Raw genomic sequence first — 72,089 nt, 5'->3', positions numbered from 1 at the left:
TGATTGAGTCAAACCACTAACTGCCTTGTTGCTGAAACGTGGGAAGTGGTCTTCCCCTTGTTCCTCAAGTCAAGGGACGTGAAGAACAAAGCACTGGCAGTTGGCAGTTGAGGCTTTGAAGGGAACTAACCCTAGGGATAAACCTATAAAAGGGCAAGTATGTTTTCTGGAAAATTACACAAACATTCTAAGAGTTCTTGCTTTCCTAAAAACGTATTGCCAAAGATTTTCTAAAAACAGTTTGTGTCCTAGTTATTTCAAAGTTCCTAAGTGCCCTATATCCACTCAAAAGCATCATTAATATCTAGAGTTACCCAAACACGAATTGTATTTGGTATTAGTAAGGATAGAGTTATCTTGTTGAGACTTAGAGTTTAAGTCTGAGAGAGAGAAGTGAAAGAGCTGTAATCAGAGTAGATTACTGTGAGGAACACAAGTTTGAGAGGAACTTGTGTTGGAGAGATTATTGTAATCCAGGCATTACTATAATAAAAGAATTCTCTTCTTGATTAGTGTCAAGAAGTTTTCACAATTGTTGTTATTGTCTTCTCTATTCTCAGTTCCTTGATTGTTTCTTAAGTTCCGCAAGAAACTTTATCAAAGTTCTAATTACAATTCACCCCCCCCCCTCTTGTGCGTGTTCCTACTGGAATATCAGTTGGTATCAGAGCCAGTACTCACTAAAACACAGGAAACCCTGTTTGAGTCAAGTTCCTGAAAGTATGAACTCACAAGAGAAACTGGAAGAAGGTTACTCGACACAAAGGCCACCTATGTTCGTGTGAGAAACTGGAAGAAGGTTACTCGACATAACCAATGAATTAGTTTCTCTTGGTAGAATCATTCCCACAGATGAACAGGTAAGAAAAATACTAAGAAGCATGCCACAAGATGATCGTTGGAGAACAAAGGTCACTGCACTGTTTGAGACCAAGGACTTCACCAAGTTCAACATTGAACAACTTGCTGGTTCCTTGATGACACACGAATTGCATCTTGGAGCTGCTGTTCCTGAGAGCTCAAGAAGTCGAGGACTTGCTCTAAAGGCTGAGGAACTCGATGAATCTGAACCAGATGAAGAAGAGGCTGCCATGCTGGTCAGAAGAATGAGAAAGCTCTATAGGAACTTCAAACCAGGAAACCAGAAAGGAAGGAACTTTGCCAAGAAAATCACTAGTTCCAAAACTGAGCAAGGTTGCTTCAAATGTGGAGAAACTGATCATCAAATTCGTGAATGCCCTCTGTGGGAGAACGACAAGACCAGAGGAAAAGGGAAGGAACAGGTCAAAGATCGCTTTAACAAGTCTACCTTCAACAGACCAAACTTCAAGAAGGCCATGATAGCTGCATGGGGCGAAGCAACAGACTCAGAAGACGATGAGGAACAACCAAATGAAGAAACTGCAAATCTCTGCCTTATGGCTAGAACAGAAGGAACTGATCAAGTTCCATCAGAAGAAGTAAGTTCCGCCACTCTTCAGTGTCTCTCAAAGTCAAAACTAATTGAACTGTTGCTAGAAACTCTAGATGATTACAAAAAGCTAAGTATATTAAAAGCACAAAGTGATAGAGCCTTGGAACTCAGTAAAGACCACATAAATTATCTGAACAATATTCGATCTGATGTCCAAGGCAGGTTCTTTGAATTACTAGATAGAAATACCTCTATTAATGAGTCATTCGAAAAAATTAGAAATGAAAACATCCTTCTACAAGTTCAACTCAGTCAATATAAGATGTTTAATCTAAGTTTAGATCCTACAAAATCCTTGGAGATCAACATGGGAGTTTTTAACATCGACTTAGAAAATTTAAACAAAGATCTGATCACCACAAAGGAACAAAAAGAGAAACTGGAAAGGGAACTATCCATGGCCAGGGCACAGAGACAACCACCTAAAGTTCCTCCCAAATGGATTGAGAATGCTCAATCTAAGAGAACAGAAGGATTGGGCTTTAACCATAAAACTAGTCATAAGAAAAAGTATGTGGATCTTCCTAGTGTAAAAGTCTGTTTCTCATGTGGAAGTGGAAGTCATATAAGTACTGAGTGTTCCAACATGAAGGAACAGGATCAAAGAAACATAAATTATGTAAAGCAAAAATGGGTCAAGAAGTCTGAAGTTATAGTTGAAAAGGAACTCGAGGAAACCCGAGTTCCTGTAACTAACCTTTGATCTCTTTACAGATTCTAGTGAAGGGGAACAGCTCGTGGTATCTCGACAGCGGGTGTTCCAAACACATGACAGGAGACAAATCTAAATTCCTCTCACTAGAAGCCTACAATGGAGGAACTGTGACCTTTGGAGACAACATGAAAGGAGAAATTGTTGGAATTGGAAAAGTTGGAAGGTCAAGTTCCTACGCCATTGAAAATGTATTTTTAGTCGAGGGTTTGATGCACAGTCTACTAAGCATCTCTCAATTCTGTGACAAAGGAAACTCTGTAAGTTTTACTTCTGAAAACTGTCAAATCATAAACAATAACACTGGGAAGGTTATTTTGGAAGGAACTCGTAAAGGGAACACATATTCTGTGGATCTCAATACAGTTCCCAGGAACAATCTAACCTGCCTCAGTGCCCTTGAAGAAAATTCCCTACTATGGCACAGGAGGTTTGGACATGCTAGTTTCTCTCTGCTTGACAAACTAAGATCAAAGGAACTGGTTCGAGGACTCCCCTCAATCAAGTTCCTAACTGATAAAGTGTGTGATGCATGTGCAAAAGGCAAGCATGTCCGAAGTTCCTTTAAATCTAAGAAATTGGTAAGCACCACAAAACCATTGGAACTCATTCATATGGACTTATGTGGACCAATGAGAATTCAAAGCAGAAGTGGGAAAAAATATGTATTAGTTATTGTTGATGATTACTCTCGCTTTACTTGGGTCATATTTCTAACAAGCAAGGATGAAACGTTTGATGAGTTTGTTACATTTTCAAAGAAAATCCAGAAAACCACAGGTCACCAACTGATCCATATAAGATCAGATCATGGAACAGAATTTGAAAATTACAAATTCGATGAATACTGCAAGGAACAAGGTATGGACCACAATTTCTCAGCTCCCAGAACTCCACAACAAAATGGAGTTGTTGAGAGGAAAAATAGAACCTTAGAGGACATGGCAAGAACCATGCTAATAGCCAGTTCCCTGCCTAGGAACTTCTGGGCTGAAGCAGTCAATACTGCTTGTCACATTATAAATAGAGTTATGATTCGAGCAATCCTAAACAAAACCCCCTATGAGCTACTAAAAGGTATAAAACCCAACATCTCTTACTTTAGAGCCTTTGGCAGCAAATGTTTTGTCCACAACAATGGAAAAAGGAACTTGGGGAAGTTTGATGAAAGAAGCGATGAGGCAGTGTTCCTAGGATATGCCTTAAATAGCAAGGCTTATAGAGTTTATAACAAAAGATCTATGTGTGTTGAGGAAAGTGTACATATAATATTTGATGAATCTAACAAAACTGACATAGTACAGGAACAAGAATTTTTCGAGATTGGTTTATCTCGTGCTGCAGAAAATGATGAGGAATTCCAACCAAGCAAACACACAGCCAGAGGAACTGCTCAACAAAATCAAGAAGTTCCCGTACTAGAGGAACAAGCAGAAAACCAAGAAGATCCAGAAACAACACCAGAGGAACCCCACAATGACCAACAGGGAACTCAGGTCATAGAAGGAACTGACGAAAATGCCACAACACCAGTAGCTCAATTTCAACCTAAACCTTGGAAGCATCAAAAGTCCCACCCAATGGAACTCATTGTGAGTGACATCAGAAAAGGAACTCAGACAAGGTCACAACTAAGGAACTTTTGCGCATTCCACGCGTTCCTCTCCATATTTGAGCCAAGAAATCACTCTGAGGCTCTGGAAGACGCTGACTGGATCATTGCCATGCAAGAAGAATTAAATGAATTCAAAAGAAACAAGGTATGGCACTTGGAACCCAAACCAAAGCACCAGAAGGTGATAGGGCTGAAATGGGTGTTCCGGAACAAGAAAGATGAACATGCAACAATCATAAGGAACAAAGCAAGGTTAGTGGTCAAAGGTTATAACCAACAGGAAGGTATTGACTTTGAAGAAACGTTTGCACCTGTTGCTAGATTAGAAGCCATTAGAATCTTAATTGCTTTTGCTGCTTTCATGGGTTTTAAACTTTATCAAATGGATGTTAAATGTGCTTTCTTAAACGGTTTCTTAGAGGAAGATGTTTATGTGGAACAGCCCCCTGGATTTGAAAATCCCGAATTTCCAAATCATATTTACAAATTAGATAAGGCTCTCTATGGACTAAAACAAGCCCCTAGATCTTGGTACGAGAGATTATCAAAGTTCCTCCTTCAAAATGATTTTAAAAGAGGTAGAATAGACAAAACCTTATTCTTAAAATCTAGAGGAACTGACTTGTTAGTAGTTCAAATTTATGTTGATGATATATTATTTGGAGCAACTAATGAAAATTTGTGCAAGGATTTTGCAAGCTTGATGAGCAGTGAATTTGAAATGAGTATGATGGGGGAACTCAATTTCTTCCTTGGTTTACAAATCAAGCAAACCGAGGAGGGAATCATGATACACCAACAAAAGTATGTGAAGGAACTCCTAAAGAAATATGAGCTAGAATCAGCCAAAGTAAATCACACTCCCATGGGAACTGCTACCAGATTAGACACTGATCCAAATGGGAAAAGTGTGAATCAAACGAAATACAGAGGTATGATTGGATCACTATTATATTTAACGGCCAGTAGACCTGACATTTCTTTTAGTGTAGGACTATGTGCAAGATTTCAATCGAATCCAAAGGAGTCCCATCTAACTGCGGTGAAAAGAATACTAAGATATCTCAAAGGAACTGATGACCTATGCCTATACTATCCAAGAAGTGGATCTTTCGAGCTAAGAGGATATGCGGATGCTGATTATGCAGGTGACTTAGTGAATAGAAAAAGCACATCAGGTATGGTACAGTTCCTAGGTCCATGCATGGTTTCTTGGGGTTCCAAGAAACAGAACACTGTTGCTCTATCCACAGCTGAAGCTGAGTATGTAGCTGCTGCAGCTTGTTGCTCACAAATTCTATGGATAAAACAACAGCTAAGAGATTTTGGTATTATCTATGATTGTGTTCCTATCTATTGTGATAACACTAGTGCTATTTGTATTTCAAAAGATCCAGTTCATCATTCCCGAGTCAAACACATCCACATTAGACACCATTTCCTTAAAGATAATGTTGAGAAAGGTTTGATCAAATTAGATTTTTGCCAAACTGATCACCAAATTGCTGATATTTTAACTAAGCCTTTGAACAGAGAGAAACATGAGAAAATGAGAATGGAACTCGGAATGATCAAGCTAAGGTAATTGCCAAATTGAAATTCCTCTAAGGCAAAAGCAAAAATCATGGTACATATAGACTATTACAAACACAAAATCTTGTGTGCAAACATAGTTGAAGCTTACCATCGTGGCAAATTCACTCACACTCCAAATGAGCAAGGTAAGCAGTTCCTTTCAAACTAGTTAAGTCAGAGATACGAAATCAAGCAAGTCAAAGTCAAACACAATTTTCTTTACATTTTCCTTTTATTTTTATCTATTTATTTTTTAAAATTCAAAACCGAATACCCATATTCAAAGAATGTTTGGAACGGTTCCATTGGCAATAAATAGGAGAAACTCTTCCCTTTCCACATTCAATCCATGCAACCCCCTTTCTCTCTCTCCCACACGCCTTCTCCACTGACATCACCTCTCCTTTCACCTATAAAAACCTCCACCATGGTTCTCACAAGCAACAACGCTGATCTCACATCCCTCAAACGAAAGAGAAACCCTTCATCTCCAGTTCCCATGGATACCTCACCCATTCAATCGCCAATTCCTCTTCGATCCCACAATCCAATGCTCGCAATCACTCAGGGGGAACAAACCGACACTGACATCGAAATGAAATCCCCAATCTCAAACCCTAGATCCTCCACAAGAAAATCCAAAAAACGACGAGTGGAAGCTTCTGGTGAAAACATCGAGGAAACAGAGGAGAATGCACAAACTCAGGGGGAAGCAAAAGGGTCCAAGAAACTCACTGCAAAGGAAAACAACCTGGTCGAGGGGTTCGCAACCAACTCAACATGGTGTGAAGCCACGAAATTTAAAGAGTTGATGGAAATCCTTGAACAACAAAAATGGGTAAGTCTGTTGAGTACCTATGCCAAATCCCCCTTAATTCCTGAAGCTATGAAAGAATTCTGCAAGAACTTTGCATGTGTTGATAATGTATGTTCAAGTAAAGTGAATGGAACTCGCATCGAATTTGATGCCTCTTATCTGGAACAGCTGTTTGGTACACCCAATAGGGGTTTTGATATGTGGCTCAAAGGTCAAATCACAGTGACCATAGATAATGTAGATGAGAAAGATATAGTTGGTTCCATTGGAGGAGATTCTAAAGTATCCACCTCCACCTCACACAACTGCTTTTCACCTCTTCAAAAATTACTGTTTAATATTGTGTGGAGAGGTGTAGTTCCTCGAACTCAGAAAAGGAACATAGCAAGTCTGTTTGATGCATGTCTCATGTATTGTCTTGAAAGGAAAATTCCCATAAACTTTCCTGCAATCATGATCAAACACTTATCCACCTGTATCCCCAAATTCAAAATTCCATACTCCTCCCTTCTTACAGAAATCTTCAAAAGCTTCTCAGTTGACCTTAGCCCATACTTTGTGATTCCCTTAAAATCCACCCAAATCCTTCAACTTGAAATGCTCCATCTATTAAATCTTAAAGTGGTTCAGGGTAAAGTCATTAGGGCTGGAAAGGAAGAGAAACAAGATGAGGAAGATCAGGAAGGAACTGTAGTTAAAGAAGAAGTGGAGGAGGAGGAGGAACTCGAACAAATAGAGGTCCCTTTATCTCGAGGGAACAGGAAGAGTGTAGGAAAAAGAAAGAGCTTGAGGGTGGCAATGAAGGAGAACAAGAAAAGAGGGCCTGTCTTCATGGAAATAAATGAGGAAGGGGATGTCAAGGAGATGCCCATAGAGGAGGATGCTGTTCCACTGAATCAAGAGGAACTGCCTGAAACTGTTGGGCCAAGAAAAAGGACACCCAGATCCTCCAAAAAGTCCAAAGCTCGTCGTGTTCCATCTGAGCAGGAACATGTTCAAGATCATGGGGTGCCTGGAACACAAAGGATGATCAGATATTGGAGCTGAAGGCAACAGTTGCTCGTCTGGTGGAACTACAGGAGGGAACAGATCACAGAATCAGCTCAATGCAGGCCCACATAGGTGCATTGGTTACAAGTGTCAAGACTCTCCAAAACAATCTTCACCACTACTCAGAACAAGCCAATACAACTCGTGCCACAATCCTCACCAAGATCAACAATCTGGAATCTTTTGAGGAGACTGTGATAGAAGAAACTGCTGGTTCTGGTTCCCCATCCCAAGCCTAAATCACCCTATCCCATGTTTCTTTTATCTTTTGCCATGGAACAATCTTTTTAATTTGCTTTTGGTCTGTATAATTTTCAAACTTGGGTATTTGTTCCATCTTATTTTGACTTGCTTGGTTACACATATCTGTGCTTTCTAGTTTTGATCATTACTGCTTGCTTTCAATTTATTGTATGAGTTGGCTTAATACTTTGAGGCTAGCTTAACTTGCCAAACGTTGATCGTGGGGCACTGTGTTTGGAATGGCTATATTTCGTGCTATGCTTTTTGTTGATGTCAACAGGGGGAAGTCAAGGGTGCAAACTTCCAAGGCACACTCAATCCCAGTTCCTGCATCAATCTCTCTGAATCTCTCTGTAAGTTTATTTTTCTTTCTTTCTTTCTTCTCTTTAATCTTTCTTTTTTGTTTTTCAATTTTTATGTTCTGTTTCACAATAGTCTTCTTTAATCTTTCTTTTTGTTTTTCAATTTTTATGTTCTGTTTCACAATAGTCTGTATAAGTTCCTGTTTGTACTTACTCTCTTTGTAAAAAGTTTGCAAGTGTTGTCATCACCAAAAAGGGGGAATATTGTTGTTCCTAAGTTTTGGTTGATGACACACACATATTGCAAACTTCCTGATTATGGTTGCTAAATGACTTTAGACAGGTAAATGCCCAAGTTTCTATTAGGATAGGAACTTGAATCAGATGGTGAAGTTCCTGATGTACACTTGGAACAGTCACTGGAGTTCCAGAGCTGGAAGTTGTATCTATTCCAGTTTGAGGTCACAAGAGGAGCAACACAGTTACATATCAAGAGTTCCGAATACTCACAAGAACTATTACAGACTCATGGCCACGAGTTCCTTTGAGAGACACAGAGGAACTCATCACTGTTCCTGAGCTGGAACGTCTGAAGCTTCTGAGTTGCAAGTTCCAGACAAAAGGAAGACATAAAAGTCTAGGTAGTCTACTGTACTTAGAATTTTATGTAAATATTAATTTTGCAAAAGATATATAGGGTACTCAAGGAACTTGTGATTTAATTAGGTCATTTATTTTACTGGAAGAAATTTTTATGAAAACATGTAATTAAATAAAAATAAGTTTTTATTATAAAATAGATTTACGTTTTATGTTATTTTATCAAAACTTATTTTCCTAAAAATTTGCCACAGTTTTTGTAAACAAATAAAATCTGTTGAAGAAAATCTTTTAGGGTTTGATTGAGTCAAACCACTAACTGCCTTGTTGCTGAAACGTGGGAAGTGGTCTTCCCCTTGTTCCTCAAGTCAAGGGACGTGAAGAACAAAGCACTGGCAGTTGGCAGTTGAGGCTTTGAAGGGAACTAACCCTAGGGATAAACCTATAAAAGGGCAAGTATGTTTTCTGGAAAATTACACAAACATTCTAAGAGTTCTTGCTTTCCTAAAAACGTATTGCCAAAGATTTTCTAAAAACAGTTTGTGTCCTAGTTATTTCAAAGTTCCTAAGTGCCCTATATCCACTCAAAAGCATCATTAATATCTAGAGTTACCCAAACACGAATTGTATTTGGTATTAGTAAGGATAGAGTTATCTTGTTGAGACTTAGAGTTTAAGTCTGAGAGAGAGAAGTGAAAGAGCTGTAATCAGAGTAGATTACTGTGAGGAACACAAGTTTGAGAGGAACTTGTGTTGGAGAGATTATTGTAATCGAGGCATTACTATAATAAAAGAATTCTCTTCTTGATTAGTGTCAAGAAGTTTTCACAATTGTTGTTATTGTCTTCTCTATTCTCAGTTCCTTGATTGTTTCTTAAGTTCCGCAAGAAACTTTATCAAAGTTCTAATTACAATTCACCCCCCCCCTCTTGTGCGTGTTCCTACTGGAATATCAAGTTAAATGAAATGAAGTTAAGTTACACTCTCTAACTGAGTCTTGGCTTCTACTAAACCAACATCAAGTATTTCTCAAGTGGATATGAAATCAAAAAACCTAAACGATACAGATTCAAGTATTCAACATATCATGCTTGCAACTTTGAATACAATGTTCTTCACTATTAGGTGAATAACCTTAAATTATTAACAGATTTATAAACTTTAACAACAATCAAATTTATAAACTTTATAAAACAGAAATTGAAGCACAAAATTGAAAAATATGCTAAGAAGCTATCTGTGCAAAGGAACAAAATAGCAGTAAAAACAAACGATCGATGAAACCTAAAAACCGCAATAATCGATAAAAACCTATATCAAAACACACAAAAACAAAACCGAAACAACACAAACAAAGAAAAACACAATCTCAACATAATTCGAAGAATAATTCAAGTAGAACAACTAAAATAAAAGAACCTAATTATCAAAAATACGAAAAACAAAGAGAATAGGAAGAAAACTAACATGGATGAATAGTCGAGGTAAATGTAGCCAAATCGCGAAGAAATTGCAGACGAAATCGCGAATAAATTGCAGAAGAAATTGCGGTTGAAATGCCTAAGAATAATCGCATAAGAGAGAGAGAAGAGAGAAAAGAGAGAAGCAGGGAAAACAGTTAGAAGAGAGAGAAAGAAGTGCAGAAACCCCCAATTCGAAAGAAAAAAAAATTAAAGGACTCACACGTGCCAATTATGCGGGTGGCCTAATATGGGCTTGGTGTACAATAATTTATTGTACACCCATTGTAAACAAGATTTTGTGAAGTTAATTATGGTGGTTAAAAAAAGGTTAAGTTCTTAAGTTAAAAATGTAATAGTCTCTCCGTATTTAATTAAATAACTAGTGGTTTGGCCGGGCGATGCCCCGAGTTACTACTTTGAACACATACATTGTCGTGTGCATTATGAAAAAGTTGGTGTATATTATATACTTGGATGTTCCAACTTATATGTGTTTATGTGCAATAAATATCATATCTAATAGGTAGCTAAGATGGTGAGATATCAACTTTGTGTGTGTGAAAGGTCCCAAGTTCGAATCTTACTGGAACAAATTTTTGGTGTATGTTATACATTGTACATATTCTTTTCTAAGGAGATGATGTGGCATGTTCTAACGATAAGAGAGTCCTACGTAACACGTATACATTATTAGAGACGCATTTTAATATTAGTATAGATACACTTTTTATAATCGGTCGTATTTAATTAAAGGATACACTTTCCTTTTTTTGTTGTGTATCGTTAATCGACGTCCGCGCACGCTAAAATCACCCTCGTTTTTAAAGTGAAAGTACATTTTTGCCCTTCTAAACATCAACCCCACCTCCCATCCTTTTCCTCCCTCCCTCGTCTCCCACAGACTTTCCGACAACCACCATCGCCTTCTTCTTCCCTTCACCTTCCTCCCATCACCGGAAAATTTCCTTGAGAGAAATCAAGAGGATTGTCCTTAGGTTCGAAGAGAACAATAGATTTGTCCTCATTGTCTGAATTTCAGGTATAGACTTCAACTCCTCAATCACCAAAAACTTCAATTAGAGATGGTGCTTTGCGGCATTGATGACTCGCACATCGCCTGATAATCCACTTCCTCTTCAATTATCGGTGGCAACTCATCGCCCTAATCAATCCCACACTGGCACACTCCAACATCATAAACTAAAAGCAAGAAATTAACCGTTTGTTCGAGTAAAGTAAATGATAGTATCCTAAAATAAACGATCCAACTAACCACAATCACCATCAAACCTTAACTTCATTTTTTATTTGTCTTATTTACCTCAATTGAATAATAACCTACTTAAAATGTTCATCACTACTAGTTGCATCACCATTTGAATCTTGCTCCGAGCCGCCAATGGCGGGCGGCAACCTCTTTTTAAAAAAAATTAGTCAATGATTAGCAATATCCTCACAAGGGCATCTCCGCTTGTAATTAGTCAATTTGTTTTTGAGGCTGAAAGTCCGCTAGCAAGAGTAATATTTTGACGTAATTGTAGTAAGATTCTCACGTAATTATAGCCTTAACTCATATAATTATGGCTACGATTGCTCATGTAATAACTTGTATATAAGTCAATTATTCTAATGAAATAATCAAGGGATGTTTATTACTATAATCGTAATATCTTTTTCGTTCTTAATACTTTATTAATTGTGTGATTAAGGTTGATGACCCGAAACATGACAAATTGCAATATATTGGTTGTTTTTGTTGTTACTGTAATAGTTTCTTTTTGCTTTTACTAGATTATGTATTTTTGTGGTTGGTGGTGGGTGGTCGGAGCTTGGTCGAAAATACAGAGGTGGAAAGGTGAAGCTTGGGAAAGGTGAAGATGGAGGGGATCTGATTTTCTTTTAAAGGGCAATAACGTCTTTTCACCATAGACAAGTGGGCGTTTTTGGCGAATGCGGACGTCGATTAAAAATCCACTTTTTTTTTTTGCTATCATGGTTCTCACTTCCAATTATAATAATATTTATCTCCTTCTTGTGGTACTTACACTTACTTACATCATATTTTTACTACTCCCACCATCCCATATTAGTTGTTACACTTTTCTTTTTCGGCCGTCCCAGATTAGTTGTTACACTTCTAAATTAGGAATGACCCCACAATTATTACATTGTCTCTCTCTTCCCACTAATTTTTTTTTTGTCCCCATACCCTCTCTCATTCAATTAAAAAAAATACCCCACTAACTTTATCACAACTACTTTTTCAACAAATTAACAATTGATAACCAAACAACCACTTATTACCTAAAACTTTGTGCAAAGGTAAGTGTAACAATTAATCTGGGACGGAGGGAGTACAATAAATAAGTCACTCACTCTCCCACTTTCATCATATTTTAATAAATTCAACTCACTATCCTAAAAGTATATGTCGGTCAAAATATATCCTTTAATTAAATACTGAGGGAGTAATAACATTTTATTTTTGCAAAAGTACAAATCTAATTAATTATTTGTATTCTTACTCCTCCAATTTCCCCCTCTTGAACATACATCATTGGAAACTATCAACACCACATTAATTTATATTTCCTTTATCAATTAATGGAGTTTTTCCCAAGGTTGTCAGGAACGGGATCCTACCTTGGATCGATGAAAGGGGTAGGATCGGATCGGTAGATTCGTATCATGATCGCAAGATCCTACTAAATAGTAAAAATAATGTTTATATTATTAAAATGTAATGTAAAATTATGTGTACAAGTAAGCCTAATACTTAAAGATCATTTTTTACTCACATCAGATCAAATACTTGTGTAGATTCAAGTGCAATTAATAAGAAGTGCGCAAGGTTGTTGAAATTAAGATTTTAGTTATGATCTACTTCAAATCTTAATTGATAAAATTTTATGAATTTCTTTACTTTTTAGTAAAAATTATACTATTTTTTTTATAACTAATTTATTGATATAAAAGTATGATATTTTTAATGATATGTGATTATGAACAATTTAGTAATAAAAATAATGTTTTGTTATCTTGAAATATTATATGTTGGATGGGATCGTTGGATGGGATCGTTGGATCAGGTCGTAGAATCGTAGGATTGTATTAAGATCCTACCAAATAATTTTTTTTATCGAGGTAGGATCAAAAGATCCTACACACATTAAGATCCTACCTAAGATCCAGAAAAGTGACGTGTTTTTGGATCGTAGGGTCGTAGGATCGTAAGATCCAAATCTGGAGTTTAACAACCATGGTTCTTCCATTAGTGATAATTCGATCATAAAATGTTAAGTAATACACATAATTTAACATAGAAACCAAAAAAAACCAAAGTGTTCCCGTGAATGTTTTAACATTGACCTGTAAATGGGTTGTGTAAGGGCGGGTCGGACCTAAACTTAAATGAAATAGGTTGGTTCGGGTCATAAACAAGTCATATTCACTCAGGTCAAGTCATTGCTCATTTAGCATAACCCAACCCGGTCCGACCCATTTTTTAAAAAAAAGAAAATGAGTATATGAGTCACAACCTAAAAATACTTCGTACTATGTATCAATCTATCATACTTCCCATTACATGTCACCCCTTTAAAAAACATCCTCATTCGAAACAATGGTAGAACGTCATTTTACTTTCAATCTATTTAGAAATCATGCAAAAAGTTTTCTCCCCTTATGTGATTAACGTAAAACCATTGCAAAGTAAACATAAAAATAAAAAAAATAAAAAAAAAACAAATTCAAACAAGCATAACAAATCAAAATCAACAAAAAACAATAATAACAACATTAATATCAAATCGCAAAATTGACCAATTTCAATCATTAATCTCACAAAAAATCATAAAATAAAAAAATACCCATTAACTCAAATCTAAAGACGGACAAAATAAACCAACAAAACCACATTCAGAGCGTTTTGACTGAAGCGTCATTAGAAGATGATGATCCTAGCTTGTGGGCATATAAAGCACCAGATATTCGTAAGCCTAAGTGTTGCTACTAGAACTCTTGACAGGAAAACCACATTCAGAACATCCATATCTGACTCCAAACGACGTAGTACACTAGGTAAGATCTGCAAGAGATGTTGCAGATGGTGGTAGTGACGAGAATAGGCTTGTGATGCTTCTTGAGGTAGCCATAACATGTAGTGTCGCATCCCCGGAGTAGAGGCATACATGTGGAAAGTTTTGAAAATGTTGTAGGAAATCAAGGAGGTCGCACCGATGGAAGAAGATAATGAACCACACTCTGGTGAAGGTATGAAATCACGTCAATAAAAAAAAAACACAGAAAACAAAATGTAGCACATGCATAAACTCCAGAGCAGACAAGCTTGAGGTGAAATGCAGACTCTCAATCAATGGCCTAACATATACTGAAACAGCCTATGTAGGATTAAACCTACATCATGTGCAAAAGCACATAACTCCACCAATTGAGGTAACATGCTTTATTATTTGAAACTCATTTTCACAGCATATTTTACACCTAAATCCCCAATTCTCAAAACCATGTCCCCTTTTTTTATGAAGTGATCATTTTTTATGCATAGCAACCTTAAACAAAATAAACACCAGTTTCTGATATAGTAACCATTTTTTGAATCATTGTAGCCTTATTCTACCTAAAGTAATAACTCAAGTTATGCATTGATAATGAGGAAACATGATCCTGTTACAAGTAGCTTATAACAACACTTCCACACACAGACACACAACAATTGCACAAGCCCAACTACACTCCAAAGATAGCAGATGCGCATATACTTACTCTACTAGACCATTAATGATGGAATAGTAACCTGTATTATTACAACAATTACAATTTCCTCAATTCTACACATGAAGACTTAAAAATGGTAGCATAGTGACCTTTAAATTGTGAATGTTGATTACTAGCATCTTATCAAACAATACACCGCAAAAATCAGCACAAAATGCATAAAAACCCTAATTTTGAAAATTAGTAAAATCAAACCCTAATTCGTGGCCACAAAACATCAAATTGTGAAGGCTGACGACGACTAGCTCTTATTAGGGCTACAAATCGAAAAAATCAGCACAAAATGCTTTGAAACCCTAATTTTTAAATTAGTAAAATCAAACCCTAATTCGTGGCCACAAAAATTCAAATCAAGCACAAACTTTTAAAAAAAACCTTTAGCATAATCAACAAAAACATCAATGCGCGAAAATATAAACGCAAAAATACATGAAACAACACAAAACATGTGCGTAACTTGAGGTAAAATTAGTGAACTGAAGTTAAATGAATTACGAAAAAAATTGAAGAAGAAAAACAAACCTGATTGTTCGTTGTTAGTAGGTGAATTGCGAAGGCCTCTTCGACCTCCAACCGAAGTAACTCCCTTAGTTTTTTGCGGCATTGCTAGTGGAGGAGAGAGAAATTGAACATTGAAATATAGGAGAGAAATTGACGAAGCTCGAGAGAGAGATGTATGTGGATGAGGAGAGAGAAGAAGAAGAAGACGGAGAGAATGAGGAGAGAGAAAGTACTAGTGAATGAGGGGCTAAATTTCATTTGGGCTTCTTTTCCTCATTTTTATTCATACGTGTGAATAGAAAGGGTAAGGGAAAACCTTCCTCTTTTGGGCTTGGTCCAAAATAATTATCGGTGGACCAGGTTCATTTAAGAAAAAGTCCATTCATTGTGCCAAGTGGTTATTTTAATCAATTAAATTCATTAGAATATTTAATTTCTCATACTTTCCCATTAGAAGATTAATCTTATCACACTTTCCCAATGCCAGATTTTGGATAAAAGTGAAAACATTATAAATAAACGTAATTTGCATGGTTTAAATAAATAAAAAAAGAATCTCAATCCACATTAATTAATCAGGAATTAACAGCTCGAGGTTTTAAGTTTGGGAGGGAAATGTTTAGCAAAGCAGGAACTGCTTCAGATAATCAGCAGTCCTTTTTATTCAAATGAAAACTGCCTTCTCACATAAAATCAAACTACAAACCACTTAGTTTCAGGGGAACCATTAAGATGTCATGGGTTTACTTTCTAACTTTTAGGAAAGGAAGAGCTTTGCATTTCAACAACCTTCTTCCATGACTCCCTGCTTGAAATCTCCTCCCACCATCTACCAACATTATCTCTCGACGTGAACAGCTCACCAACATCAGTACCATTCACCAAATACTGTGCGTTAGGCAAGTGAGAGAGATCAGCTAAGGTAAAATCATCCCCAGCCAAGTAACGGCTCTCCCCTAGTCTTCTGTCATAGACATCAAGCACTTTTGCTAGCTTTTCTTTGCTCTGTTTGATCAGCCCTTCGTCTTGTTTGATGTTCATGCGAGGAGCAAAAGCTTACTGAAATACCAGGCTTCCTAATGGAGGATTGAAGCTTTGGCTCTCTGCCTCTATCCACTGTTCTATTGATGCTTTCTCCAGTGGATTTATCCCATATAGTTTTATGTTTCCTTGGCTTGCATATTTCTCTGATATGTAACGGCATATTGCTCTTGACTCTGCAAGGAGTTGCATACATACAAGTCTAAGACATTGACATTTCAAGGAAGATGCAAGGTGAAGAAAAATGAGATAGAAGAGACTAGTAAAGGTATCAAAAAAATCCACAGGACCAGACTTTAAGACATTGAGAATGTTTTTATGATTGCCTAATGCTTATAATGCTCCAGTCAAAAGAGATGAGAGTATGACAGAATTTATAATTTGAGTACAGAAAGTGCAAAGTTCTCAAATATTGGAATTTGGAAGGGGTGGTTGTTGTGCACACACAAAACTTCAGATAGCAGAAACTTATCAAGGTTATGTGTTCTTACTAAATACTCCGATTGCGCTTGTCATCTGTCATGCCAACCAGCCAGACATTGTAACTTGAAAACAAAGAAAAAAAAGACTAAATGGACTGATTGAATGCTCATTAGTAGGAGCCATTCTTGAAAGAAAGCAATCAGATGATTCAATTATCAGAAACTGATGCAAAAGATGAACTAAAACATTTAAGTAGCAAGCTGCAGGTACCGTGAGTGTTGAGAAACCATTTACTCTGACATGCATGATGAAACAATCATGGAGAAAAAAGAGTGATCATTACAGAGATCTATACAAAACTCCTGAAAAGCGAGTATCCATCTCAAAGCAAATCACGTATTTTAAGTGCACACAAGAAACTCAAATGACTAAACTACAAGACAATGCTGTGTTTTTTGGACAATTTTGGCATTTGATAGGATACAAGAGATTTCTTTATATTATGTGAAATGGATAGCTGGAACTCCCAAGAACAACAAATCAAAAACTTTATCAGTTTTGACAGGAAAACATCAATCATTTCTTAATAACCTGAAACAACTACAAGACAATTAACAGCATTGATTCAGTAAGCCATTGTAACAACATCTAAGAGGTAAACTAACACATTTCCAAAGTGAAAAACACACACATTATAGTCAGGACATTTGTTGAAAGAATGAAGAAAGTATTGACGCGTCTGTTACATGTAGACACTTGTAACTAAGCAAAGCTGCAACATGTAATAGTTGATTAAGAAGCCTAACAAAATGACATATATACTTCTGTGATAACTGATAAGCGCCCTTCTATAAGCAATGTCAAAAGTCCAATAAGGATATCAAGTTATAATATACTTATGTAGTAAATAGTTATGAAATACAGTCATCTAATTAGTAATATTAAAAACAGGTTTACTGGTATTGTGATTGCCAGCCATAAACTACAAGTTATCAAATTTTTGAAGTTACTAGCATGCTTCTGATATTAGTTAACAACAATGCAGCAAGCATATGCAAGCCTAATACAAGTTTTTGGACTAATGACAGTATGAATACCTCCATCTTGTTTCCGGATACTGTTGGTGATCATGATCAGCCTACACAGCCAACAACCACACCAGTGCAAGTGCAGCATAACAAGGCAGGTCTAGCATACACATGAATGCAGCTCTTGTAACTGATTCTGTTACTTGTCAGCTAGTTTGTCTGTTTGTGACAACTAGGATATTTATGATTGGCTAGTTGTTTTATTTCCTGTAATATGATTGGTTGGTACAGCTGTGTACTAGCTTACTATATATATTAGGAGTAAGCCTCAATCAATGATTATCACAGAATATTTCCTAAAAGCTGTAATAAGAAAACTTCTCTTTAATACAAGCTTCTGTGCAGCTCCGTTTATGGCTGCTTAAGTTTACTTCCCTTCTTCTTAGCTTCTGCATTTATTGAAGATTTCAACATGGTATCAGAGCAGTAAACACAGATCCTGAATCAGTAGTTCTTTCTAAACACAGTGATACAATTCAATCAGAATTCTAAGCATATCAAATTTGAGGGTATGTTCTTCAACTGCTGGTATTTTTCTGATTTTCTGTGAATCAGTAGTGCATTATGATCTTCTGATTAGTAGATAGATTCTCTGTATGTGATTCTGTTGATATTCTTCTGTTTCTTGAATTTCTTCGTGGAATTTTTTTAGTTTGATTGCAAAATTCTGTTGATAATCTGCTGCTATTATTTTTTTTTTCTTCAATCAAATCCTAAAATCATCTCATCTCATCTAAATCTTCTTTTTCCTCAAATCAAATCCTTCATCAAACACTTTCAGTTTTATTTCTTTTATTCTAAGAAAATCTCAATCTCAAAAAAAAAAAAATCAGTCATGACAACTCTACAACCTAATCAAGATCCAGCTAGTCCATTTTATTTGCATCCAACAGATAACACTGCAAGTCAGTTAGTCTCAGTGAAATTTAAAAGAGAAGGCTATGGTGATTGGAGGAGAAGTATGATGATCTCTATGTCATCAAAGAACAAGCTAGGTTTTGTGAATGGAACACTAGCTAAACCTGATGTAACAGCTGACACTTATCAGGCTTGGATGAGATGCAATGACATGATGATTTCATGGATACTGTTTAATCTGGACACAAACATTGCCAAAAGTGTGTTATACTTTAACACAGCTAGAGAGATTTGGCTAGACCTGGAAGAAAGATTTGGATACGTTTCTGGTCCACAGTTGTTTTCTCTTGAACAACAAGCTGCAGAAATCACACAAGGAGGACAGAACATTGCTGAATTTTTCACAGAGATTAAGTCTATTTGGGACAAGATAAGTGCTGCTAATCCTCTGCCATCATGTACTTGCAACCAATGTACATGTAACTTGACTCAAAAGATCTTCAAGATGCAGCAAGACCAAAGGCTGATGCAATTCTTAATGAAATTAGGGGAACATTTAAGCACTGCAAGGGGAAATTTGTTGATGATGCAACCTTTGCCCACCATCACTCATGCTTATAGGATGTTGGCTCAAGAAGAAAGACAAAGAGAGATCAGTGCTCCCATGCAACATACAGAGAATCATGCTTTCATAGCAGATAGAAGGAGGTATAATGACTTACAAGGAAGAAACAATCCTTACAAAATTGGATACAAGAACACTTATCAGTATGGTGGAAACAGAACTGGATACAAGAAACCATTTACATATTATTGTGATCATTGCAAGGTCAATGGACATAGTACAGAAAGGTGTTTTAAGTTGCATGGATATCCTCCAGGTTTCACTGGTTTTAAGAGTGACAAAAGAACAGCAGCAGCAGCTTACTTTGATGAACCATATGGGGATGATATGACAGAGTATCAACCACAATTCCAAGAAACTGACAGGGAACAACAACCAGGATTTCTTACAGCTGATCAGTGCACTCAGTTGTTAAGTTTGTTAACCAAACAACAGAATGAGAAGAGTTCAACAGATACACAGAATGATGAAGGAGAGGCTTCTGGCCATGCATTTATGGCAGGTAATACTTTTTGCTTTCTCACTTGTGCTCATTCTAGCTGGTTGTTAGACAGTGGTGCATCAGATCACATGTGTGCAAATATCAACATGTTTAAAAGCTATGAACCTGTCACTGGAACTGATGAATACATAACTATACCTGATGGAAGGAAAGTGGCCATTCTACACAGAGGGACAGTCATTTTAAATGAAAATATACAGCTAAAGGGTGTCCTACATGTGCCAGATTTTCAATATAATTTATTATCTGTGAATAAGTTGTGCTTGGATCATCAGTGTACAATCTCATTTACTGCTGACAAATGCTATCTTCAGGGCCATTTAATGAAAAGGCCACAGGTTCTTGGTAGTGTGAGATCAGGTCTGTACAGTGTGGACACAAGCAAAGAAGATCCAGTTGTAACAAGTTCAACACAATGTCTTTCAGCCACTGCAGAGTCAACAGATGTGAAGATATGGCACCTTAGACTTGGTCATATGCCATTTCTTAAGATAAAACTTGTAGTGGATAATCTAGCTACTACCTGTAATAATGACAGTATATGTCAGATATGTCCAGCTGCAAAGCAACCTAGAAATTCTTTTCCTGTAAGCAGTATTAAGACTAAGAGAAGGTTTCAGATGATACATCTGGACACTTGGGGTCCATATAAGAATAAAACTCACAATGGTTGTACTATGTTCCTCACTATAGTGGATGATTTTACTAGAACTACATGGACACACCTTCTGAAATCAAAGAATGATGCTGTAACTGTGATTGATTCGTTTCTAAAAATGGTTGAAACACAGTTTGATAGCAAGGTACTTTGTGTCAGATCTGATAATGCTTTAGAATTGTGTGAAGGAGAGATGAAAAATTTATTGCTCAGTAAGGGAATTCTTCATCAGACTAGCTGTAGTGGCACTCCACAGCAGAATGGAGTTGTGGAAAGAAAACACAGGCATTTGCTAGAAACAGCTAGGGCATTGCACTTTCAGTCAAAGCTACCAATACAGTACTGGGGAGAATGCATACTATGTGCCACTTATTTGATTAACAGAATGCCTTTGAAGAGTATTGACAATATGACACCCTATGAAAAATTGCATGGACACAAACCTTCTTATGCACACTTGAGAGCATTTGGATGTCTCTGCTATGCATCTACTTCTAAAGTCAACAGAACCAAATTTGATAAAAGAGCAACTGCATGTGTGTTCATTGGATATTCACCTTCACAGAAGGGATACAAGATTCTTGATCCACAGTCCAAGAAAATAAGCATTTCCAGAGATGTTACTTTTTCTGAAACACATTTTCCCTTTCACCATCTTCCAGATTCTCATTCTGGAACCAACTCTTTACCTCCATATATTTTTCTTCCCAAACACACACCACTTCTTCCTGATCCAGACCTAAATTCACCTTTTCTTCCCCACTTACCACATTCATCTTCTTCTTCCTCTACTCACCATAGTGATTCACCATCTTCTGCTACTCCCTCTACTTCTACTACTTCTTCTGCTCCTCATCAAAATTCACCATCTTCCACTCCTCTTCACTCATCTACTTCTTCTTCTTCTTTCCATTCTCCAAACTTCACACAGGATCTTACAGATCCTCCTCCTAGAAAGTCTACAAGGGTTCACAAACCTCCCACTTATCTTGCTGATTATCAATGTCATACAGCTACACACTGGTGTAACCTGGTGACTTACACTAGCTTGCCCAAGAGCTATCATGCCATGGTAGCAAAGATTGACAGTTTGATAGAGCCTAAGAATTACAAAGAAGCAGTAAAAAGTCCTGAATGGATAAAAGCTATGGAAAAAGAGATAGAAGCTTTACTTGAGAATCAAACTTGGGAGGTGGTCACTTTGCCACATGGAAAGAAACCCATTGGATGCAAATGGGTGTTTAAAGTGAAACTAAAGGCTGATGGTACTCTTGAAAGATGCAAAGCAAGATTGGTAGCACAGGGGTACACTCAGCAATATGGGATTGATTTTGAGGAAACTTTCTCCCCTGTAGTGAAGATGGCAACAGTGAGATGCATAGTGGCTTTAGCAGCAAGCAAGAAATGGACCATTTACCAATTAGATGTTAATAATGCTTTTCTTCATGGGGATCTCCATGAAGAAGTATATATGAAGATGCCAGAGGGGATTCCTAATCCTAACAACAAGGTTTGCAGGCTTACAAAGTCACTATATGGACTGAAACAGGCATCAAGGCAATGGTTTGCCAAGCTACACACTGAACTGCAGACACAAGGTTTCCTACAATCTAAGAATGATTATTCTCTTTTTATCAAAAGGGATGAACATCACATTACTCTTGCTGCAGTTTATGTGGATGACATTTTGTTAACTGGGAATCATCTTCCTACCATTGAAACATTAAAGAAGCATCTGGATGATGTTTTCAGTATCAAGGATTTAGGAATGATGAACTATTTCTTGGGTATTGAGGTTGGATATTTGGAGAATGGTGTGATCTTAACTCAGAAGAAGTTCACTAAATCTTTGCTTGCAGACAGTGGTTTTGACCTTCACAAAACTGCACCTACACCTCTACCTATCAATACAAAGCTTCTAGCTGATACAGGAGATTTGTTTGATAAACCTGAGCTTTACAGAACTCTGGTGGGAAAGTTAAACTTTCTAACACACACCAGACCAGACCTGTGTTTTGCAGTACAACTTTTGAGCCAATTCATGCATCAACCTAGACTTCCACATGTTGCTGCTCTCCAACATGTTCTTAGGTATGTGGCAGGTTCAGAAGGTCAAGGCATTCTTCTTCATGCCTCAGATACATTAACTTTACAAGCTTTCTCTGATAGTGATTGGGCAGCATGTCCTAATTCCAGGAAATCTATCACTGGTTATATCCTATTGTTTGGTAACTCACCAATTTCTTGGAAATCTAAGAAGCAAAGTACTATTTCCAGAAGCTCTTCAGAAGCTGAGTATAGAGCTATGGCAGCTGCTTCTGCTGAAGTCACTTGGTTGGTCAGATTGTTGGAAGAAATTGGGGTTACACACTTGAAGCCTGTCACCCTTCACTGTGATAACCAATCTGCCATTTACATAGCAAAGAATCCAGTGTTTCATGAGCGCACAAAACACATTGAAATTGACTGTCACTTTACAAGAGATAAAGTGTTGGAAGGCCTTATTCAACTCACCTATTTGCCTACTCAGTCACAACTTGCAGACATCTTTACTAAGGCTTTGCCTTCACCTCATTTTTATGAGCTTCTTTCCAAGCTTGGTGTTTCTCATGCCACCCCAAGCTTGAGGGGGGGTGTTGGTGATCATGATCAGCCTACACAGCCAACAACCACACCAGTGCAAGTGCAGCATAACAAGGCAGGTCTAGCATACACAGGAATGCAGCTCTTGTAACTGATTCTGTTACTTGTCAGCTAGTTTGTCTGTTTGTGACAACTAGGATATTTATGATTGGCTAGTTGTTTTATTTCCTGTAATATGATTGGTTGGTACAGCTGTGTACTAGCTTACTATATATATTAGGAGTAAGCCTCAATCAATGATTATCACAGAATATTTCCTAAAAGCTGTAATAAGAAAACTTCTCTTTAATACAAGCTTCTGTGCAGCTCCGTTTATGGCTGCTTAAGTTTACTTCCCTTCTTCTTAGCTTCTGCATTTATTGAAGATTTCAACAGATACATCTAAAGCTTAGGTGTAACCAAAGTGATTTTTGACTCAAATGGCCAGTTTAGCTCTTTAGCAGAATTTAAAATGAGCAAAAATACAGCATTGGGTGCCCCACGAAAAAAGATAGATTTTGTATCACGTCAATGCTTTATGTCCATTTCCGATGGAGCCAAAGATTCATTTGTTCTTTTGGCTGTGGGATGTAATGGACTAAATCAAAATGGCTCTTAAAACCTCTTTGCTTCCTTGCTTCCTTTCCATGAAGTAGGAGAAGGTCGTCCCGTTGTCGTCCCGTTATCGCTTGCGTACATCCGATCCCCCTTTACCTGGCTTTGCGGGAGCCTTTTTGAGGCAATGGGGTAATGATAATGAATGAATGAATGTCAATGCTTTGGTGTTAAAAAGGCACATCCGTACCAGCAGGTAAAAGTCGAACCTTTTTCTTATAAAAAAAGTTAAATAAGAAATTTAGTTAAACAAACTCCCTAACTAGTCTTTCTTTTCCACAATAAAGACAGGACTTCCCTAATCGGTATAGTTGATGCTTTGACAAATAAAGAAAATCAATGTTGTTGATATAATACTCCGTATAAGTTAAGCATTAGATAACCAATACAATATTAACAAGCCCTTAAACTTTTATCTTATCTAATCCGGACTTACTAACCCTTATCTTGACTTAAGACCCTTACCAACGAACTCATTGTAGTTGTGAATTGAACTTGGGAATCCCCTACCTCCACCTATCTAAACTTGTCGACCCAAAACTGAATGTATTTGTTCCTGAAATAAATGGAGTCAACTACAAAGATCTACAAGTACATTATGAAGCCCACAATATAAACTCCATTTCTGTAGCAATTGAAGTTGAAAATCAATTATATAATCAACAACAAAAACAAAAACAGGCAGATAGGGTTCAGGGTTCTAATTAGTAAATGTAAATTAAATGAGTCGATAAGATCTATAGAGACATAGAATGGAAATTTGTAATTACCAAAAAGGGTAAAGTTGTCATCTTGGAAAGCAGGAACTTGACCAAAAGGCTGAATTTTGAGGTAATCAGGAGACTTGTGTTCTCCTTTAGACATGTTGACATTGATGAGCTCAAAATGGACTTGTTTTTCCAAAAGACATGCCAACACCCTTGACACCGCCGTTGAAAGCGGTGGTCCGTACACTTTCACCGGTGTACTTGTCATTTCTTTCGGAATACAGTGTAGTGTGTGAGGAATTATGTCTTTAGACATTTTCGGCAATTACTAAATATATAGGAATTAATTATGAAGATAATAAGTTAATTATTTTAGTAATCATATTTGCTTGCTAGAGAATAAATGTGATTAGCAGGACAATATTGATTGGACCTACAACTAAAATATATTAATCCTATAAGGTCACACATATAAGCATTAATTGGAATGGGCCCAAAAGGCCCGATGGCAACCGGTCTGTTAAGGGAAGAATGTTAGGCTTTAGTTTTGTGTTAACCTAAAACTCTCACATTATAATAGTTATAATGTCAGGGATTTAGAAACTACGTGATTGAATATATCTGACACAAAAAGAAAACACAAAAAACCCTAACTGTCATTCTCTAAACGCCGTACATCCCAAACAAAGCAAGAGACAGATTGTGATTGTTCTCTTCCGTACTAGCATACGTGGGATTCAATTCGTGCTTGTGGACTGAGTAGAGGAGCAACAAGTGGGCTCTAAGATCTTCGAAGCTTGCATACGAACGGGAGAACACGCTTCAAAGGTAATTATTCTTTCAACTTAATCTGATCTATACTATTGTTATGCATGAGATCCTGTGATAGATGTTAGGAAATTGTTTCCTGAAATTCCGCTTTATGCATGTATATGTTCCTACAGTGGTATCAGTTTTAGCCTATTGCATAATATTTTATGATCATGATTGTATGCAACATTATTATTTTGATTCAATTCAGGGAAGATTTATTTATGGCTTGAATTTGCAAAATTAATATATGATATTAATTGATTGGAATCATTAAATCGTGATTTAATTAATTTTTGCTCAAAATAAATTTATAAAATTCCGAAATTTTTATCACAGGGTCGAAATTAACAGTTAATATCACATAAAAAATTTCGGATTTTTTAAAATTAAATTCGTCAGATTTTAAATTATTTATTGGTTAATAAGATTAATCATGGAAATAATTTGTTAACAATTAAAGATTTGATTTTTAATTTGTTAAATAAATCTACTGATTATCCCCTAATTTTTATACATTAGCCGAAATTTTTTGGTAATTTTTTAACTATTTTTCGGAATTTTTGTATATTAATCATTGAATTTGGTTAATTTTTATGTTTAATTCGATTAATCATAAAATTTAAGGATAACAATTAAAATTTTTGATTTTATTTGTTAAGAAAATTCAATAGATCTGCCTGGTAATTTAATTCGAATTTTTCGGAATATAATTGTTATTTTCTTGAATTATTTGAATAAAATGAGATAATTATGCCTTAAATTTTGAATTCTTGTTAGATTTAATTTTAATAAAGATTTTAAATTGAAATCTAACTTCTAACAACCCTAAAATTCAGTTTAAGGATTGTTAATTTATTCAAATTTTTTGCCATAATTTTCGGATTATCACACCTAATTAAATTTCTTAATCTTTAAACAAAAGTTGGATAAAGATTAGTTTAAATTGATTAATTGTTACACAATTTAATGAAATTGCCCACCATGGCTGGGTGGCCACCACCCGCGGCGGTGGAGCCACGGTGGAGGGTGAATTAGGGCTGTGTTACGGCAGAAGAAGGGGTGGCGGCAGGCGGCAGTAAGGGCAGTAGTAAGGGCGGCGTGTGACGCTGTTTTGCGCCTGGCTCGCTGGTTGTACTGGCTCGCTGGTCGGCCCGGATGCCGGCTTCTTCTGGTGGTCGGGTCGGCCGGCGTGGCTGGGGATTTCTACCGCAAAAGGCCGGAATGAGGTGTTAGCTTGTCGACGGTTTTCGTGACTGATGGCCGGCGTCGAGTTCCTTGAGGCAGGGGGACAGGAGGTGCCGCCTAGCCTGCTGGGCTCGTGCCTCCTCATAACAAAAAAAAAAAAAAAAAGGAAATAAGAAAGGGGAATAACCATCAGTCAGTAGTGGTTAAGAAAATGTTTGACTTTTTCATTAAAAGGAAAGAATTTTCCTAACGATGTTAGTATGGAAAAGGTCAAAATTATTTTGATTTAGTTTTCTAAATTTAACCTATTGTTATTTTGAGTAACTTGAAAATATTTTTTTTTGGAAAATTATAGCATAAATCAATAAATTTCCTTTTAATGCAAATTAAAGATTAATGAGATTATTCTAGCCATATTTAAATAAGTAATTGAATTAAAATAATAAAGATTCATAAATAATGTTAAACTTAAATTGTTTAAGTTTTTATAATTATTTTGGAAATGCTATTTGCTTATTAAAAGTTAATAAGTAAATAATTTGTGTTTAATATAGTTTGATATTATATGCGTGTATGGAATATATATGATATTTTGTTACAGTCAAGTGACTAGTATGGCCCAAAATAGGATAGAAAATACGATCTGCGTATCGTTTTGTATTCTTGTAAATTTTGAAATACGACCTGTGCATCGTTCTGTATTGTTGTAATTTAATTTAAAAGTTTAAATTAGATTATAAAGTTCGTATTATAAGCTCGATGGAGTAAGAAGGTTCAATCAGAAATTCAAGGATAGAGATCCAAGAAAGATGAACAGGAACCCAAGAAGATTTGAGCTTATTTTTTAGGGCCATACTAGGATCACATTTAATTTTTATGCATTTTATATTGCCTTAAAATGCTTATTGAGTTTATGTATGTGGTTATTTAAAGCAATGTGTTCACTTTTTATTAACCAACATAGTAAACTTAGATCCCAAAATAATATTGAGTTTATGTGCTTTTCCATACAACACCTATAAAGCCTTAGATCATGAGTAATAGGTTCTGCCAAAGCAGGGTGTTGCTTATAATTCCGGGGATAGTAGGGTAGGTTTTTGAAACTTACATGTTAATGTTTGGTTTAACTCAACAAAACTATCAAAAGACAAAGTTTTGGGTTTTGAAGCTTAGAGATAGGAAAATACAAAGAGTTGGTAACCTGTCTACCAAGAGTTATAATCAGTTATAATTAGTAAAATGTTTACTTACCTCGAATACTATAAATTAAAGTAGCAGGGCCAAAGTCCGTTTGATTGTAGTGGGAGGGGATCTTGGTTAATTCTTTATTCAATGGGGACTTCTAATTTTGAATAAAGGGTAGTAGTGAATTGAATTTGTTTAATTGCTACTTTTGATAAACATTATATTGAATCTTGCTTTACTTTTTATTGTAGTTATCATGTCTGGTGCAAACAACTCTACTTTTAACTTGCGCCATCTAATTGAAAACAAACTGAATGCACACAACTTCCTACAATGGGAAAAGGCTATGAGAATTGTTCTCAGAGCGGAAGGAAAAGAAAGTGTTCTTGAAAATCCACTCCCTCTTGAACCCATGCCAGAAAATGCTACTGAAGCTCAATGTCGAGCTAAACAAACTCTCCAGGATAACTCTCTGCAAGTAACATGTTTGATGCTTGCTTGCATGGAACCAGAGTATCAAAAACGTTTTGATGGTCTAGATGCCTACACAATAATCCAGGAACTGAAAACTTTGTTTCAGAAGAATGCTAGATTAGGGAGGTTGCATAGTATGATGGTTCAGGACGAGGGGAACTTACCTGGTGAACCTGAACATAAGGATGTTCTAATGGTCAAGAGAGGTAAGCAGTTCAAGAGTATCAATGTCATAGAAGTTAATTTAGCTACAACTACTTCTTGGGTATTTGATACCGCTTGTGGGTCGCACATTATTGGTAATGTGCAAGGACTAAAAAGAAGTAGAAGCTTGAGCAAAGGCGAAGTAGATCTCCGAGTAGGCAATGGAGCAAGAGTTGCTGCTTTAGCTGTAGGAGATTATAGTTTACGCTTGCCTTCTGGTTTAATATTAGAACTTTATAATTGTTATTACGTTCCAGTTATTACCAAGAACATAATTTCTATTCCGATTTTGGATTCGGAAGGTTTTTCATTTCAAATTATGAATAATTGTTGTTCAACATATTTGAATGGTATGTTCCATGTCTCTGCTAAATTATCAAATGGTTTATATGTACTAGACTTACAAAACCATATCTATCACATAGAAAACAAGAAACACAAACCAAATGATTTGAACCCTACTTACCTATGGCATTGTCGATTAGGCCATATAAGCTCAAAGCGCATAGAGAAACTTCATAAGGATGGAATTCTCAAATCATTTGATTTTGAATCATTTGAAGTATGTGAATTTTGCTTAATGGGAAAAATGACAAAGTCTCCTTTCACAGGCTCAAGTGAAAGGGCCAATGATCTTTTAGCCCTCATACATACTGATGTTTGCGGACCTATGAGTACTTTGGCTAGGGGAGGGTACGGGTATTTCATTACTTTTACTGATGATGTGAGCAGATTTGGATATGTTTACCTCATGCGACATAAGTCGGAATCCTTTGAAAAGTTCAAGGAATTCCAAAATGAAGTACAAAACCAACTTGGAAAGAAAATTAAAGCATTGCGATCCGATCGTGGTTGGTGAATATTTATCTCAAGAGTTTGGTGATCATTTGAAAGATTGTGGAATACTTTCGCAATTGACTCCACCAGGGACACCACACTTGAATGGGGTTTCCGAAAGAAGGAATCGAACTTTATTAGATATGGTTCGGTCCATGATGAGTCTTGCTAACCTTCCTGCCTCATTTTGGGGATTTGCGCTTGAAACAGCGGCATTCACACTCAACAGAGCTCCGTCCAAAGCAGTAGAAAAGACGCCATATGAGATGTGTGTTAGGTTATGATACATATGACAATACATAAATCATGCGGAAACAACCATTAAGCCAGAAATACATATTATTTACACATAATCATATAGCATAATTTAGATGCATACTCTTTGTTGCGTGCCTTCCCTAGCTGCGCCCGAACCGAACAAGAACAAGTCTTTAGGACTCCAAGTGTCGTCCCTCCGTAGATAGTCCACAGCACGTCCGGATCCGCCTTAAGATTGACCAACTAGAATCGCCCTTAAGGTACTAGAATTTTCGGCACTCTTAGGTAAGAAATATGGCTGAATTTTTCTCTCAAAACTCACTTTGAATACTTGAATTAATCTCTGAAAATATGTGACCCTAGGCACGTATTTATAGAGTTATGGAAAGGGAATTGGAATCCTAGTAGGATACGAATTAATTAAACTTAGAATCCTATAAGAACTCTAATTAATTAATTTATCCTTTTAGGAATAGGAATTTAATCATATACTAATTCTAATAGTTTTAGGAATCGTGCATGAACACAAACTCACACACACACGGCAGCCACGAGGGCCGCCCATGCGTGCGTGCGAGCAGCAGCCCACGCAGCGAGGCCCATGGCCTTAGGCGCGCGCTGGGCCTGCCTTGCGGTGGGCCTGGGCGCTGCCTTGGCTGGGCGCGCGTTTGGCTTGCTGGGCGATGGCCCGACTTCGTGCTGGGCCTTCGTCCGGCAGGCCTCGTCCGATGCTAATTCGTACGATACGCTTCCGATTAAATTCCCGGTTCCGGAATTCATTTCCGATACGAACAATATTTAATATTTCCGATTCCGGAATCAATTTCCGTTTCGAACAAATATTTAATATTTCCGTTTCCGGAATTATTTTCCGATTCCGATAATATTTCCGATTCTGACAATATTTCCGTTTCCGGCAATATTTCCGATTCTGGTAATATTTCCATTTCCGATAATATTTTCCGATACGTACCATGTTTCCGTTTCCGGCAACATCTACGACTTGGATAATATTTTTATTTCCGATACGATCCATATTTCCGTTTCCGGCAATATCATCGTTTCCGGAGTATTCATTTCTTGCCTGTGACGATCTCAGCTCCCACTGAAACCAAGATCCGTCGATTCCGAATATCCATAGATGGAGCATCTAATGCCATTAAATACTTGATCCGTTTACGTACTATTTGTGTGACCCTATGGGTTCAGTCAAGAGTAAGCTGTGGATTAATATCATTAATTCCACTTGAACTGAAGCGGCCTCTAGCTAGGCATTCAGCTCACTTGATCTCAATGAATTATTAACTTGTTAATTAATACTGAACCGCATTTATTAGACTTAACATAGAATGCATACTTGGACCAAGGGCATTATTTCCTTCAGTCTCCCACTTGTCCTTAGGGACAAGTGTGCATTTCCTAATTCCTTTGTCGCTCGATGCTTCCTCTTGAACATAAGGTAAGAGTTGTCATCCTTATTATGTCCAGAGGTGTTTCTCGGTTTCAGAGTTCAACTGATCAAATAAACAGATAATCATAGCCTATGATTCATCCGAGCACAGCCATGCATTTCACAGTTTCTAGCTCTCCGAGTGGCCTTGTACAACTTTTAAGCATCTCATCCCGATTTATGGGAGGACAATTCCAATCTTGCGATCTTGAGATTAGACTTCGTTTGATAGGTGATTACCTGAGCGTTGCCTTTATAGCCTCCTTTTACGGTGCGACGGTTGGTCAACGTCAAAGCAACCAGTTCTCAAACAAGTAATCTCAAATCACTCAGGTATTGAGGATTTAGTGTCTAATAATTTAATGAAATTTACTTATGACAGACTTTCATCTCTTACAGTAAAGTTTCATAGGTCTTGTCCGATACTAGTCTTCCCAAAGTAAGTATCTATGCAAATGATTATGACATTGCCATGTCCACATAGTTCAAGAAACAGAACTACTAGTCATCTTGCATTCTAATCGTCTAACGTTTTCTATGCGTCCAAATTTATAGAAAACTCCGACTAGGGACCATTTTCAACCTTTGACATTCAAGTTCACTTGATAGACATTTCTTAGTCACAGGACTGGTCCTGACAGTCTATCTTGAATATATCGTTAAATTGAAGGGACTCATCATTTAATAAACCACAAATTAAATGGAAAAATGAATTCTTTTCATTTATTGTGAATGATTAACCAATAATGTTTTACAAAGATTTAAACTCTAAAACTTTAAAACATTAAACAGAGACATCAAAGCCATTCTCCAATATGCTTGATTCCCATAGCTGCAGTGTGCGAGTTGTGCTTCGCCTGCGGCAGAGGTTTAGTCAATGGATCTGATATGTTGTCATCAGTTCCAATTTTGCTTATCTCGACTTCTTTTCTTTCAACGAACTCTCGTAGAAGGTGAAATCTACGAAGTACATGCTTGACTCTCTGGTGGTGTCTAGGCTCTTTTGCCTGTGCAATAGCTCCGTTATTGTCACAATACAGGGCTATTGGTCCTTTAATGGAGGGGACTACACCAAGTTCACCTATGAACTTCCTTAGCCATATAGCTTCCTTTGCTGCTTCATGTGCAGCAATGTACTCCGCTTCAGTTGTAGAATCCGCAATGGTGCTTTGCTTAGCACTTTTCCAACTTACTGCTCCTCCGTTGAGGCAGAAGACAAACCCAGACTGTGATCTGAAATCATCTTTGTCGGTTTGGAAACTTGCGTCCGTATAGCCTTTAACAATTAATTCATCATCTCCACCATAGACCAGGAAGTCATCTTTGTGCCTTTTCAGGTACTTCAGAATGTTCTTAGCAGCAGTCCAATGCGCCTCTCCTGGGTCTGACTGGTATCTGCTCGTAGCACTGAGTGCGTACGCAACATCCGGGCGTGTACATATCATAGCATACATTATTGAACCAATCAATGATGCATATGGAATCCCATTCATTCGTCTACGCTCATCAAGTGTTTTTGGGCACTGAGTCTTGCTTAGAGTCATTCCATGAGACATGGGTAGGTAGCCTCGTTTGGAGTCCGCCATCTTGAACCTATCAAGCACCTTATTGATATAAGTGCTTTGACTAAGTCCAATCATCCTTTTAGATCTATCTCTGTAAATCTTGATGCCCAATATGTAATGTGCTTCTCCTAGATCCTTCATCGAAAAACATTTCCCAAGCCAAATCTTGACAGAATTCAACATAGGAATGTCATTTCCGATAAGCAATATGTCGTCGACATATAATACTAGGAAAGCAATTTTGCTCCCACTGACCTTCTTGTATACACAAGATTCGTCTGCGTTCTTGATGAAACCAAAGTCCTTGACTGCTTCATCAAAACGTATATTCCAGCTCCTGGATGCCTGCTTCAATCCGTAGATTGACTTCTTTAGCTTGCATACCTTTTTAGCATTCTTTGGATCCTCAAAACCTTCAGGATGTGTCATAAACACAGTTTTTGTTAAAACGCCGTTTAAGAAAGCAGTTTTGACATCCATCTGCCATATTTCGTAATCGTAATATGCAGCGATTGCTAACATTATCCGAATAGACTTTAGCATTGCAACTGGTGAAAAGGTTTCATCGTAATCCACACCGTGGACTTGCCTGTAACCTTTTGCAACCAATCTAGCTTTGAAAACTTCAAGTTTTCCATCCTTGTCTTTTTTCAGTTTGAAAACCCATTTGCTTCCAATGGCTTGGTAGCCATCTGGCAAATCGACCAAATCCCATACTTGGTTTTCAGACATGGAGTCCAATTCAGATTGCATGGCTTCTTGCCATTGCTTGGAGCTAGGGCTCGTCATAGCTTGTTTGTAAGTCTCAGGTTCATCACTTTCAAGTAATAGAACGTCATAGCTCTCGTTCGTCAAAATACCTAAGTACCTTTCCGGTTGAGATCTATATCTTTGCGATCTACGCGGGGTAACATTTCTAGATTGACCATGATTCTCACCAGATTCTTCTAAAGATCTCTGAGTTTCATCCTGAATGTCATCTTGAGCATTCTCTAGAGTTTGTTGTTCGACTCGAATTTCTTCGAGGTCTACTTTTCTCCCACTTGTCATTTTGGAAATGTGATCTTTCTCCAAAAAGACACCATCTCGAGCAACAAACACCTTGTTCTCAGATGTATTGTAGAAGTAATACCCCTTTGTTTCCTTTGGATAGCCCACAAGGATACATTTGTCAGATTTTGGATGAAGTTTGTCTGAAATTAATCGTTTGACGTATACTTCACATCCCCAAATCTTAAGAAAAGACACATTTGGAGGCTTTCCAAACCATAATTCGTATGGAGTCTTTTCGACAGCTTTAGACGGAGCTCTATTTATAGTGAGTGCAGCTGTATTTAGTGCATGTCCCCAAAATTCTAATGGAAGTTCGGCCTGACCCATCATTGACCTGACCATGTCTAGCAAGGTTCTGTTCCTCCGTTCCGACACACCGTTCCATTGTGGTGTTCCAGGAGGAGTCAATTCTGATAGAATTCCACATTCTTTCAGATGGTCATCAAATTCATAGCTCAGATATTCCCCGCCTCTATCAGACCGCAGTGCCTTAATCTTCTTGCCTAATTGATTCTCTACTTCACTCTGAAATTCCTTGAATTTGTCAAAGGATTCAGACTTATGCTTCATTAGGTAGACATAACCATACCTACTGAAGTCATCAGTGAAAGTGATAAAGTAGCTGAAACCACCTCTAGCATTTGTACTCATTGGTCCACATACATCTGTATGGATTAAACCCAATAGTTCATTTGCTCTTTCTCCAACTTTAGAGAAAGGTTGCTTTGTCATTTTGCCAAGTAAACATGATTCGCATTTACCATAATCCTCTAAGTCAAATGGTTCTAGAATTCCTTCCTTTTGAAGTCTTTCTAAGCGTTTCAAGTTTATATGGCCTAATCGACAATGCCACAGACAGGTGAGATCTAAATCATCCTTTTTGGCCTTTTTGGTATTTATGTTATATACTTGTTTGTCGTGATCTAATAAATAAAGTCCATTGACTAATCTAGCAGATCCATAAAACATCTCTTTAAAATAAAACGAACAACTATTGTCTTTTATTAAAAAGGAAAATCCCTTAGCATCTAAGCAAGAAACTGAAATGATGTTTTTAGTAAGACTTGGAACATGGAAACATTCTTCCAGTTCCAAAACTAGCCCGGAGGGCAACGACAAATAGTAAGTTCCTACAGCTAATGCAGCAATCCGTGCTCCATTTTCCACTCGTAGGTCGACTTCACCCTTGCTTAACTTTCTACTTCTTCTTAGTCCCTGTGGATTGGAACATAAGTGTGAGCCACAACCTGTATCTAATACCCAAGAAGTTGAATTAGCAAGTATACAGTCTATAACGAAAATACCTGAAGATGGAACGACTGTTCCGTTCTTCTGATCTTCCTTTAGCTTCAAGCAATCTCTCTTCCAATGCCCCTTCTTCTTGCAGTAGAAGCATTCGGATTCAGAAGTGGGTTGACTGACTTTCCTCTTTACAGATTTGGCGCCAGGTTGCTTAGTTGGGCTGGCCTTGTTGCCACCTTTCTTAGCATTCCTCTTCTTTCCAGATTTCTTGAACTTGCCCCCACGCACCATAAGCACATCCTGCTTATCACTTTTGAGCGTCTTTTCAGCGGTCTTCAGCATACCATGAAGCTCAGTGAGCGTTTTGTCCAGACTATTCATACTGTAGTTCAGTTTGAACTGATCATACCCGCTATGAAGAGAATGGAGGATGGTGTCTATAGCCATTTCCTGAGAAAACTGCTGATCCAGCCGACTCATATTCTCAATGAGTCCAATCATTTTGAGAACATGTGGACTTACGGGCTCGCCTTTCTCAAGCTTGGTCTCAAGAATTTGCCTATGAGTCTCGAATCTTTCGACTCGAGCCAGATCTTGGAACATGTTCTTCAACTCACTGATGATTGTGAAAGCATCTGAGTTGATGAACGTTTTCTGCAGATCCGCACTCATGGTGGCGAGCATTAGACATTTCACATCCTTGTTGGCATCAATCCAACGATTGAGGGCTGCCTGAGTGACCCCGTCGCCTGCGGCTTCGGGCATCGCCTCATCTAGGACATACTCCTTTTCTTCCTGCATAAGAACTATTTGCAAGTTCCTTTGCCAGTCAAGGAAGTTTTTCCCGTTCAACTTCTCCTTTTCGAGAATTGATCGAATGTTGAATGAATTGTTGTTTGCCATATTAAAAACTACAATTGAAAAGAATAAACAAATAAATAACCATTCACAGTTTCTCTTAATAAACTTAAATTCTAGCATACATGCATAATTCAATGTTTATTAAGCATTTTATTCAAGTTATGTGTTCCGGCAGGTGTGAATAAAATGATTCCAAGATCCTAAAATCATTGAAGAACTAAGCACAGTTTGTCGACTTAATCCTAGAACATCTTAGGTAAGCAAAGCCTTTTGCTAATAGTCTAGAAACTATTCTTGGTTGATAGGTACGTCTAAGAACTTATTAGGTAAACCTATAGATTTTGCCACGACATAAAAGGACTCCTTACTTATATCGTTGAGTTTCACCAAAACTAACATGTACTCACAATTATTTGTGTACCTTGCCCCTTTAGGACCAATAAGTAACACTCGCTGAGCGAAAACTATTACTAGATTGATGTAAAGGATATCCAAGCAAGTGTATATTTTGGCATGGCACCTTTTAACTCAATTTTTTAAGTTTGGAACTTAAGGCTCTTACTATGTTGGTTAGATTTTAAGTGAACTAAAATCCTTAATCATGCAACATAATCAAGCTTTTGATCTCATGCATTTTAAGACATATTTAAAAGCAATAAATAACTTAAAACATGCATAAGATAAATGTGATCTAGTATGGCCCGACTTCATCTTGAAGTTTTGACTTCAAAGTCCGTCTTGAAAATCTCCGTGGGAGGCACCATTTTCTTCAAATAGGATAAGCTATAACTAATTACAACTATTTGATGGTACGCAGACCATATTTGAATTGAAAAATAACTTTGGTACTTTCGACCAATTACATTCAAATTAATGGTACGCAGACCATATTTTCTATCCTATTTGGGCCATACTAGTCACTTCATAACCTGCACAACAGTACATATACAATATATACCATTCACCCATTCATTATCATGAATGGCCCACATAGCTGGTTAGTAAAACACATTATGCATCACGTAAACATTTGCAGCAATTAATCAAGGGCACCAATAATCTACCAATTATTCAGTCCTTATTAATTCTAATCAAGTTGTTTTAACCTTAAGGATTTGTACACCTAATCAAGAGTTTTATGACTAAAAGGGCTCCCACTTAAACCAATAAATTCATATGCTTTACTAATTTTAAACATAAAAATGTATTTCAAGTCTAACCGGAAACATACAAATTTAATTAAAATTTAAAGCTCATATAAATTTATAATTGAATCCAAAAAGTTTAATTTAATTTCAGTCGTATTTAAATTAATTCATGATTTTAATTTTAGTAAAATAATTAGAATAAATAAAATTTATTATAATTACAATATTCAAAATTAAAATCCAAGAAAATAATTTAAATTATTAATTTTAAAATTAATAAAAATTACGTAAACTGAAAAATTTCAAATTAAACATTCAAAACGATCTAATCGCAACGCAAACACCCTACGCATCGCACGCCCATGGGCCGCACGCACGCAGCCATCGCTGGCCATGTGCGCGCAGCCCATGCGCTCGTCGCATAGCTGCTGCATCTTCCATCGCAAGCCATCGCACGCTATGGTGCTCGCTGCGCGCGCGCCAGCGCTCGACGCACGCGAGCCATCGCTCGCTGCGCGCTCGCTGTGCGCGCGCTCCATCGCTCGCTGTGCGCGCGAGCCATCGCTCGCTGTGCGCGCGAGCCATCGCTCGCTGTGCGCGCGAGCCATCGCTCGCTGTGCGCGCGAGCAATTGCGCACGATCAATCGCTGGGCGCAGCGCTCGTGGCACGCGAGCTTGCGCTCGCTGCACGCGAGGCTGCGCGCGCTTGCGCGAGGCAGTGCGCGTCGTGGCGCAGCTCGCTTGCTGCCCACACGCGACTGCCTTGGCTTGCCTTTCGCCCATGCCCATTTGTTCATAGCTCGTGGCCCACGACACAAGGCAGGGCTGCTGCCTTGTGCTCGTGCACCATGCCCTTGCTCATTGCATTCGTGCCGCACGGGCGACGAGCTCCCTTGCTCGTTGTCGCATGCCCGCACTATACAACACCCCTTAAGGGTAACACGAAGCGTCCATTGCTTTGTGCGTGCAAGTTATATGAACGAATCGCATAAAAATTTAAAATTTATATTTAAAATTAATGACAAATTAATAAATAATATTAATTTCATAATTTTAGGGCGAAAAAATCAAAAATTTATTATTCAATTGATTTCCGATTGTCATGGATTCAAGTCTAGGTCATAAAAATTTAAAATTTATCATAAATTTACAATTTTTATGGTGGTTTTTAATCATAGGTTTCTAATTAAATTATAATTAATTATGAAAATCAAATTAATTCTAAATTATTCTAATTTTCAACAAATTAATCATAATTACAAATTAGATTGCATAATTAACAAGGCTAGGCATTCAAACTTGTTAAACATAAACAGTAGGTCAATCAAAAATTCAAGATTTATCAACAAGAATCGCAAATATTTAATTTAACATCTTAAATTTACGAAATTTTGCATTCGAAAAACTAAAACCTTCGAAAAGTCATAGTTAGGCTTCGAATTTGAGAATTCTGGGTTCGGTAGAAAAATACTTTTTTTGTCAAAATTTTAGAATGCCTTTTACATGCGGAATTGACACAAAAATCACTCGATTTGAATGAGTAACGAAGAAACTGCCGAAAAACTGCGTACGTATAATTAAATAAACGCAATTTGCAATTAATTAACAATTACGAAAATTAATCACCCCTTTTAATTCTTGCAAATTTGTAATATTTAACCATGTTCATGCAATTTAGATTATGAAAATAATAAGGGGCTCGTGATACCACTGTTAGGTTATGATACATATGACAATACATAAATCATGCGGAAACAACCATTAAGCCAGGAATACATATTATTTACACATAATCATATAGCATAATTTAGATGCATACTCTTTGTTGCGTGCCTTCCCTAGCTGCGCCCGAACCGAACAAGAACAAGTCTTTAGGACTCCAAGTGTCGTCCCTCCGTAGATAGTCCACAGCACGTCCGGATCCGCCTTAAGATTGACCAACTAGAATCGCCCTTAAGGTACTAGAATTTTCGGCACTCTTAGGTAAGAAATATGGCTGAATTTTTCTCTCAAAACTCACTTTGAATACTTGAATTAATCTCTAAAAATATGTGACCCTAGGCACGTATTTATAGAGTTATGGAAAGGGAATTGGAATCCTAGTAGGATACGAATTAATTAAACTTAGAATCCTATAAGAACTCTAATTAATTAATTTATCCTTTTAGGAATATGAATTTAATCATATACTAATTCTAATAGTTTTAGGAATCGTGCATGAACACAAACTCACACACACACGGCAGCCACGAGGGCCGCCCATGCGTGCGTGCGAGCAGCAGCCCACGCAGCGAGGCCCATGGCCTTAGGCGCGCGCTGGGCCGGCCTTGCGGTGGGCCTGGGCGCTGCCTTGGCTGGGCGCGCGTTTGGCTTGTTGGGCGATGGCCCGACTTCGTGCTGGGCCTTCGTCCGGCAGGCCTCGTCCGATGCTAATTCGTACGATACGCTTCCGATTAAATTCCCGGTTCCGGAATTCATTTCCGATACGAACAATATTTAATATTTCTGATTCCGGAATCAATTTCCGTTTCGAACAAATATTTAATATTTCCGTTTCCGAAATTATTTTCCGATTCCGATAATATTTCCGATTCTGACAATATTTCCGTTTCCGGCAATATTTCCGATTCTGGTAATATTTCCATTTCCGATAATATTTTCCGATACGTACCATGTTTCCGTTTCCGGCAACATCTACGACTTGGATAATATTTATATTTCCGATACGATCCATATTTCCGTTTCCGGCAATATCATCGTTTCCGGAGTATTCATTTCTTGCCTATGACGATCTCAGCTCCCACTGAAACCAAGATCCGTCGATTCCGAATATCCATAGATGGAGTATCTAATGCCATTAAATACTTGATCCGTTTACGTACTATTTGTGGGACCCTACGGGTTCAGTCAAGAGTAAGCTGTGGATTAATATCATTAATTCCACTTGAACTGAAGCGGCCTCTAGCTAGGCATTCAGCTCACTTGATCTCACTGAATTATTAACTTGTTAATTAATACTGAACCGCATTTATTAGACTTAACATAGAATGCATACTTGGACCAAGGGCATTATTTCCTTCAATGTGGACTGGAAAAGTTCCAAAATTGTCTTTTCTAAGGACATGGGGTTGTGAAGTTTATGTAAAACGTTTACTTTCTGATAAGCTTTCACCCAAGTCCGATAAGTGTCTTTTTGTGGGTTACCCAAAACAGACTAAGGGATACTACTTCTACAACCAAAGCGAAAACAAAGTGTTTGTTGCTCGCGATGGTGTCTTTCTGGAAAAGGAGTTTATTTCCATAAAAACAAGTGGGAGTAATGTATATCTCGAAGAAATTCGAGATGAGCAACAAATGGATGAGGTTCACACCTCGTCAGAGACGACCCAGCATGAAAATGCTCAGGAGGTGGTGCATTCCATTCATGCGCCTTCTACCGTCCCACTTGGAGATAATCCATGCGAAGTCCCTCAACCTAATGAGGTGGAAACTTCTCCTGTTGTTCCCCAACGTAGGTCTAGTAGGACCGTCATTCCGTCAAAGAGATATATTGATTTCCTTTTGACTGAAAGTTCTGAAATAGAGATTTTAGAACATGAGGAACCTACTAGCTACACAAATGCTTTGACGAGTCAAGACTCCGAGAAATGGCTTGAAGCCATGAGATCCGAAATGGATTCGATGTTTGAAAATCAAGTATGGGACTTGGTTGCTTTGCCTGATGGGGTTAAACCCATAGGTTACAAATGGATTTTCAAACTGAAAAAGGACAAAGATGGAAACATTGATGTCTTTAAGGCAAGACTAGTGGCAAAAGGTTTTAGACAAATTCATGGTATTGACTATGATGAAACCTTCTCACCAGTAGCCATGCTGAAATCCATTAGGATAATTCTTGCGATTGCTGCCTTTCATGACTATGAGATCTGGCAAATGGACGTCAAAACCGCTTTCTTGAATGGGTTCTTGAAAGAGGATGTGTACATGACACAACCACAAGGTTTTGAAGATCCAAACAGTCCAAGAAAAGTTTGCAAGCTTAAGAAGTCCATTTATGGGCTTAAGCAAGCATCCCGGAGTTGGAACCTCAGATTTGATGAGGCAGTCAAATCTTTTGGCTTCCTCAGAAATGAAGAGGAATCTTGTATATACAAGAAGTTGAATGGGAGTAGTATTGCTTTCCTAGTCTTGTATGTAGATGACATACTTCTAATAGGAAACGACAAGACCATGCTTGAGTCAGTCAAGGAATGGCTTAAAAGTTGTTTTTCCATGAAAGACCTAGGAGAAGCTGAATACATCTTGGGAATAAGGATCCATAGAGATAGATCCAAAAGGCTGATTGGACTTAGCCAAGAGACTTATATTGATAAGGTTCTTGCAAGGTTCAAGCTGGAAAACTCCAAAAGAGGTTTCATTCCCATGCAACATGGCATTTCACTTGGCAAGACTCAGTGTCCTTCGACACCTGATGAGGTCAAGCGCATGAGTAATGTTCCTTATGCCTCTGCAATAGGGTCCATTATGTATGCCATGGTATGCACTCGACCGGATGTTGCATATGCTTTGAGTATGTGCAGCAGATACCAGTCAAACCCAGGAGAGGCGCACTGGATGGCAGCAAAGAATATCCTTAAGTACTTAAGAAGGACTAAGGATGATTTCTTGGTCTATGGTGGAGATAATGAGTTGGTTGCCACTGGATACACCGATGCAAGCTTCCAAAGTGACAAAGATGATTTTCGATCACAATCTGGTTTCATATTTTGTCTCAATGGAGGGGCTGTGAGCTGGAAGAGTTCTAAGCAGAGTACCATCGCAGATTCTACAACAGAGGCCGAGTATATTGCAGCAAGTGATGCAGCAAAAGAAGCTGTTTGGATCAAAAAGTTCATTAGTGAACTTGGTGTAGTTCCTAGCATTGAAAATGGCATTGAGTTGTATTGTGACAACAATGGTGCCATTTCCCAGTCCAAGGAACCCAGATCGCACCAAAAATCCAAACATGTGCTCAGGAGATTCCATCTTATTCGAGAGATCGTTGAAAGAGGGGATGTGAAAGTAAGCAAGGTTCATACTGAGGATAACGTGGCTGATCCTCTGACTAAACCGCTTGCTCAACCTAAGCATGAGAGTCATACTAGGTCTATGGGGCTTAGGCATATGGGAGAATGGCTTTAGTTTGTTTACTTTATGTTTACAATTGTAAAGACATTTATTATACTTTGAATGTTTATCAATAAAAGTTCATTCTTATTTAATTGTTTGGTTTAGTATTAAATAAAATGTCCAAATAACTTGTGTTTTCAAATAGGATTATCGAAAACGTTTTGATAATGGAACCCTATAAAGTGAACTGAAATCACAACTTATTAAGTCCCTAGTCTAAATCACTAAATTGGACATAAGTGATTTATGTGAAGACTAGCATGTAATTAATTGATAGTGCAGTTCCATGGGCTATGTGTTAGGTTATGATACATATGACAATTCATAAATCATGCGGAAAAACCATAAAGCCAGGAAAACATATTATTTACACATAATCATTTAGCATAGTTTAGATGCATACTCTTTGTTGCGTGCCTTCCCTAGCTGCGCCCGAACCGAACAAGAACAAGTCTTTAGGACTCCAAGTGTCGTCCCTCCGTAGATAGTCCACAGCACGTCCGGATCCGCCTTAAGATTAACCAACTAGAATCGCCCTTAAGGTACTATTATTTTCGGCACTTTTAGGCAAATGTGTGACTGAATTTTTCTCTCAAAATCTCACTTTGAATACTTGAATGCTCTTTGTAAATATGTGACCCTAGGCACTTATTTATAGAGTTTATGGAAAGGAATTATAATCCTATTAGAATACAAATCTATTTAATTATAATCCTACTAGGACTCTAATTAAACAAACTTTATCTATTAGGATTAGATTTAATCATATTACGAATCCCGGTAGCCTTAGGATTCCGAGTAACACACACGAGTGGCGCACAAGCACCGCACGCTCGCACACAGACCTTGCGGCCCACGCCGAGCGCACAGCGCAAGGCCCACTGTCGCAGCCTTGTCCGCGCGCGCGCCCAAGCTTCGGCTGGGCCTGGCTTTTGCGCTGGGCCTGGTCGTATGCTTGGCGTGTGGTTGTTGCGCTTGGCTTGCTGGGCGATGGCCCGGCTTCGTGCTGGGCCTTCGTCTGGCAGGCCTCGTCCGATGTTAATTCGTACGATACGCTTCCGATTAAATTCTCGATTCCGGAATTCATTTCCGATACGAACAATATTTAATATTTCCGATTACGGAATTATTTTCCGTTTCGAACAAATATTTAATATTTCCGTTTCCGGAACTATTTTCCGGTTCCGATAATATTTCCGATTCTGACAATATTTCCGTTTCCGGCAATATTTCCGATTCCGGCAATATTTCCATTTCCAATAATATTTTCCGATACGTACCATGTTTCCGTTTCCGGCAACATCTACGACTTGGATAATATTTATATTTCCGATACGATCCATATTTCCGTTTTCGGCAATATCATCGTTTCCGGAGTATTCATTTCTTACCTGTGACGATCTCAGCTCCCACTGAAACCAAGATCCGTCGATTCCGAATATCCATAGATGGAGTATTTAATGCCATTAAATACTTGATCCGTTTACGTACTATTTGTGTGACCCTACAGGTTCAGTCAAGAGTAAGCTGTGGATTAATATCATTAATTCCACTTGAACTGAAGCGGCCTCTAGCTAGGCATTCAGCTCACTTGATCTCACTGAATTGTTAACTTGTTAATTAATACTGAACCGCATTTATTAGACTTAACATTGAATGCATACTTGGACCAAGGGCATTATTTCCTTCAGTCTCCCACTTGTCCTTAGGGACAAGTGTGCATTTCCTAATTCCTTTGTCGCTCGATGCTTGCTCTTGAACATAAGGTAAGAGTTGTCATCCTTATTATGTCCAGAGGTGTTCCTCGGTTTCAGAGTTCAACTGATCAAATAAACAGATAATCATAGCCTATGATTCATCCGAGCACGGCCATGCATTTCACAGTTTCTAGCTCTCCGAGTGGCCTTGTACAACTTTTAAGCATCTCATCCCGATTTATGGGAGGACAATCCCAATCTTGCGATCTTGAGATTAGACTTCGTTTGATAGGTGATTACCTGAGCGTTGCCTTTATAGCCTCCTTTTACGGTGCGACGGTTGGTCAACGTCAAAGTAACCAGTTCTCAAACAAGTAATCTCAAATCACTCAGGTATTGAGGATTTAGTGTCTAATAATTTTAATGAAATTTACTTATGACAGATTCTCATCTCTTACAGTAAAGTTTCATAGGTCTTGTCCGATACTAGTCTTCCCAAAGTAAGTATCTATGCAAATGATTATGACATTGCCATGTCCACATAGTTCAAGAAACAGAACTACTAGTCATCTTGCATTCTAATCGTCTAACGTTTTCTATGCGTCCAATTTTATTGAAAACTCCGACTAGGGACCATTTTCAACCTTTGACATTCAAGTTCACTTGATAGACATTTCTTAGTCACAGGACTGGTCCTGACAGTCTATCTTGAATATATCGTCAAATTGAAGAGACTCATCATTTAATAAACCACAAATTAAATGGAAAAATGAATTCTTTTCATTTATTGTGAATGATTAACCAATAATGTTTTACAAAGATTTAAACTCTAAAACTTTAAAACATTAAACAAGGATATCAAAGCCATTCTCCAATATGCTTGATTCCCATAGCTGCAGTGTGCGAGTTGTGCTTCGCCTGCGGCAGAGGTTTAGTTAATGGATCTGATATGTTGTCATCAGTTCCAATCTTGTTTATCTCGACTGCTTTTCTTTCAACGAACTCTCGTAGAAGGTGAAATCTACGAAGTACATGCTTGACTCTCTGGTGGTGTCTAGGCTCCTTTGCCTGTGAATAGCTCCGTTATTATCACAATACAGGGCTATTGGTCCTTTAATGGAGGGGACTACACCAAGTTCACCTATGAACTTCCTTAGCCATATAGCTTCCTTTGCTGCTTCATGTGCAGCAATGTACTCCGCTTCAGTTGTAGAATCCGCAATGGTGCTTTGCTTAGCTCTTTTCCAGCTTAGTGCTCCTCCGTTGAGGCAGAAGACAAACCCAGAATGTGATCTGAAATCATCTTTGTCGGTTTGGAAACTTGCGTCCGTATAGCCTTTAAAAATTAATTCATCATCTCCACCATAGACCAGGAAGTCATCTTTGTGCCTTTTCAGGTACTTTAGAATATTCTTGGCAGCAGTCCAATGCGCCTCTCCTGGGTCTGACTGGTATCTGCTCGTAGCACTGAGTGCGTACGCAACATCCGGGCGTGTACATATCATAGCATACATTATTGAACCAATCAATGATGCATATGGAATCCCATTCATTCGTCTACGCTCATCAAGTGTTTTTGGGCACTGAGTCTTGCTTAGAGTTATTCCATGAGACATGGGTAGGTAGCCTCGCTTGGAGTCTGCCATCTTGAACCTATCAAGCACCTTATTGATATAAGTGCTTTGACTAAGTCCAATCATCCTTTTAGATCTATCTCTGTAAATCTTGATGCCCAATATGTACTGTGCTTCTCCTAGATCTTTCATCGAAAAACATTTCCCAAGCCAAATCTTGACAGAGTTCAACATAGGAATGTCATTTCCGATAAGTAATATGTCGTCGACATATAATACTAGGAAAGCAATTTTTCTCCCACTGACCTTCTTGTATACACAAGATTCGTCTGCGTTCTTAATGAAACCAAAGTCACTGACTGCTTCATCAAAACGTATATTCCAGCTCCTGGATGCCTGCTTCAATCCGTAGATTGACTTCTTTAGCTTGCATACCTTTTTAGCATTCTTTGGATCCTCAAAACCTTCAGGCTGTGTCATAAACACAGTTTTTGTTAAAACGCCGTTTAAGAAAGCAGTTTTGACATCCATCTGCCATATTTCGTAATCGTAATATGCAGAAATATGCAGCGATTGCTAACATTATCCGAATAGACTTTAGCATTGCAACTGGTGAAAAGGTTTCATCGTAATCCACACCGTGGACTTGCCTGTAACCTTTTGCAACCAATCTAGCTTTGAAAACTTCAAGTTTTCCATCCTTGTCTTTTTTCAGTTTGAAAACCCATTTGCTTCCAATGGCTTGGTAGCCATCTGGCAAATCGACCAAATCCCATACTTGGTTTTCAGACATGGAGTCTAATTCAGATTGCATGGCTTCTTGCCATTGCTTGGAGCTAGGGCTCGTCATAGCTTGTTTGTAAGTCGCAGGTTCATCACTTTCAAGTAATAGAACGTCATAGCTCTCGTTCGTCAAAATACCTAAGTACCTTTCCGGTTGAGATCTATATCTTTGCGATCTACGCGGGGTAACATTTCTAGTTTGACCATGATTCTCACCAGATTCTTCTAAAGATCTCTGAGTTTCATCCTGAATGTCATCTTGAGCATTCTCTAGAGTTTGTTGTTCGACTCGAATTTCTTCGAGGTCTACTTTTCTCCCACTTGTCATTTTGGAAATGTGATCTTTCTCCAAAAAGACACCATCTCGAGCAACAAACACCTTGTTCTCATATGTATTGTAGAAGTAATACCCCTTTGTTTCCTTTGGATAGCCCACAAGGATACATTTGTCAGATTTTGGATGAAGTTTGTCTGAAATTAATCGTTTGACGTATACTTCACATCCCCAAATCTTTAGAAAAGACACATTTGGAGGTTTTCCAAACCATAATTCATATGGAGTCTTTTCGACAGCTTTAGACGGAGCTCTATTTATAGTGAGTGCAGCTGTATTTAGTGCATGTCCCCAAAATTCTAATGGAAGTTTGGCCTGACTCATCATTGACCTGACCATGTCTAGCAAGGTTCTGTTCCTCCGTTCTGACACACCGTTCCATTGTGGTGTTCCAGGAGGAGTCAATTCTGATAGAATTCCACATTCTTTCAGATGGTCATCAAATTCATAGCTCAGATATTCACCGCCTCTATCAGACCGCAGTGCCTTAATCTTCTTGCCTAATTGATTCTCTACTTCACTCTGAAATTCCTTGAATTTGTCAAAGGATTCAGACTTATGCTTCATTAGGTAGACATAACCATATCTATTGAAGTCATCAGTGAAAGTGATAAAGTAGCTGAAACCACCTTTAGCATTTGTACTCATTGGTCCACATACATCTGTATGGATTAAACCCAATAGTTCATTTGCTCTTTCTCCAACTTTAGAGAAAGGTTGCTTTGTCATTTTGCCAAGTAAACATGATTCGCATTTACCATAATCCTCTAAGTCAAATGGTTCTAGAATTCCTTCCTTTTGAAGTCTTTCTAAGCGTTTCAAGTTTATATGGCCTAATCGACAATGCCACAGATAGGTGAGATCTGAATCATCCTTTTTGGCCTTTTTGGTATTTATGTTATATACTTGTTTGTCGTGATCTAATAAATAAAGTCCATTGACTAATCTAGCAGATCCATAAAACATCTCTTTAAAATAAAACGAACAACTATTGTCTTTTATTAAAAAGGAAAATCCCTTAGCATCTAAGCAAGAAACTGAAATGATGTTTTTAGTAAGACTTGGAACATGGAAACATTCTTCCAGTTCCAAACTAGCCCGGAGGGCAACGACAAATAGTAAGTTCCTACAGCTAATGCAGCAATCCGTGCTCCATTTCCCACTCGTAGGTCGACTTCACCCTTGCTTAATTTTCTACTTCTTCTTAGTCCCTGTGGATTGGAACATAAGTGTGAGCCACAACCTGTATCTAATACCCAAGAAGTTGAATTAGCAAGTATACAGTCTATAACGAAAATACCTGAAGATGGAACGACTGTTCCGTTCTTTTGATCTTCCTTTAGCTTTGGACATTCTCTTTTGTAATGGCCTATTCCATCACAATAAAGACAGCTTGATGTGGACTTGTCCTGCTTTGATTTAGCATTGCCCTTGGACTTTCCACCTTTCTTGAACGGTCTCCTTTTAGCCTTGAGTAAATCTTTGGCTTCACAGTCCAGTATTATTTCAGCCTTTCTGACAAGGTGAACAAATTCTGCAACTGTTTCTTCTCTTGGTTCACTTAGGTATAGTTGCTTGAAGCGACCAAACCCACTGTGTAGTGAATTGAGCAAGATAGAGACTGCCATCCTTTCGCTTATTGGTGTTCCTAGTAGACTTAGGCGATCAAAGTATGAACGCATAAGATCCACATGGAACCTTAGTGGGACGCTTACCCTCTGTTTAGTGCGAAGGAGCTGAACATGTGTTTCTTGGACCTCCATCCAATAACACCTGTTGGGAGAACTAACCTTTAGACCAGACATTGATTCAATCAACTCATGGACGTTCAGGTCCCTGTCCTCCGTGCTTCCACGACAGATATCCCTCAGATTCTTGATGAGCGTAAAAGGTTCATAGGCTACAAACCTTCTAGCCCAATCATCAGGGATATTGTTCATCATGAGACTCATAACCTTTTTGAGATCCGCATCCCAGGCGTAAAATCTCTCAGGGGTCATGTCTCTGGCATAGTAGCTTGGCATGGAATGTGACAGTACATACTCAAGTCCATTGAGTTTGACTATTTCAACTAGCTTAGCTTCCCATTCAAGAAAATTTGCCAGGTTCAGCTTGACCATAAGCTCAGAACCTATAATGATGTTTTGATTGTTGTTTGCCATATTTAAAAACTACAATCGAAAAGAATAAACAAATAAATAACCATTCACAGTTTTTCTTAATAAACTTAAATTCTAGCATACATGCATAATTCAATGTTTATTAAGCATTTTATTCAAGTTATGTGTTCCGGCAGGAGTGAATAAAATGATTCCAAGATCCTAAAATCATTGAAGAACTAAGCACAGTTTGTCGACTTAATCCTAAAACATCTTAGGTAAGCAAAAGCCTTTTGCTAATAGTCTAGAAACTATTCTTGGTTGATAGGTACGTCTAAGAACTTATTAGGTAAACCTATCGATTTTGCCACGACATAAAAGGACTCCTTACTTATATCGTTGAGTTTCACCAAAACTAACATGTACTCACAATTATTTGTGTACCTTGCCTCTTTAGGACCAATAAGTAACACCTCGCTGAGCGAAAACTATTACTAGATTGATGTAAAGGATATCCAAGCAAGTGTATATTTTGGCATGGCACCTTTTAACTCAATTTTTAAGTTTGGAACTTAAGGCTCTTACTATGTTGGTTAGATTTTAAGTGAACTAAAATCCTTAATCATGCAACATAATCAAGCTTTTGATCTCATGCATTTTAAGACATATTTAAAGCAATAAATAACTTAAAACATGCATAAGATAAACGTGATCTAGTATGGCCCGACTTCATCTTGAAGCTTTAACTTCAAAGTCCGTCTTGAAAATCTCCGTGGGAGGCACCATTTTCTTCAAATAGGATAAGCTATAACTAATTACAACTATTTGATGGTTCGCAGACCATATTTGAATTGAAAAATAACTTTGGTACTTTAGACCAATTACATTCAAATTAATGGTACGCAGACCATATTTTCTATCCTATTTGGGCCATACTAGTCACTTCATAACCTGCAAAACAGTACATATACAATATATACCATTCACCCATTCATTATCATGAATGGCCCACATAGCTGGTTAGTAAAACACATTATGCATCATGTAAACATTTGCAGCAATTAACCAAGGGCACCAATAATCTACCAATTATTCAGTCCTTATTAATTCTAATCAAGTTGTTTTAACCTTAAGGATTTGTAGACCTAATCAAGAGTTTATGACTAAAAGTGCTCCCACTTAAACCAATAAATTCATATGCTTTACTAATTTTAAACATAAAAATGTATTTCTAGTCTAATCGGAAACATACAAATTTAATTAAAATTTAAAGCTCATATAAATTTATAATTGAATCCAAAAAGTTTAATTTAATTTCAGTCGTATTTAAATTAATTCATGATTTTAATTTTAGTAAAATAATTAGAATAAATAAAATTTATTATAATTACAATATTCAAAATTAAAATCCAAGAAAATAATTTAAATTATTAATTTTAAAATTAATTAAAATTACGTAAACTGAAAATTTCAAATTAAAATTTCAAAACGATCTAATCGCAACGCAACAACCTCACGCAACGCACGCCCATGGGCCACACGCACACAGCCATCGCTGGCCATGTGCGCGCAGCCCATGCGCTGTGCCGCAATGCTGCTGCTCACCATCGCAAGGCTTCACGCATGGTGCTCGCTGCGCGCGCCAGCGCTCGACGCACGCGAGCCATCGCTCGCTGCGCTCACTCGCCAGTGCTCGCTTCATGCGAGCCAGCGCTCGCTCTATGCGGGCCATTGCTCGCTGCGCGCGCTCGCCAACGCTCGCTGCGCGCGCTTGCCAGCGCTCGATCATCCGAGCCATCGCTCGCTGCGCGAGGCATCGACGCTGGGCGTAGCACTCGTGGCACGCGAGCTTGCGCTCGCTGCGCGCGAGGCTCCGCACGCTTGCGCGAGGCACCGCACGCTTGCGCGAGGCAGTGCGCCTTGTGGCGCAGCTCGCTTGCTGCCCACACGCGACTGCTATGCCTTGCTTTCGCCTTCGCCCATTCGTCCATTGCTCACAGCCCACGACACAAGGCAGGGCTGCTGCCTTGTGCTCGTGCACCATGGCCTTGCTCATTGCATTCGTGTCGCGTGGGCGACGAGCTCCCTTGCTCGTTGTCACATGCCCGCACTATACAACACCCCTTAAGGGTAACACGTAGCGTCCATTGCTTTGTGCGTGCAAGTTATATGAACGAATCGCATAAAATTTAAAAAATTTATATTTAAAATTAATGACAAATTAATAAATAATATTAATTTCATAATTTTAGGGCGAAAAAATCGAAAATTTATTATTCAATTGATTTCCGATTAACATGGATTCAAGTCTAGGTCATAAAAATTTAAAATTTATCATAAATTTACAATTTTTATGGTGGTTTTTAATCATAGGTATCTAATTAAATTATAATTAATTATGAAAATCAAATTAATTTTAAATTATTCTAATTTTCAACAAATTAATCATAATTACAAATTAGATTGCATAATTAACAAGGCTAGGCATTCAAACTTGTTAAACATATACAGTAGGTCAATCAAAAATTCAAGATTTATCAACAAGAATCGCAAATATTTAATTTAACATCTTAAATTTACGAAATTTTGCATTCGAAAAACTAAAACCTCCGAAAAGTCATAGTTAGGCTTCGAATTTGAGAATTCTGGGTTCGGCAAGAAAACACTATTTTTGTCAAAATTTTAGAATGCCTTTTACATGCGGAATTGACACAAAAATCACTCGATTTGGATGAGTAACGAAGAAACTGCCGAAAAACTGCGTACGTACAATTAAATAAACGCAATTTGCAATTAATTAACAATTACGAAAATTAATCACCCCTTTTAATTCTTGCAAATTTGTAATATTTAACCATGTTCATGCAATTTAGATTATGAAAATAATAAGAGGCTCGTGATACCACTGTTAGGTTATGATACATATGACAATTCATAAATCATGCGGAAAAACCATAAAGCCAGGAAAACATATTATTTACACATAATCATTTAGCATAGTTTAGATGCATACTCTTTGTTGCGTGCCTTCCCTAGCTGCGCCCGAACCGAACAAGAACAAGTCTTTAGGACTCCAAGTGTCGTCCCTCCGTAGATAGTCCACAGCACGTCCGGATCCGCCTTAAGATTGACCAACTAGAATCGCCCTTAAGGTACTATTATTTTCGGCACTTTTAGGCAAATGTGTGACTGAATTTTTCTCTCAAAAACTCACTTTGAATACTTGAATGCTATTTGTAAATATGTGACCCTAGGCACTTATTTATAGAGTTTATGGAAAGGAATTATAATCCTATTAGAATACAAATCTATTTAATTATAATCCTACTAGGACTCTAATTAAACAAACTTTATCTATTAGGATTAGATTTAATCATATTACGAATCCCGGTAGCCTTAGGATTCCGAGTAACACACACGAGTGGCGCACAAGCACCGCACGCCCGCACGCAGGCCTTGCGGCCCACGCCGAGCGCACAGCGCAAGGCCCACTGTCGCAGCCTTGTCCGCGCGCGCGCCCAAGCTTCGGTTGGGCCTGGCTTTTGCGCTGGGCCTGGTCGTATGCTTGGCGTGTGGTTGTTGCGCTTGGCTTGCTGGGCGATGGCCCGGCTTCGTGCTGGGCCTTCGTCTGGCAGGCCTCGTCCGATGCTAATTCGTACGATACGCTTCCGATTAAATTCTCGATTCCGGAATTCATTTCCGATACGAACAATATTTAATATTTCCGATTACGGAATTATTTTCCGTTTCAAACAAATATTTAATATTTCCGTTTCCGGAACTATTTTCCGATTCCGATAATATTTCCGATTCTGACAATATTTCCGTTTCCGGCAATATTTCCGATTCCGGCAATATTTCCATTTCCAATAATATTTTCCGATACGTACCATGTTTCCGTTTCCGGCAACATCTACGACTTGGATAATATTTATATTTCCGATACGATCCATATTTCCGTTTCCGGCAATATCATCGTTTCCGGAGTATTCATTTCTTGCCTGTGACGATCTCAGCTCCCACTGAAACCAAGATCCGTCGATTCCGAATATCCATAGATGGAGTATTTAATGCCATTAAATACTTGATCCGTTTACGTACTATTTGTGTGACCCTACGGGTTCAGTCAAGAGTAAGCTGTGGATTAATATCATTAATTCCACTTGAACTGAAGCGGCCTCTAGCTAGGCATTCAGCTCACTTGATCTCACTGAATTATTAACTTGTTAATTAATACTGAACCGCATTTATTAGACTTAACATTGAATGCATACTTGGACCAAGGGCATTATTTCCTTCACTATGGAGACAGAGGGATGTCTAATTGATTATATGGATGTATACTTGATGCATTGTGACTTGACCTAACTAGATTCTAAAAGTAGAATCAAACTTCTATATTTAGTGGATTCCTTAGACATGAGTATGTCTTAATAACCACGAGACAATTAGTTTAACTTTGACGCTGTTAAACGCCGCGCCGTAAAAGGAGGTTATAAAGGCAGTGATCAGGTGGGCTAAGAATTGAGTGGGAGTTATGGTCATACAAGAGTGAATAAGTCCTCCTATTTGATAGGAATGGTGTCTGGGCCTCTTGATGAGCGAGAACTGAAAATTGCATGGCCATAAGGAATGGGATAAAAGTTAATCTTTATTTGAACAGTTCGAACTCGGCGATCAAGAAACTAGAATTTGAGAATAACAGTGTGTTATCAAATTTTGGCATTAAGAGACTTAAGGAATTTAGCATTGCGTTCTTGTCTTCGGACAAGTGGGAGATTGAAGGAATTATGTCCTTAGACATTTCCGGCAATTACTAAATATAAATAGGAATTAATTATGAAGATAATAAGTTAATTATTTAAGTAATCATATTTGCTTGCTAGAGAATAAATGTGATTAGGAGGACAATATTGATTGGACCTACAACTAAAATATATTAATCCTATAAGGTCACACATATAAGCATTAATTGGAATGGGCCCAAAAGGCCCGATGGCAACCGGTCCGTTAAGGGAACAATGTTGGGCTTTAGTTTTGTGTTAACCTATAACTCTCACATTATAATAGTTATAATGTCAGGGATTTAGAAACTACGTGATTGAATATATCTGACACAAAAAGAAAACACAAAAAACCCTAACTCTCATTCTCTAAAGGCCGTACATCCCAAACAAAGCAAGAGACATATTGTGATCGTTCTCTTCCGTACTAGCATACGTGGGATTCAATTCGTACTTGTGGACTGAGTAGAGGAGCAACAAGTGGGGCTCTAAGATCTTCGAAGCTTGCATACGAACGGGAGAACACGCTTCAAAGGTGATTATTCTTTCGACTTAATCTGATCTATACTATTGTTATGCATGAGATCCTGTGATAGATGTTAGGAAATTGTTTCCTGAAATTCCGCTTTATGCATCTATATGTTCCTACAGTGGGAAGTGTGAATCTGCGACCTCCTTGTGTGAGTGTGAGTGTGAGTGTGAGTGAGTAAAGTGTACCAAAGTAGACCAACTTTATCTTTTTTACTCCGTGGGACCTCGCAATTTAGAAGGTGTAACGTAGTGCACAATGAGCATGGTGCACCTTAAGAATACTCTGGTTACGTGAAAATAACATGAATATATTTTTTATTTAATTTTTTAATAAATAATTAAATAAAATATTATTTTTTATAACACAAAAGTAAAATATTATATTGCATGTTCTTTTTTGTAGTGTGATGTTCTTTTGCTTATGCACATATGTTCTTTTGGTGCACCATGGTCCATAGTCCACGGATTGGATTTACTTTTTGTACTACTCACATAATTGAAAACATAACGATTTCCTTCAATATTACTTAAAGATCCAATAATTTCCAAAATACGTCACTTTCTAACCTATTTTCCTCCATACCATCCACGTTAGCATGGAAGAAAGACAAGTAATTTCTTTTCCCGGTTCAGCTTAGAACAGCCAATTGAAATGGCTGTTTTTTTAAAAACAAACCGACATTTGAATTGGTGGTTCAATGGTATAAATCGCGAACTCAAATGGCGGTTTGCTTTAAAAAAAAACCGCGCAGTTTTGTAAGAGCTCTCTAACTTCTTCTGATTTAATTTTGTTGTGTTATGTTAACCGCTACCTGAAATGACGGTTCATTAAATACATAAGCCGCTATTTCAGATAGCGGTTTACCCCTTTAAACCGTTGTTTCAGATAGCGGTTTATTGTAGATTTTATAAAAAAAATTAGTCCGGCTTTCGTGCTGGCGTGGACGGTAGAGTGGGGAATAAGTGAAAAAGTAGCGTATTTTGAGAATTTACGAATTTTCAAGCATTATTGAAGGAAATCGCTCCATGAAAACAAATGTTAGTATATAATAAAGGAAATTTTGGATTATTTATGTCAATTTTTCCATAAATTGTTGGATTCATCTTAATATATATTTTCAAAATATTAATATTTTATAAGTTTTTATAATATGTAGTCAAAGATATTGGTGGTCAAAGTTGTGCATTGACAAACGTGTCCAATCAAAATGTTGCGAGTATTCTAGGATGGAGGGAGTACTATACTTTATTATTTATCATTTATTATTATTATTATTTTGAGGGAAATTTATCATTTATTATTATTATTATTATTATTATTTTATTATTATTATTATTATTATTATTATTTTATTATTATTATTATTATTATTATTATTATTATTATTATTTATTAGTTATATTATTTACTTTTTTTTGACGGGAATATTTACTTTAAATAATCTAATCTTTCGACGTTAATAATTCAACCTTTCGATTATTATTTAATAAACTAACTTTTATACCCTATCTACTTTTATTGCACCCATCAGGTAAAATATCTGGTCCAGTTGGCCATATGCCCACGTGGCATGCTGCCATTAGTCCATTACGGAGTATAATTTTGTCTGTTTTTCCCTTTTTTGATCTCTTTTCTTTACTCTTTTCTTTTGTTTTTCTCTCTCTTTTTCCCTAACACCATGCAAATTTGAAAATATTCACCTACCATGAAATTACCCATCACCAAATCCTCCACTTGTCGCTGTTGGCACTTGACCCCACCATCGCATGTGCTTGAAATACATAATCCATGTAACCCGCCTAACACACTTCCGCATCCGACCAAGCAAAAGGGTGGCGTTGTTAGCAGGTAAGAGGTCATTTTGGTGAAATAAGAGAGGACGAGATATAAAGTTTGAATTATTAGGTAATAGTTAATCTGTTGGATTATTAACAGAAAATCGCCAAAAGGTTGAATTATTTAAAGTAATTTTTCCTATTTATTAATTAATTATGGATTATTAATTATTAATTATTTAGTTATTAATTATTATTATTATTTTATTAATTATTATTATTATTATTATTTAGTAATTCATTAAAGATTATTAATTATTTATTTAGTAATTATTAATTATTATTTAGTTATTAATTATCATTTATTATTATTGTTTAGTTATTAATTATCATTTATTATTATTATTTAGTAATTAATTACAAATAATTAATAATTATTAGTTTTTAATTATTAATTATTTATTACTTATTTGTTTCAATTCAGTAATGTTAAGTTCAGTTCAGTTCAGTTCAGTTAATTTCAGTCAGTTCTAAAGAACATTGCCTAAGTTTTGTCGGGTTAGTCATGCTTTGTATTTCGACTATACACGCCCAAAAGGGGTACAAACTTTCATTCATATAACGAGTTGAGTCGAGTCGAGAACTTCGAAATCACGGCTCAAGTATAAACTATGTACATGCCTAATTGGGTTAGGTCGTGCATAGCCTTTGGGCCTAGTCTTGTTACTCTGACGGCCAAAATTATTGTCTTGCCTATTTTGAAATTTTGGGTTATTTTTTTTTCTTTTTCTTTAATTAGATAAACTTATAATCTATCTATACCTATTATTTAAAAAGGAACACCATATATTATTAAAAGTCATGTGGTATCTCTCCTTTCATCCATCATTTTGTTTTGTTTTTTTTCCAATTTTTCTTTATTGTTTCTATGATTTACAACTTCTAATGCCTCTTCCACTTCATTTTCCTTATTCAACATCAAGTTATTAATAGTCTAATATACTCATTAGTCTTTTCCACTCCACCCCTTTAACATCCAATATTTATTCAACATATATTTTTATAATTTTCCAACCTTCAAATTACACCTCTATTTAATTCATATATTACCAAAAATCAGAAGTACTCACTAATTAAAACTTCAAAAGACATTTGAACAACCACTATACAACCGAGAACGGGCTCAAAAACTAGTTCTCTTAAAGTTGTAATAACAATATCTAATGCATCTCTATCATTATGTTGGTGGCCGCATAAAATACCTACAATGCCTTTTTTTTTATTTTTTTATTTTTTATTTTTTTTAAACAGAAAGATACAATAAAAGTTAGGATAGTCTTCTCTCAAGACTGTATCCTAACTTATCTAAAGTAAAAAAACTAAGAAAATTTACTATCTATGTATGGGTCAACTTCTTGATGCGTTTGTATGCGATGGCCTAATTAATGCGGCAACATAATCTGCAGCGCGATTGGCTTCACTATAAATGTGGCGAGAAGAAATACTATCAAAATTATTCAAAAGTTGTTTGGCATCATTCATCAATACTTTTATCTTCCACGGGCATTGAGTTTTTTCCTGCAAAATATTTATGATTAATAAATTATCACCCTCAATGAAAACATGTCGTATATTTTTTCCGATGGCTAATAGAAGACTATTACGAAGAGCTGTTGCTTCAGCAAGAATTGGAGAGGAAGTTCCAAGATTGTAGGTTCGACTAACAATATTATTTTCTAAGTGGTCTCTAATTACTACACCAGCTGTTCCAGAATTGTTATGAACTGACCCATCAAAATTAATTTTCATAATACCAGGTGTTGGAGGTGTCCAAGCCACTTGCGCGGTACGTGGAGACTTTGAAAGAGAATTATTATTAATGTTCACATCCAATGAATCAAGACGTGTACGTATATTCCATTCCGTAAGGATATTGAAAGCTCTACTGTATATTCCCATCGATGAGACAGACAATGCCTTTTTTTATGTACTCAATGCCTTTTTTAAATGTACTCTTTTAACATTTTTTAAAAGTATTTTTTAAGTTAATATTATATTGTACATGCTTTTATGAGGCGTGAATACTCTCTGAATCTTCTTTTTCTTTTCTTACATATTGCCCTCTTTGGTTACAATTTAGTTGTTAATCTATACTAATATATTAAAAGGCGTTGTGGAAAATGTATATGTGTCACGTAGTACTCTCCTCACGCCACATCATCCATTCACAAAGTATTATGTAATGGACAACCAAAAATCAATATAACTTGGTTTTAACAACAGACCTCAAGTGTGGATGATAATTCCCATTACCATCTTAACCTACCACTAATTGTGGTTTATCTATTCACATTAATGTATAAATAAATGTTCACATGAAGTCTAAAACAAATAAATTTTTATGTGACTTTTAAAGTTCTATGGACTATTTTGAAAAGAAAAAAAATTAAAGCATTATGACGACCATGAAGAATCATGATGTCATAAGTCTCATAAGAATAAATTATAGGATTGCCTTACATAGCTGCATGTATACCTAATTTATTGTTTATTAATTTGACACACTTAGTTCTACGATAAAACAAATTATACAAAATTGTAAGATGATATGATTGAAAACTTATTTGCCATGATAAATGACTTAGCGTGTCTGTGTAATTGACGAACTTAACAGATACTTTTCATTATATAGAATACAAGTATTTTGGTCAAATATTGAGCTCAAGAAAAATCTAAAACTTTAGTTATTCAATGTAGCAACCGGGGCATCGCCCGGACACACACTAGTTATAGAGTATTAGTTGATTTGTCTATTTAATTGTATTTAGCTATTTTGTAAATGCGTTTGGCAAATAGGTACAATGGAGTAATTGTTCAGAGTTGTTAATAAAAGGGGTTCTTGACATTGGCCCAAAGCAGCCCAATCCAATTGCTGAATCTGTAGTGCAAAATGTACATCATTCTCAAATCCGAATTGTCTTGGAAGAAATTGAGAAGTACTACCTAAGAAGTTTGTAGTGAAAGTAGCAAAATCCACCCAATACTAGTTTAAGTTTATTTTGCATGTTTCTTCTTCAAAAAGTATATAACACTACAAGAAAACGGGGTGTTTCCTACCCTCTATTTTCATTCGGTAATAGGCGGAAATTAGTCGGTAAACGTTTTTCCGACGGAAAATGGTCGGTACAGATTAGTTGTTATTACCCTGGTCGGTAATTGAGTAAATTCCGGCTGGAAAACTGTCGGTTAAATTTACCGACTATATGGTGGTAGGTACCACTGCGTGTGTAGTCGGTATTTTACCGATCACCAAAGTAAGTCGGTAAAATACCGACTGCAAGTGTTTACCGGCCACTAAAGTAGTCGGTAAAATTCCTACTAACATAGCAACCATGTTAATTCAAAAAATGAGAAACGGTCGGCAAAACTCACTCTTGGTCGGTAAATTTCTTGCATAAAATATTCTAAAAATATACGGCACATCTATTACCATAATAATTAAACATGTTTACACACGAACAACTAATAATAATTGAACCTGTAAATATATTGTAATAATTGAACTTGAAAAAGGTAATAATAATTAAACTTGTTCATACACATACAACTGAATTCATAAATAAACTAGTACTGCGAGCTAATACATAAATTCATAGTTCGATGTTTGAAAGTAGGAAATTTTGATATTTTCGGTCCCATCTATGGCCGATTTACTTTAAAAGGTCCCAACTTTTGATCATCTCAGAGTGGTCCCAACTATAGAGAGTCCTTTCCAAAAATTGTCTCTTAGTTAAAATTAAGTGCTATATAACTTAATTAAGACTCATATCTCTCATGCAATATTTTTTTTTTTTAATAAATGAAGTTAATGGAATAGTATGATATGCTTAAATCAACTTAATTAACAATTTAATTAAGCTAAAGGACCATTCTGGGAAAACACACCTCAAAGTTTACTATAGAATAATCAAAAGTTGGGACCTTTTAAAGTAAAGTGACCATAATTGGGACTGTCAGTATCAACGTTTCTTTGCAAATATACAAACTAGCTAGCACAAGGTGTCCCGGCCCCTCCGCTAGGGGGATCTCGAGGGTCCTGAGAGTGCGAGAAAGGAAAACCCGTACGCTAAATGAACATCCTCTCATAGGACTTCATTGCATGTTTCATCACGGAACCAACTGTGCATTCCTTCTATCATTTTCTTCTTACCCCCTTTGCCGCTCAAGTCGATCTTCTTCTTTCTCCCTTTGTCGCTCAAGTCTCTCTTCTTCCCTCTATCCGTTTGCCTCAAAAGTCGCTCATCTTCGATAGTTTGTAGCATCTCATACATAACTCTTGGGCTTTTTAAGACAATTGCTGTTGAGTTTCTTCTAGTCGTGTTGAAAGGTTGAGAATAAATAGATGGTGTGTATATGAGCTAGAACAATAATCACCCCTTCTAGGTGGTGCATAATATCGATTTGCTCCACTCCCCAAACCATGTACATTTCCCTTCTTTCTCCCACTTACTGTTTCAACATAGATTTGATTCGGATCTTTATCTATGCATTTTTCACGACATTCAGCAACATTCTTTTCATAGGTTTGAAGGAAATAATGCCCTTGGTCCAAGTATGCATTCAATGCTAAGTCTAATAAATGTGGTTCAACATTAATTAAACAAGTTAATAATTCAGTGAGGTCAAGTGAGCTGAATGCCTAGCTAGAGGCCGCTTCAGTTCGAGTGGAATTAATAATATTAATCCACAGCTTACTCTTGACTGAACCCGTAAGGTCACACAAATAGTATGTGAACGGATAAAGTATTTAAGTGAATATATTATTCATTAAGTACTCCATTTATGAACATTCGGAAACGACGGATCTAGGTTCCAGTGGGAGCTGAAATCATCAAAAGACAAAATAAAGAATACTCCGGAAATGATGGTATGCATGAAACGGAAATATGGTTCATGACAGAAATATAAATATTATCCAAGTAGTAGATGTTGCCGAAAACGAAAACATGGTTCGTATCGGAAAATATTATCAGAAATAGAAATATTGCCGGAATCAGAAATATTGCCAGAAACGGAAATATTACCGGAATCGGAAATATTATCGGAATTGGAAAATATTGTCGGAATTGGAAATATTAACGGAAACTTAAATATTTGTTCGAATCGCAAAATAAATTCCGGAATCGAAAAACGAATCGGCAGCGTGAAGTGCGAATGCTCGACGAACGAGCTTGCGAGACGCAAGGCGTAGCGCAAGCGCCAGGCCTAATGCCAGGAAAGCCCGCGCGGAGCAATGCACGCTTGGGCCGACCAAGACAGCAGCGCCCAGCGCATGGGCCACGTGTTGTTGTTGGACGCCTAACACGCTTGGGCCGAAGCAAGCCAGCAGCGCCCAGCATGGGCCGCGTGCTATTGCTAGGACGCCAAGCTCAGCACAACAACGTGGGCTTAGTGTAAGGTTATGAATAATATAAACAATATAATTCATGCGGAAAAAGCATAAGGCCAGGAATCCAAATTAATTGCCACATAGTCAATTAGCATAATTAGTATACATACAATGTGATGCGTGCCTTCCCTAGCTGCTCCCGAACCGAACAAGAACAAGTATAGGACTCCAAATGTCGCCCCTCCGTAGATAGTCCACAGTACGTTCGGATCCGCCTTAGATTCAACCAACTAGAATATTCTCTAAGGTTTTATGTGCACTCGGGAAACTCACAATAATATTCGGCAAGTATTAAATTCTCTCTTGAATCTAATATGTTATAATAGTATATTGAATTGCATTATAACTTGTGATCATGAACCACATATTTATAGGGTGGAAATAAAGGAGTTTTAATTCTACTAGGAATCGATTAACTAAATCCATTAGGATTCTAGTTAATTAATAACATTAGAATTCTAGGGTTAATCAAATACTAAGTATTTCAGATTTACCTAAAACATCTAATTTTAGTAGAATTAGGAAAACACGATTACTTGACTCGCAAGCAACCTAGCCGGCCAAGGCTTTGCATGTGTGGCCTTGATCCCACGTTGCTTGGTCGTGCGGCACGCAGCCCGCAGCCCACGAATGGGCGCTGCTGCCTTGCTCGGCCCATGTGCGCTGGGCGTGGCAGCAAGCAGTACGCGGCCTACTCGTTTGGCGCTGCTGCCTTTGCTCGGCTGCTCCGTGCGGGCTTGCTTGGCGTCGGGACTAGCGCTTGCGCTAGGCCTTGCGTCTCGCAAGCTCGTTCGTTGAGCGTTCGCACGTCGCGCTTCCGATTCGTTTTCCGATTCCGGAATTCATATCCGATTCGAACAAATATTTAATATTTCCGATTCCGGAATTTATTTCCGATTCGAACAAATATTTAATATTTCCAATTTCGGAATTTATTTCCTTTTCCGACAATATTTCCAATTCCGGTAATATTTCCGTTTCCGGCAATATTTCCGATTCCGGCAATATTTCTATTTCCGATAATATTTTCTGATACGAACCATGTTTACGTTTCCGGCAACATCTACGACTTGGATAATATTTATATTTCCGTCATGATACATATTTCCGTTTCCGGCAATATCATCATTTCCGGAGCATTCTATATTTTGCCTTTTGACGATTTCAGCTCCCACTGGAACCGAGATCCGTCATTTCCAAATGTACATAAATGGAGTACTTAATGAATAATATATTCACTTAAATACTTGATCCGTTCACGTACTATTTGTGTGACCCTACAGGTTCAATCAAGAGTAAGATGTGGATTAATATTATTAATTCCACTTGAACTGAAGCGGCCTCTAGCTAAGTCACTCACTTGATCTCACTGAATTATTAACTTGTTTAATTAATACTGAACCGCATTTATTAGACTTAGAATTGAATGCATACTTGGACCAATGACATTATTTCCTTCAGTCTCCCACTTGTCCTCAGGGACAAGTGTGTATTGCCTAATTCCTTTGTCGCTTGATGCTTGCTCATGAACATAAGGTAAGAGTAGTCATCTTTATTATGTCCAGAGGTATTTCTCGGTTTCAGAGTTCAACTGATCAAATAAACAGATAATCATAGCCTATGATTCATCTGAGCACGGCCATGCATTTTTCAGTTTCTAGCTGTCCGAGTGGCCTTTGTTCAACTTTCAGCATCTTATCCCGATTTATGGGAGGACAATCCCAATCTTGTGATCTTGAGTTTAGACTTCATTTGATAGGTGATTACCTGAGCGTTTCCGTTATAGTCTTCTTTTACGGTGCGACGCTTGACAACGTCAAAGCAACCAGTTCTCAAACAAGTAATCTCAAATCACTCAGGTATTGAGGATTAGTGTCTAATAATGTAATGAAATTACTTATGACAGATTTTAATCTCTTACAGTAAAGTTTCATAGGTCTGTCCGATAGTAATCTTGTCAAGTAAGTATCTATGCAAATGATTGCGACATTGCCATGTCCACATAGTTCAAGAACTAGAACTACTAGTCATCTTGCATTCTAGTCGTCTAGCGTTTTCTATGAGTCCACCTTCATAGAAAACTTCCGGCCAGGGACCATTTTCAACTTTTGACATTCAAGTTCACTTGATAGACATTTCTTAGTCACAAGACTAGTCCTGACAGTCTATCTTGAATATATTGTCAAATTGAAAGGACTCATCATTTAATACTAAACCAAGATTAAATGGAATATGAAAAATACATTTCATATATGATAAATGTTCAACCCCGATGTTTTACAACCATGGTCCCCTAACAAATATTTAACACAACTAACAGAATTCAAAGCTATGCTTGATTTCCAGTGCCACAATGTGAGTGTTGTTTCTCACTTGTTGCATAGGTTTAGTTATCATGCTTTGCCAATCTTAATATCCTTTTCATCGAATGTTCTCCGAGATAGGATGATAAGGCCTTTTGAGTATGTTTATTTTATGATCTAGTCTTTCTTGCTACAATAGTGGTTCTACGCATTTTACAATGAAGAACCATCAAGTCAGCAGACATGTGATCTACTCAAGTTCAGCGAAGAACTCTTTAACATAAACAACTATGTTTCGTTGCTTCTTAGGCAATAATTACTATTACTTCAACTGTATAGGTTGCTAGTGATGCTTTGTTTGGATTTACTTATCCAAGCAGTTCACAGATATGTGGAAGACTTTCCATCTGTATCTCAGAACATAGAAATTAGTGTTTAATTTCCCACGCAACAACTCATGGCCTTCAATCCATGTTCCCATTTTAAAACACGATGCATATAGCTCGTTCTTGCCAATGGTTAACTCCAAAGGGATCTTGCTTGATCCTTTGCCAGTGTTTATGCGTGTAGCATCAATATTTAGCCTATCTTTATTTCCTTGACTCAAGAACTATTCCTATGTACATTTTCAAGTACCATAAGTTTTTCTTGATCTCAATCTAGTTGATCTCCACTTAGATCAATAGAGACTGGTATATGTTCGTAATGCCTAAAGGCATACGATACGTTTTTGGTGATCCTTATATTATATCATACATGATAAATTATTTTGCAGAATAGTTCTCAATTGAATTCTATCCATGTAACTTTATCTCATTCAGTTTCAGTAAATACTAATTCCAGCTAAATTCTTTGACATATAATATAGGTTAAGAATCTCATTTAGATCCTTTGATGTTTAACTTAGTAAATTCTTATACATAGTTCAAACGTGCATTACTTAGATTTATTCATATGGGTCAAATATCTCCAATGGAGTCTTTCGTGTTTGATTTAGTAAATGCCATTACTTAATCTAAAACAATATTCTAAGATCTTTGTAAATAGATCTTAGTACCCAGTATGTACTAAGTTTCGCCTTGGTCCATCATTGATGAATAATTCCAAATCTAAGTCATTAACATTTGAATGTTATTTCACAATAGAGAGTTATGTGTGTGATACACATAGGACCAATAAAGTTTTTACATACTCCCACTAAACTTCTTATATATCTATAAGAATCATGTATATTTTATTAAACTAAAATACTTATTAGCTTCACTAAAATATAATTCCAATTCCCAATCGCTTGCTTAAATCTATACTTAGATTTCATAAGCTAGCATTCACTTTAAGCATTATTTGGATCCACAAATCCTATGACATGCTATGTACATAGTTTCTTCAAACATTTGATTGAGGAAGATGTTTTGTCATCCAATTGCCATATGTACCAATATGCAATTATTGCTTGATTTATAGACTTGAGCATTACGATTATGCATGAGGTTTCAACACAATCTATGCCATCAATTTTCTTGTAACATTTAGCAAGTAATCTAGCTTTGTGTGTGAACACAATTCCATGTTTGATGGTTTTTATCCTTAAAACCAATTTGCAACCAATAGATGTAAACCATTCTTGCAAATCAACAAAATTTTAATTTTGTCATCAAAACATTGATTATGTTTTATGGCCCTTAACCATTTAAAACATTTGAGTCTATATATGACCTCTAACCATTTTAGGGAATCTAGGTTTCGTCATAGCTTTCTTACAAGTCACAAACTCACTAATGATAATAGTTTGACTGCAAGTTATAGGTTTCTTCACTATCTAATAGAAGAATCTCATAGTTTCAGTGACCTGAATTCTATGCCTACATGGGTTTAGAACATCAAACAATAGAATATCAATAACCACTTGAAAGTCCTTTGAATATTCTGTTCTCCTTGAATCACTTGTAAAGTCTTCTAAGAGATGTCCATTCTTTAAAGCCACTTCTAAAGTCCTTAAAAAATAAGTGTTCGGATTTTCTGAAGAACTTCAAAAACCCTCCGGAATCTCCGTTTATGTTTGTTATTCGCCTCGAAGACTTTCGAGGGCTATTTTCTCCCACTTGTCATTTTGGAAACGGATCTTCAAAAGGACATTTTTTCGAGCAAACAAACATTATGGTCTCAAAATTCGTGGTAGAAAGATTACCCTTGTGTCTCATTTGAAAAATCACAATGAAACATATATCTATATTCTCGGGCCTTAGTTTGTCGAATAACAAACACTAAGCTCCCACTGAGTTTAGCAACTCTTTAGATATATATATATATATATTATTGAAAAGATATTCTGAAATTACTTTTCAATAGCTTTGACGAATTTGGTTTAGTTTGGTGGTACTTGAGCATTTTGTCTTAGAAATTATAGGAAAATTCTTTATGATTCATCATTGATCGAATCAAGTACCAATTGACTTCGATCATTCCAATTTAGATATACCATATCTTATGGAGCTCGATCGTTAAATTACAACACACAATCATTGATGGTCGTTCTTGACTTAAGTAATCATCAACATAATCTAACCTAGATCTTTATGATTTCTGGCCAAGTGGACACTTTTTTTTACTTTTCTATGAATCTTTGAACCAGTCAAATAGATTCAAACTTTATATCACATTGAGTAAATAAACCATTATTCACTCAAATCCAGGTGATATAATAAAGTCATAAAATCTTTCTTTAGCTTTGAACTCTATTGTCTAGGAATTCTAACAATAGTTCTTTTCTTTTGTTACTTTCAACAAGTAAGACTAGCTCGTCTTGAATGTTATAGAAATTAATCAACTTTCAAAAGTCCATCAAAATAGAGTTTTAGAACGTTAACTTGTTGACATGGTCTAAGCAACAATGCCAAAGATTAGTGGAACTTAAATCAAGAGATTGATTTGAACCTAGAAAAATTCTTATTGTTAAAGATTTGTTTGTTTTAATCAAGCATATTGACTCAACCCATAAATGACCATTTCATTCAAATAACAAACAAACATTGTTTTTGTCTTTCTTGAATGTGACTCTTTCTGTGTTTGAAAACAGAAATTTACGTATGCTGATTATGGAACAAAATAGTCATTAAGTTCCAGCCTTGAAAGGACTTAAAACAAACTAGATGACCCTACAACTATTGTAGCAATGCCATGCTTCATTTCCCACTTGTAGGTCACTAGTGTATCCTAGCTTCCATTGTTTGAGTTATTACCGAAGTAAGAACCTCAAGCGGTATATGATACCAAGGAAGTTTGATTGCTAGGTCACTTCTCTTTAAACATAAACTTATAGGTAGAAACGGAATCGTAAATTCCTTTCATTTGTTCCTTGTTTTCCTGTTTCTTGTACCCTTTCTTATAACTTTAAGAATTGACTTCACTCTTTCAAGAATTAAATGGACAAAGACATTAAGTTGTTAACCATTGGTAAAGCTGAATGTTAAACCGAATGCTTTATGATCTCAAAACTACATTGTATTTTGAATTCGCAAGCACCAATCCCTTTGCCATTCGACTTTGATACTCGAAAACAACCATAAAAGTCGCTATAAGAAACGTACATTTTAAATTGCTCATTTTCTCTCATATCAGTGAATCGTTCTTGGATTCACTACCAATCGAGGAAATTTACTATTACCCTTTTAAAAGGATTTATTGCACTAAAAGATATTTAATTATAAACAATAATTAAAAATATATATTGAAGCATGCAAAGTCTAAACATTTATCATGAGTAATAACTTGAAAATTAAAGCAATCATGCGATTTAAGCAAGTCATTGGCATTTTATTCGAATTTATTGTTCCGGCAGGTGTGAATAAAATGAATCCAAGATCCTTAAATCATTGAATAATTAAGCACATTATGTATTTAGACTCAATTCTAAAACATTTTAGGTAAGCAAATCCTTTGCTAATAGTCTAGAAACTACTCTTGGTTGATAGGTACGTCTAAGAACTTATTAGGTAAACCTATCTCATTTGCCACGACATAAAAGGACTCCTTACTTATATCATTGAGTTTCACCAAAACTAACATGTACTCACAATTATTTGTGTACCTTACTGAAAGAAATAATGCCCTTGGTCCAAGTATGCATTTAATGTTAAGCCTAATAAATGCGGTTCAGTATTAATTAACAAGTTAATAATTCAGTGAGATCAAGTGAGCTGAATGCTTAGCTAGAGGCCGCTTCAGTTCAAGTGGAATTAATGATATTAATCCACAGCTTATTCTTGACTGAACCCGTAGGGTCAAAAAAAATAGTACGTAAACAGATCAAGTATTTAATGGCATTAAATACTCCATCTATGGATATTCGGAATCGACGGATCTTGGTTTCAGTGGGAGCTGAGATCGTCAAAGGCAAGAAATGAATACTCCGGAAACGATAATATTGCCGGAAACGGAAATATGGAACGTATCGGAAATATAAATATTATCCAAGTCGTAGATGTTGCCGGAAACGAAAACATGGTACGTATCGGAAAATATTATCGGAAATGGAAATATTACCGGAATCGGAAATATTGCCGGAAACGGAAATATTGTCAGAATCGGAAATATTATTGGAATCGGAAAATAATTCCGGAAACGGTAATATTAAATATTTGTTCGAAACGGAAATTAATTCCGGAATCGGAAATGTTAAATATTGTTCGTGTCGGATATGAATTCCGGAATCGGGAATTTAATCGGAAAGCATATCGTACGAATTAGCATCGGACGAGGCTTGCTAGACGAAGGGCCAGCACGAAGCCAGGCCGTCGCCCAGCAAGCCACACGCATCCAACAATACGCCAAGGCCTCGACCAGGCCCAGCGCAAGGCCAGGCCCAGCCAAGGCTTGGCGCGCGCGCTCAGCGATGGGCTGCGACCAGTGGGCCTCAGCGCTGTGCGCTCAGCGTGGGCCGCGAGGCTTGCGCATGGGCGTGCGGTGCTCGTGCGCTACGTGTGTGTGTGCTATACGAATCCTAAAGCTATCGGAATTCGTCCATAGATTAAATTCTAATCCTAAAAGATTAAATTAATTATTTAGAGTTCTAAAAGGATTCTAATTAATTAATTAGTATTCTAACAAGATTCAAAATCCTTTCCAAGGTTCTATAAATATATGCCTAGGGTCATAAATTTATATAAGAGTTTTTAACAAGTATTCATACAATAAAATTTGTGATTTTTGAGCAGAAAAATCAGTCACATTACTTGCCCATTTAGCTGAAAATAATAGTACCTTAAGGGCTATTCTAGTTGGTCAATCTTAATGCGTATCCGGACGTGCTGTGGACTATCTACGGAGGGACGACACTTGTAGTTCTAAAGACTTGTTCTTGTTCGGTTCGGGCGCAGCTAGGGAGGGCACGCTACAAAGTGTATGCATCTAAATTATGCTAACTGATTATGTGTAAATAATATGTTTCCTGGCATTAAGGTTTTTCCGCATGATTTATGTTTTTCATATGTATCATAACCTAACAGTGGTATCACGAGCCTCTTATTATTTTCATAATCTAAATTGCATGACATGGTTAAATTTTACAAATTTGCAAAGAATTAAAAGGGGTGATTAATTTTCGTAATTGTTAATTAATTGCAAATTGCGTTTAATTAATTATATGTACGCAGTTTTTTGGCAGTTTATTCGTTACTCAACGAAATCGAGTGATTTTTGTGTCAATTCCGCATGTAAAAGGCATTCTAAAACCCAGAATTCCCAAATTCGAAGCCTAACTATGACTTTTCGGAGGTTTTAGTTTTTCAAACGCAAAAGTTTGTAAATTTAAGATGTTAAATTGAATATTTGCGATTCTTGTTGATAAATCTTGAGTTTTTGATTGACCTACAGTATATGTTTAACAATTTTTAATGCCTAGACTTGTTAATTATACAACCTAATTTGTAATTATGATTAATTTGTTGAAATTCGAATATTTTAGAATTGATTTGATTTTCATAATTAATTAATGATTTAATTAAGTATCCATGATTAAAAACCACCAAATTGTTAATTTATGTTAAATTTTAAATTTTTATGACCTAGATTTGAATCCATGTTAATCGGAAATTAATTGATTAATAAATTTTCGATTTTTCACCCTAAAATTATGAAATTAATATGTTTTATTAATTTGTCATTAATTTTGAATTAAAAATTTTAAATTTTTATGAAAAACGCCCATAAATGTTGCACGCACAAAGCAATGGAAGCTACGTGTTACCCTTAAGGGGTGTTGTATAGTGCGGGCACGCGACGACGAGAAAGGGAGCTCGTCGCCCGTGCGGTACGAATGCAGCGAGCAACCAAGTCATGGCGCGCGCGCGAGGCGAGGAGCCTGGGTGTGTGTGCTGTGTTGATGGGCAATTGAGTCGTTTTGAATTTTAATTTGAATTTTCAGTTCGGAAATAATTTTAATTAATTTTAAAATTAATAATTTAAATTGTTTTCTCGGATTTTAATTTTAAATATTATAATTATTATAAATTTTTATTTATATTAATTATTTTACTAAAATTAAACCTTGAATTAATTTAAATTCGTTTAATTCAACTGAAAATAAATTAAATAAATGGATTCGATTATAATTTTATATGAGCTTTAAATTTTAATTAAACTTGTATGTTTCCGGTTAGACTAGAAATACATTTTTATGTTTAAAATTAGTAAAGCATATAAAGTTATTGGTTTGAGTGGGAGCATTTTTAGTCATAAACTCTTGATTAGGTCTACAATCCTTTAAGGTTAAAACAACTTGATTAGAATTAATAAGGACTGAATAATTGGTAGATTATTGGTGCCCTTGATTAATTGCTGCAAATATTTATGTGATGCATGACAATGTGTTTTACTAACCAGCTATGTGGGCCATTCATGATAATGAATGGGTGAATGGTATATATTGTATATGTACTGTTTTGCAGGTTATGAAGTGACTAGTATGACCCAAATAGGATAGAAAAAATGGTCTGCGTACCATTAATTTGAATGTAATTGGTCTAATGCACCAAAGTTTGTTTTTCAATTCAAATATGGTCTGCGTACCATCAAATAGTTGTAATTAGTTTAATTATAGCTGATCCTATTTGAAGAAAATGGAGCCTCCCATGAACAAATTCAAGACGGAGTTTCCAATCCATTTTCAAGACGGACTTTGAAGTTGAAGCTTCAAGATGAAGTCGGGCCATACTAGATCACATTTCTCTTATGCATGGTTTAAGTTATTTATTGCTTTAAATATGTCTTAATTATGCATGAGATTATGGGTTGATTATGTTGCATGATTAAGGATTTTAGTTCACTTAAAATCTAACCAACATAGTAAGAGCCTTAAGTTCCAAAGTTTAAAAATTTGAGTTAAAAGGTGCCATGCCAAAATAACACTTACTTGGATAACCTTTACATCAATCTAGTAATAGTTTTACGCTCAGCGAGGTGTTACTTGTTGATCCTAAAGGGGTAAGGTACACAAATAATTGTGAGTACATGTTAGTTTTGGTGAAACTCAACGATATAAGTAAGGAGTCCTTTTATGTCGTGGAAAAATCGATAGGTTTACCTAATAAGTTCTTAGACGTACCTATCAACCATGAGTAGTTTCTAGACTATTAGCAAAAGGCTTTTGCTTACCTAAAATATTTTAGAATTGAGTCAAAATACATAATGTGCTTAATTCTTCAATGATTTAAGGATCTTGGAATCATTTTATTCACACCTGCCGGAACAATAAATTCGAATAAAATGCTAATGACTTGTTTAAATTGCATGATTGCTTTAATTTTCAAGTTATTACTCATGATAAATGTTTAGACTTTTCATGCTTCAATGTATGTTTTAATTATTGTTTATAATTGAATATATTTTATTGCAATAAATCCTTTTAGAAAGGTAACAGTAAATTTCCTCGATTGGTAGTGAATCCAAGAACGATTCACGGAAATGAGAGAAAGTGAGCAATTTCAAAATGTACGTTTCTTATATCGAATTTTATGGTTGTTTTCGAGTATCAAAGTCGAATGGCAAACCGATTGGTGCTTGTGAATTCAAAATACAATGTAGTTTTGAGATCATAAAGCATTGAGTTTAAACGCTCAGCTTTACCAATGGTTAACAACCTAATGTCTTTGTCCATTTATTTCTCGAATGAGTCTAATCCCTAGACATTCGAATAGATCGATGCTTAGAGAACTTTAGAAGCTTCTGGTAAGATCATCTAGTTGAAAAGAATATTCAACATAAATAAAATGGTAAGAACTTTGATGGAGTGACATTGGACATGTCTAACAAAGTATAAAAGTCAACACTAGAGAAGTCAATTCTTAAAACTATAAGAAAGGGTACAAGAAATAGGAAACCAAAGGAACAAATGAAAGGAATTTACAATTCCGTTTCTACCTATAAGTTTATGTTTAAAGAGAAGTGACCTAACAATCAAACTTCCTTGGTATCATATACCGCTTGAGGTTCTTACTTTGGTAATAACTCAAACAATGGAAGCTAGGTTACACTACAAGTGGGAAATGAAGCATTTATGGCAATGCTACATTAGTTGTAGGGTCATCTAGTTTGTTTTAAGTCCTTTCAAAGGCTGGAACTTAATGGCTATTTGTTCCATAATCAGCATACCTAAATTTCTGTCTTCAAACACAGAAAGACTCACATTCAAGAAAAACAAAAACAATGTTTGTTTGTTTATTTGAATGAAATGGTCATTTACGGGTTGAGTAAATATGCTTGATTAAAACAAACAACTCTTTAACAATAAAAACTTTACTAGGTTCAAATCAACCCCTTGATTTAAGTTCCACTAATCTTTGGCATTATTACTTAGACCATATCAACAAGTTAACATTCATAAGCTCTTTTTTCATGGACTTTTGAAAGTTTATTGATTTCTAGATCAATTTAAGACAAGCTAGTCTTACTTGTTGAAAGTAACAAAAGATATGAACTATTGTTAGAACGCCTAGACGATAGAGTTCAAAGCTAAAGAAAGAGATTTTATTA

General features: G+C 36.8%; 2 protein-coding genes across 2 annotated transcripts; both read right to left on the bottom strand.

The window, feature by feature from the left end:
• Positions 1 to 13,275: 13,275 nt before the first annotated feature.
• Positions 13,276 to 15,890, bottom strand: LOC130463993 (uncharacterized). The gene is made up of 2 exons (XM_056833312.1): positions 15,171 to 15,890; positions 13,276 to 14,114 (listed from the first exon to the last, which is right to left on the bottom strand). Exons 1-2 carry the CDS (start codon positions 15,250 to 15,252, stop codon positions 13,795 to 13,797), a joined length of 402 nt encoding a protein of 133 aa, XP_056689290.1. The 5' UTR covers positions 15,253 to 15,890; the 3' UTR covers positions 13,276 to 13,794.
• Positions 15,891 to 15,899: 9 nt separating this feature from the next.
• LOC130463062 (glutathione S-transferase F11-like) lies at positions 15,900 to 18,115 on the bottom strand. Its single transcript, XM_056832086.1, has 3 exons — positions 18,073 to 18,115; positions 16,218 to 16,366; positions 15,900 to 16,154 (listed from the first exon to the last, which is right to left on the bottom strand). The coding sequence occupies exons 1-3, from the start codon at positions 18,113 to 18,115 to the stop codon at positions 15,900 to 15,902; spliced, it is 447 nt and encodes a 148-aa protein (XP_056688064.1).
• Positions 18,116 to 72,089: the final 53,974 nt, after the last annotated feature.

Source organism: Spinacia oleracea, chromosome 6, assembly GCF_020520425.1.
Source record: "Spinacia oleracea cultivar Varoflay chromosome 6, BTI_SOV_V1, whole genome shotgun sequence".
Classification (NCBI taxonomy): Eukaryota; Viridiplantae; Streptophyta; class Magnoliopsida; order Caryophyllales; family Amaranthaceae; genus Spinacia; species Spinacia oleracea.
Note: the sequence above shows the minus strand (reverse complement) of the source record. Positions and strands in the feature narration are given on the sequence as shown.

Bases quoted from the DNA above. Each gene is read 5' to 3' on its own strand.
- LOC130463062 (XM_056832086.1), bottom strand. From the start codon at position 18,115: ATGTTGAAATCTTCAATAAATGCAGAAGCTAAGAAGAAGGGAA. The intron at 16,367-18,072 runs GTAAACTTAAGC...AACTCCTTGCAG, and splicing joins AGAAGCTAAGAAGAAGGGAA to AGTCAAGAGCAATATGCCGT. The intron at 16,155-16,217 runs GTATTTCAGTAA...CTGATCAAACAG, and splicing joins ATCCTCCATTAGGAAGCCTG to AGCAAAGAAAAGCTAGCAAA.
- LOC130463993 (XM_056833312.1), bottom strand. From the start codon at position 15,252: ATGCCGCAAAAAACTAAGGGAGTTACTTCGGTTGGAGGTCGAAGAGGC. The intron at 14,115-15,170 runs GTTTGTTTTTCT...TACCTTCACCAG, and splicing joins TACTAACAACGAACAATCAG to AGTGTGGTTCATTATCTTCT.